Genomic DNA, 72,089 nt, shown 5'->3' on the forward strand with positions numbered 1-72,089 from the left:
CACGCTGGGGCTCGGAAGTGAAGTAGTGGCGTTTTGAAATGCAGACTTTGATGGATTGCTCTGCGGGCGTCACGTTGCGTTTGCAGAGCCCCTGATGTGGCTAAACAGTAGAAACCCCCCACAAGTGACACCATTTTGGAAACTAGACCCCGAAAGGAACTTATCTAGATGTGTGGTGAGCACTTTGAACCCCCAAGTGCTTCACAGAAGTTTACAACGCAGAGCCGTGAAAATAATAAATACGTTTTCTTTCCTCAAAAATAATTATTTAGCCCATAATTTTTTATTTTCCCAAGGGTTACAGGAGAAATTGGACCCCAAAAGTTGTTGTCCAGTTTCTCCTGAGTACGCTGATACCCCATGTGTGGAGGTAAACCACTGTTTGGGCACACGTCGGGGCTCAGAAGGGAAGTAGTGACTTTTGAAATGCAGGCTTTGATGGAATGGTCTGCGGGCGTCACGTTGCATTTGCAGAGCCCCTGGTGTGCCTAAACAGTAGAAACCCCCCACAAGTGACCCCATTTTGGAAACTAGACCCCCCAAGGAACTTATCTAGATATGTGGTGAGCACTTTGAACCCCCAAGTGCTTCACAGACGTTTACAACACAGAGCCGTGAAAATAAAAAATCATTTTTCTTTCCTCAAAAATGATGTTTTAGCAAGCATTTTTTTATTTTCACAAGGGTAACAGGAGAAATTGGACCCCAGTAATTGTTGCGCAGTTTATCCTGAGTATGCTGGTACCCCAAATGTGGGGGTAAACCACTGTTTGGGCACACGTCGGGGCTCGGAATTGAGGGAGCACCATTTGACTTTTTGAATACAAGATTGGCTGGAATCAATGGTGGCGCCATGTTGCGTTTGGAGACCCCTGATGTGCCTAAACAGTGGAAACCCCTCAATTCTACCTCCAACACTAACCCCCCCACACCCCTAACCCTAATCCCAACTGTAGCCATAACCCTAATCACAACCCTAACCACAACCCTAATTCCAACCCTAACCCTAAGGCTATGTGCCCACGTTGCGGATTCGTGTGAGATTTTTCAGCATAATTTTTGAAAAATCCGCGGGTAAAAGGCACTGCGTTTTACCTGCGGATTTTCCGCGGATTTCCAGTGTTTTTTGTGCGGATTTCATCTGCGGATTCCGCACGGTATTTTCCGCACCAAGGGCACAGCGGATTTGGTGTTCCATAGGTTTACTTGGTACTGTAAACCTTATGGAACACTGCTGCGAATCCGCAGCGGCCAATCCGCTGCGGATCCGCAGCCAAATCTGCACCGTGTGCACATAGCCTAATTCTAAAGGTATGTGCACACGCTGCGGAAAACGCTGCAGATCCGCAGCAGTTTCCCATGAGTTTACAGTTCAATGTAAACCTATGGGAAACAAAAATCGCTGTACACATGCTGCAGAAAAACTGCACGGAAACGCAGCGGTTTACATTCCGCAGCATGTCTCTTCTTTCTGCGGATTCCGCAGCGGTTTTACAACTGCTCCAATAGAAAATCAAAGTTGTAAAACCGCAGTGAAATGCGCAGAAAAAACATGGTAAATCCGCCATAAATCCGCAGCGGTTTAGCACTGCGGATTTATCAAATCCGCAGCGGAAAGATCCGCAGAGGACCAGAATACGTGTGCACATACCAAAACCCTAACCCTAGCCCTAACCCTAACCCTAGCTCTAACCCTAACCCTAGCCCTAACCCTAGCCCTAACCCTACCCCTAGCCCTAACCCTAGCCCTAACCCTAGCCCTAACCCTACCCCTAGCCCTACCCCTAGCCCTAACTCTACCCCTAACCCTACCCCTAACCCTAACCCTAGCCCTAACCCTACCCCTAACCCTACCCCTAACCCTACCCCTTACCCTACCCCTAACCCTAGCCCTATTCTAACATTAGTGGGAAAAAAATTATTTATTTTTTTATTGTCCCTACCTATGGGGGTGACAAAGGGGGGGGGTCATTTATTATTTTTTTATTTTGATCACTGGGATAGATTATATCTCAGTGATCAAAATGCACTTTGAACGAATGCGCCCGCCATTTTGGAAGATGGCGGCGCCCAGGGAGAAGACGGACGGACCCCGGCAGGATCGGTAAGTATGATGGGGTGGGGGGGTCACGGGGGGGGGATCGGAGCATGGGGGGTGGATCGGAACGCGGGAGGGGTGGAACGGAGCACAGGGGGTTGGAACGGAGCAAGGGGGGGTGGAACGGAGCACGGGGGGGTGGAACGGAGCACGGGGGGTGGATCGGAGTGCATGGGGGGTGATTGGAGCACGGGGGGTGATTGGAGCACGGGGGTGAGCGGACAAGAGCACGGGGGGAGCGGAGCACAGGGCGGAGGGGAGCGGGGCAGTGTACCGGACAGATCGGAGGGCTGGGGGGGCGATCGGTGGGGTGGGGTGGGGGCACATTAGTATTTCCAGCCATGGCCGATGATATTGCAGCATCGGCCATGGCTGGATTGTAATATTTCACCCGTTATAATAGGTGAAATATTACAAATCGCTCTGATTGGCAGTTGCACTTTCAACAGCCAATCAGAGCGATCGTAGCCACGGGGGGGGTGAAGCCCCCTGGGCTAAACTACCACTCCCCCTGTCCCTGCAGATCGGGTGAAATGGGAGTTAACCCTTTCACCCGATCTGCAGGGACGCGATCTTTCTATGATGCCACATAGGCGTCATGGGTCGGATTGGCACCGACTTTCATGACGCCTACGTGGCGTCATGGGTCGGGAAGGGGTTAATGCCTGAACGGCGTGGCAACGTTTCGGATGTGTTATCCTTTGTCAAGCCTGACAAAGGATAACACATCCGAAACGTTGCCACGCCGTTCAGGCATTAAAGTCCACTTTTTTTCAATTATTTTGTGCTGCTTTTCCTTTTTTTGAGTTTATTACTTTTTGACCATTGGATTGCTGGTCGGAAGAGCTCTGCATGCCTTGTAAGGTAGTAATTTGATTCTGTTCCAATTTTTTTACTATATATATATATAGAGAGAGAGAGAGAGAGAGAGAGAGAGAGAGAGAGAGACATATAGTAATGACACAATTTAACCCTAAGTAAAACACAAAATGCATAGCATTATGAAGCTATATTAGGAGAAAATGACAAAAAAACACATTCAATGTCAACTGGGACTACCGTCTAAGGGGAAATAAGTATTAAATAAATGACAAAGGTTCATATTCCCTGTTTAAGCCTTTCGGTGTTAGTGTCTGTAACTCATGTATCCAATAGGATTCTCTACTTTTGAGAATATGAATGCGATCACCTCCCCTCTATGTATGGGAATGTGCTCTATAACTTGAAATTTAAATTGGGCTATGCTATGTGTATTTTGCAATGACCTGGTTGTAGTCTGCAGAGTGACCAAGCAAATAAATGTCAAAAAAGGGGGCTATGGATTGCTTTATAATATAATGAGCAGGTATAACCTTAAAGAACAAACACAAAATTGCCACAGATAACTGCAGCTAGGTATATATAAAATACACAGCAGCAGACAGTAATGGAACCTTTTGATGTATGCAGGGAGATCTATAGACTCTCATACAGAGCTTGCAAGCCTTGCAGTGATGTGGATATGTGCACATAGTCTCCCCTGCCCAACTAGCACAATTAAAAACTGGGCCCAATGTTAAAGAGCGGGTCTACTAGACTTGTAACGCCCATACACGAAGTGCATGGGCTGAGAAACATTTCCTCATGGGGGTACCATTTTAAAAATCTTTTATGGATATCATAGACAGGCTTGGCAAAAATTGAACTGCCTGTAGCAGCACAGAACACGTTAGGCGTGGTGATCTAGAGGTGGAGACTGAGGAGACATTGCTGAAGGCCTCACTAAAAACTAGGCCCAATGTAAAGGAGTGTGTCTCCTAAACTTGTAATGCCTATACATACAGTGCATGGGCTGACAAACATTTCCCCAAGGGGGATACATTTTTTTTAAATATACTCTGGGCATCATAGACACCCTTGCCAAAGATTGGACTGCCTCTAGCAGCACAGAACACTTTAAGCGTGGTGATCTAGTGGTGGAGAATGAGGAGACATTGCTGACTGCCTCATTAAAAACTAGGCCCAATGTAAAGGGGTGTGTCTCCTAGATTTGTAATGCTCATACACGCAGTGCATGGGCTGACAAACATTTCCCCGAGGGGGTACATTTCTAACAAATATACCATGGGCATCATAGACACCCTTGCCAAAAATTGCACTGCCTGTGGCGGCACAGAAGACGTTAAGCCTGAAAATCTAGTGGTGGAGAATGAGGAGACATAAAGGTAAATCATACTGAAATCATAAAGGATGTGAATCCACCAATGAAAGTAAATAACAAAAGGGAGGGGCAAACACAGGCTCATATATTTGATGCCAGATTGTGTCCAATGAGATATGCTTGTCCCTAGCAACAGCTCAGAGACAGGGATATAAACAAAATTAAATATAATAGTGTTTCAATGTTTTCATATTGTAGAGGTATACACTAGCTCATAAAAGGACAGTCCAGAGATATTAAAACTGGACTGTATAAGAATAAATGGGAAAAATATATGTACATCTCATTTTGATGACAATTCCCCCTGGGGTAGTTTATTTTTGGTTTCTAATTAGTAACAGGCATCAGAAAAACACCCTTGCACAAAAATTGAGTGACTTTTGCATCACGGAATAGGTTCACTCTGGTGTTGTACTGGTTGTGGATAATGAGGATAAGGATAAGGAGGAGAATAACACCAAACAGACCAAATCAAGAAGCGGAAATCCATGTGTGGTTGAGTAGAGGTGCATGACAGTACACCTCCACAAAATAGACAATGTATTAGAGGTTACGTTTCGCTGTTTCCACTTGGTGGTGTACAGAAGTCTTGCCCAATTCAGCCCTTGTTCATTTTTATAAGATTTCAAAGGGAAAAAAAACTCCAAGTAAATGTGGCGCTAAGCACCTACGGATTTTTTTAATTCATCCACTTCAAGTGAAAAATGTTAAAAAATTCATTTATTTTCTCAAAATAAAAAAATAAAAAATATTTGTAAATTTTTTTTAAAAAAAACAGTACAACGCGTCTCGGCTGCTATTTTTACAGTGCAGCCTTCATCAGGTAATAAAAAAACAAAAATGACAAACAATACAATAAGCACTATAAAATGATGTTACAACCTCCAAGTTCTCTTATTTATGAGGGTTCCTAGAAGGGATTAGCAGGGCGGGACCGGGGATCAGGTTCTCCTTTCCTGATGACTAACTACATGGTAGCCTCTAAAGAGACACATTTATCTTATATATATAAAAGAGCAGTTTAGTACTTCTATTCTATCCAAAATGAGCTTTTAAATACATGGTATTACACTGTTACGAACAAACACAACATTAAAAATATAGGTATATACACAATCATAAATATACATAGTAACATAGTTAGTAAGGCCAAAAAAAGACATTTGTCCATCCAGTTCAGCCTATATTCCATCATAATAAATCCCCAGATCTACGTCCTTCTACAGAACCTAATTGTATGATACAATATTGTTCTGCTCCAGGAAGACATCCAGGCCTCTCTTGATAGTAACATAGTTAGTAAGGCCAAAAAAAGACATAATTCATATGATTCATTCCAATACCTCATCAATACCATTACTATCAATTCATCCCATAAAATACATTTAAAAAAAATATATATTTGGATAAAGGCTTTGTAACCTATATATCCAATAGTCATATTGGATATATAGGTTGCAAAGCCTTTATCCAAATGGACTTAATGATGTAGTAGAGAATGTGTAAGGGTTTGTCATAAATAGCTCAGTCGTTCGCGCATGGGTCAATACAACAACAACAAAAAATTCCCTTTTTTTTTTTTTTTTTTAAATATATATTTTTTTTAAATGTATTTTATGGGATGAATTGATAGTAATGGTATTGATGAGGTATTGGATACCTATATTTTTAATGTTGTGTTTGTTCGTAACAGTGTAATACCATTTATTTAAAAGCTCATTTTGGATAGAATAGAAGTACTAAACTGCTCTTTTATATATATTAGATAAATGTGTCTCTTTAGAGGCTACCATGTAGTTAGTCATCAGTAGTGTTGAGCGATACCGTCCGATACTTGAAAGTATCGGTATCGGATAGTATCGGCCGATACCCGAAAAATATCGGATATCGCCGATACCGATATCCGATACCAATACAAGTCAATGGGACATCAAGTATCGGAATGTATCCTCATGGATCCCAGGGTCTGAAGGAGAGGAAACTCTCCTTCAGGCCCTGGGATCCATATTAAAGTGTAAAATAAAGAATTAAAATAAAAAATATTGTTATATTCACCTCTCCGGCGGCCCCTGGACATCAGCGGGAGGATCCGGCGTCCGGCACGGCTTCTTTCTTCAAAATGCGCGCCTTTAGGACCTGTGGAATGACGTCCCGGCTTCTGATTGGTCGCGTGCCGCCCATGTGACCGCCACGCGACCAATCAGAAGCCGCGACGTCATTCCTCAGGTCCTAAAAGGCGCTCATTCTAGGACTTTAGCTGAGGAATGACGTCGCGGCTTCTGATTGGTCGCGTGGCGATCACATGGGCGGCACGCGACCAATCAGAAGCCGGGACGTCATACCACAGGTCCTAAAGGCGCGCATTTTGAAGAAAGAAGCCGTGCCGGACGCCGGTTCCTCGCGCAGATGTCCAGGGGCCGCCGGAGAGGTGAATATAACAATATTTTTTATTTTAATTCTTTATTTTACACTTCCGATACCGATACCCGATATCACAAAAATATCGGATCTCGGTATCGGAATTCCGATACCGCAAGTATCGGCCGATACCCGATACTTGCGGTATCGGAATGCTCAACACTAGTCATCAGGAAAGGAGAACCTGATCCCCGGTCCCGCCCTGCTAATCCCTTCTAGGAACCCTCATAAATAAGAGAACTTGGAGGTTGTAACATCATTTTATAGTGCTTATTGTATTGTTTGTTCTTTTTGTTTTTTTACTAACTGATGAAGGCTGCACTGTAAAAATAGCAGCCGAAACGCGTTGTACTGTTTTTTAAAAAAAAATTTACAAATATATTTTATTTTTTTATTTTGAGAAAATAAATGAATTTTTTTACATTTTTCACTTGAAGTGGATGAATTAAAAAAATCCGTAGGTGCTTAGCGCCACATTTACTTGGAGTTTTTTTTTCCCTTTGAAATCGCCACCTATGTGGATCTGAAGCAGGATCAACACATAGTTCTCCAAAGTGAGCTGCACACCTTATTGGATTATACAACATAGGAAGAAGAGTTGCCTAAAGAATTGATTCCTTGAGAATCTCAACGTGCATTTCTTACCGATAGAAGGTGAGCATAACTACAAATAAAAGAAATGTTTTTAACTTGTTGGTAAAAATGTATTACGCTCAGAGGAAGCGCCGCGCTTGTCTCTTTTTTTCCCCTCTTTCCCTAAACCAGGGTATTTCTAAAGTCATTTTTATAAGAGTCAGCTTGTCAGCATTTTCAGTTGACAGGTGGATGCACTTTTCTGTTATAATTCCACCAGCGGCACTAAAAACCCGCTCTGACAGAAAGCTAGCAACAGGGCAGGCCAGGACCTCCAAGGCATAGAGAGCCAGTTCATGCTACGTTTCCAGCTTGGATGCCCAATAATTAAAAGGCACAGAGGAATCCTGGAGGACGTTTGTATGATCTGCAAGGTACTCCCGCAGCATCTTCACAAACATTGCACTTCTTGTGACAGCACCCCTTGCATCTGTGCTAACATGATGGGAGGGTCTGAGAAAACTGTCCCAGAAATTTGCCATTGTTCCCCTGCCTGAGTTGGAATGTACTTCCATTTATCTTGCTTGGACTACTTGGTTGTACAACAAACTCTGACTTCTGCTGCCAGCGTTCTCACATGGGAATTTTCTAAGTATTTCCACTACAAGGTCCCTCTAGTACTGCAACATTTTAGTACACCTCTCTGCTCCTGGCAGAAGATATTGAAAGTTCTCCTTGTAGCATGGATCTAGGAGTGTCACCAACGAGTAATTAGTGTCACCAAAAATGTTTATAATGCGAGAGTCACATAAAACACAGCGCAACATAAAGTCAGCCATGTGTGCCAGACTGCTAACAGGCAAGACTTCCATGTCCTCACCAACAGGATGACTGACCATGCTATCCTCCTCCTCCTCATTCTCCTCCTCCATGTCCTGAGGTCATCACCGCTGAACAGACGGTATGACAGCTGTGCTTGTAGTACCATCTCTATGATTCTAGCCTCTGGCGATCCCTGGCCAGATACTGAACCATCTGTGTCGGATTCATCACCTGATCACAGAGTGCACGAACTGGATCCATTGTTCAGGAATTAAAAAAATATATGGCCAGATGTAATGTGAACTAAGTCACTACTCACAGACAGGTCATGAGGCAGAAGAGTCAGACGTCCTGGTGCCAATACAGAGAGTATGCAGATAACCAAGGGAAAAGATGAAGATGTAAGTAAGGTCACTTTCCAGGGTAAATAACAAGAGATGGGCGTTTCAATTTTCCATTTCTGCAGAAATGGTGGTTGGTGGGGAAACTGAGACGGTACTGGTTCTTGTGGATAGTGGAGCTGGGGTCAATCTGGTGGATTCTCATTTTTTTCAGACTCATGGCCTGATTGGTAGGACACTGGCGAGATCCATTTCCCTTTATGTGATTGACTCTGTCACTCTCAGCCAGAGGAGTCTGACCCAGTTGTAAATAATATTAACCTCATGAAGAGTCCCTGTCGTGCTACGTTTCGGAAGATATGCCAACTCGCATCATCTAAGGCTTTCCCTGCCTGAAGAAACACAATCTGGTCATAGATTGGCAGTCCAGGTAAGTAGTTAGTTAGGACTAGTCTTGTAAAGACTGCTGCCTGGGAGCTTTGGTCTCACCCGTCCTTCTCAACTCTACCCCTTCTTTTTCAATGGAGGCAGCTAAGGTGCTACCAGGGAATAGGGGCAAGATTCAGCCCTCACCACAGGTAAACCCTAAGTCTCGGTATTCTCTCAGGAGGAGGGATCCGAGGAGGGTAGTGGTTCCCCTGAATATGATGAGGGTATGAGTTTGGTTACACAGGGGTATGCCTCTGTTATCTGTTCCTCAAGATTACTGTCTGTGGCAAATGCATGCATGGAAATAAACATTCAAAGCCAGAACTGTGTCTGAATGAGTACGTGTGGGTGTCCACAAGAACATCAAGTGTAGATATGAATCTTGGACCTGAAGTTCTAGGGTGATCGGGCCGTATCAGATGTCGGCCATTCTTAGCTCTAGGACCTTCCAGTTGAAGTTACCCCCCGTGATGCACATAACATATTCCATAGGTCGTCGCTCTGGAGATTTGTTGCGCCTCCAGAATCTATGGTATTTCCATCACCATTGGGCTGCATTTGCCGTAAACCTTAGGGGTAAATCATAGTGGGTTGAGGCGTCCTCACCATACGTCATTTCAGGTGTAGTATGGGGTTACGGGTCCAGAGGTCTCTCATTGAAGGGGGGGTACTGTCACGACTCATTATTAGGAGTTCTGACAGCTCTGGTTTTGATTTAATCTAAATGTGGTTTTTACTTTTGGACCAGCAAGGGTCAATGTCAGTTTACTTGCTGGCAGCTGCTGTCTTGCTGGTCAGCTGATGTGGGTGGTGACCATTCCCTCTATCCGTTAAATAGCCACATGATGTATCAGCCGACTATTATTAATAGAGTTTGCTCTGTAGACCAGCTGAGCTCTCTCATGCCATCAGTGTTTCAGCTGCTTGAGGTCCTGGTTCCGTATCCTCTGCTGTGTGGAGCTTGAAGCAGAAGCTTGAGCTAAGTTTTTTATTGCTACTTTCTGTGTCTGTCTCGTGCTTGTCACTATCTCCTGTGTTGATACCATCTTCAGTGGTGAGGCTAGCATCCTTGCCATCCAGTGCACTAGCCAGGGCATAGTGAGGTGACAGATAGGGACTAGGCACGTGATGGTGGTGTGGGCAAGGACCCGCATAGGGCATTAGAGGAGCTATGGGATAGGCACAGATTGTTGATTAGGAGGTGCCCCATCCCTTGTTCCCTATTGTTAGAGCCTTCTTCTCCCTTTTCCATCCTGTTGTGTGTGTTGTGCCGCCCGCTGTACCGACCCTTATTGGGTCGAGACACAGATGCAGTCTTTTGTCTTGCACACAACAGCTCAGGGTGCAGCTTGAAGATAAATCAAGAAAGAGAGGATTCCAGTGAGACAGTGTGAGGAAGGTACAAAATCCATGTTTACTGATTAATTATAAAATCATGTAAATGGAAGTGGTGAACATTTACATGATTTTAAAATGAATCAATAAAAGTGGATTGTTTACCTTCCTCACACTATCTCACTGGAATCCTCTCTTTCCTCATTAACTTGTATTGAGTTGGGGGTCAAGTTTGTGTACCAAACCAAACTTCTAACTTTGTAAAACTTTACTATTACTAGGTTGTACCCAATCAAGGACTGCCTTAATAAACAAATAACACAAAAGCTGAATATGCTGCTTCTCAAATTGACTCTCCTCTAGCTTGTGTCACGCCGTTCTGTCTGCATGTGGTTTTCAGCGTGACAATGCATGTCTTTGCTTTAACCCTTTGCTCCTTTCCCCCTAATTTGAGCTGGGATACTGTTGGCTGTTACCTGTATGGAGCCTTCTCAGATCCCTGCTCTGCTGTGCAGCCATACATGGGTGGTTAGGTCTTTGCCCTGCTGAATGACCATCCGCATGTGCGGTCCCTGGTTGCCACTGTGGAAGCTGTCCGCGGGTTGTGAGGTCATTTGCAGCTGGTGCATAACTTTCCACGTGTGTCAGTGCATGCAGTCGCAGCCTGGTGCCCTGAGCCTCAGTTCCTGCACTGATTGTGCTGTAATGGTTTCTGTTTGTGCTTAGGGCGTGCCCGGCCACACCTCCCCTGCTTTTATCGGGGTTAGGGTGTGTACTTGAAATGCGGTCCCCAGCCAATTGCTGAGGGGCAGCTCCTATATAAAGTTCCCCTGCCCCATGGGCGGGGCCTGAGCTTCTCACAAAGCTCCTGAACTTTGCTATGTGTGTTTTTGTTCCTGCACCTCTCCTGTCTATGTTTTGGTTCCAAAGTCCTTGCCTTGACTCCTGTTTTGTCCTGTTTTGGTGCCTGTATTGGAGGCAGTATTTCTAGGCCCGAATCCTTGATCCTGAACCTGTCTGAACTGTGTCTGCTGTGTCATGTTCCTGGAATTCCTCTGCATCTGGAGCCTTGCACCCAGTGATTTTGAGTCTCTTGTAACCGGTGTTTCTGCTGAGCATCTACTCTGTGCTCTGGATACCATGCGGTGCTAGCTCCTGGCAGGCCCAGCAATCCTGTGGATCTAGCACCATCCCGCTTGAGTTTCTTCTTAGGTCCGATGCCAGAGCCTGACGACTGCAGTCTGAAACCTGATGACCGCTATCTGGAGATTGGTGCCTGTAGGTCGTGTCGGATGTCTGGAACCAAACGACTCCTGTCTGATGTCTGCTGGTGACCCTGGGTCCAGATGTCCTGATGTCCTGTCGGTACCCTTATATCTTGCTTGTGTCCTGATGACCTCATGTTCCCAGATTTCCTGATGTCCTTCCTGTGTCCGATGTTCTGATGTAACTGATGACCTGGGCTGCCATGCCAGTGTCCCAGATGTCTATCCGATATTCCTGTGTCCTGATGCCCTGCCTGTGTCCTGATGTCCTGAGGTCCTTCCTGTGTCCAGATGTCCTGTCTGTATCCTGATGTCTTGCCTGCGTCCTGATGTCCTCATATACCCTGATGTCCTGCCTGTGTCCCGATTTCCCGCCTATGTGCGCCTCGGTGATCCGTTGGTGCCTTGGGGTCCACTGAGTGGTACCCTTCTGGAGGTGTAGAATCAGGAGCCTGACATCCTCAAGTTTTGTTTATGTACTGTGCGACTTTACTTTAAGAAACTTTACTTTCTCTATACCTGAAGTTGTGCGGTGTAATCAAGTCCTACGTGTCTCTTTCCTTGTCCACATGCTTAGCTGCCACAGAACCCTAGTCTCTGCCCTCCCCTAGTTTGAGTAGGCCCAGGTCCCCCTCTGCGGTATAAAGGGTCCGTATTGCGTCCCTGGGGGACACGCGCCCCACGCCTTCTGAGGTCGGTCGGCTTGGGGGCATCTATGGGGCTGGGCTGATCGTGACAGCTTGGCATTCTTCCAGACATCACCTTGGGGAACATATATAAGGTTATATGCCCCACTATGATCCAGTTTAGAAAACCATTTTGACCATGCCAGTTGATTAAATAAATCAGTAGTAAGTAATAATGGATATGGATTAAGTACAGTGATTTTATTAATCTCTCTAAAATACAAATGCAGCGCCCCAGAGACCTGGTCGTTGCAGTATGGCACTCTGCCGCTAAGGAGAGTGGCGGTACGTCTGATGGCAATAAAGAGTTCTCCTGACCAGGTATCACCAGAACACATTACACTTCACACTCCGGCCACTAGGGGGAGAAAAAGGCTTTATTTATTGGGCCACTCCTCACACTGGTAAAACTAGGGGCTGGGGAGGAAGTTAGTCAGAAGCTGACTGGGTTGGAACCAGGCAACATCCCGTAGCAGGGGGTGTTGCAGGGAGAAGGCACAGGGGGGTCCCTGTCAGGCGTGGGAACCTGGCAGGTGCCTAGCGAACAGAACAGAACGTAATGGAACCGTGCCTGCACACCCTGCGGCGGTATCCAGGAGAGAGACACGAAGGGAAGGATATTGTGGAACAGTGTAAACGAGATCAGCACAAAGGAGAGCCAGTAAGAGTCGTGCCGAGAGAGACAGGCAACATTTTACTGAGGCGCGTAACTGACTTCAGGCCTTACTTCAAATTCCGCTGGACAGTTAATCATAGGTTGGCTGTCTACCTTCTACACCTACGAAGACATAGGGGGCAACATTGGGAGAGGGGCGTCTCTAGGGTCCCGGAAGACCTCCAAGCCTTCCCGTCAAACGGGTAGCGTGCTAGTCATAACATATCTTGGGGACGTTAGAAACTAGTAACATCTGGAACCAAAGAACGATAGAGAGAAAGAAAGCTGTAGAGAATGAACGAACGAGAGCAGCAGTTGTGAGGACTATTCAGAATGCTCAGCAGGGTAGGACTATAACACACAGGCGCTATTGGTAGGCAACGATTTCCATCTGCGAAGGAAGCTCTGGATGTGCCCATCGGACCGGCCGGTCTCTGATAGCCCAGTTGAACATGCTCTGGACTGAGTATATTGAAGCCTTCAGTAAAGAGGTAAAGAGACTGCAACCTTGTGTCCTCGTTATTGCCTGCACCTCACACCATCACCATCTACCTTACTGGGAAGCCCTGGGGACATACTTCACCTGTGGGAAGGTATACCATCCAGCTGCCATTCCATCACCCCAGCGGACCCCACCGCAGCGTCGGTCACCCTGACCGAACACCAAAGGTGGCGTCACAAATCCCTGACAGACTGTACTATCACCTTTATTGGACTCCCCTTAGCAGGGTCACGACCGGGTCCTGCCACTGTGACAACCGCATAACCGGGCAGAAAGGACCGGTACCGAGTGACTTGTGGCCCTGTGTCTGGGGGCGATCCACAAACAAGGATGCAAACTGCCATCTTTTTTTCTTAATAAAGAAAGGTCACCATTGACTGATAAGGTGGAAGGCCTTGTGTGACCCTTGGAGACACTCTTTTGAATGTAGTCTTTCAAGCCATCTCTTTCAGAAAGAGAGAGGTTAAACAAGGATAAATTTGATAGCACAATCATATGACTTATGCGGGGGAAGAACTTCACATTCAGTCTCAGAAAAAATATCCTCAAAAAGCTAAATTATATCTGGAAGAAGATAGTCAGGGATTTAGATAAACAACTGGAAAAACAAAATTTCCACCAAGATCACAGACTTAACCTCCCACTTGATGGTAGGATTGTGTGTCACCAACCAGGGTAAAACCAACAGAACTTTATCTGGTAAGGAAGGAAGCATCATAAATTACATTCATTCTATGCGTAACAATCCCACACTCATGCACACAATCTCAACCTTAGAAGTAACATAGCTTTGGGTAAAGGTACCGTTACACTAAACGATTTACCAACGATCATGACCAGCAATCTGACCTGGCCGTGATCGTTGGTAAGTCGTTGTGTGGTTGCTGGAGAGCTGTCACACAGACAGCTCTCCAGCGACCATTGATGCAGAAGTCCCCGGGTAACCAGGGTAAACATCGGGTTACTAAGCGCAGGGCCGCGCTTAGTAACCCGATGTTTACCCTGGTTACCATTGTAAATGTAAAAAAATAAAAAACACTACATACTTACATTCCGGTGTCTGTCACGTCCCCCCGGCGTCAGCTTCCTTGCACTGTGTAAGCGCCGGCCGTAAAGCACAGTGGTGACGTTACCGCTGTGCTCTGCTTTACGGCCGGCCGGCGCTGACACAGTGCAGGGAAGCTGAAGCCGGGGGACGCGACAGACACCGGCATGTAAGTATTGTGGTGTAGCGATGTCCTTGCTGTGCAGTGAATAGGCAGTGACCCATATAAAGTTCAAACAAAGTTCTGTTTATTTCACAGCATACTCACAAACCGGAAAAGAAAACAAACAAGTCCTTCGGTATGCAGCCGGGAAAAATAACAACAGTCCACAGTCCGCTGCCGTGAGCGTATTACACCCCCATGTACGCTGGGGTGTCTGGCTTTTCAGGCTCTGCCTGGCCCGTGTTTCTCCACACGGAAGGAGCTCTGCACAAGCCTCCTGCTAGGTCTGAATCCCAGACCAGACTGACACACCCAAACTCTCTTGCTGGGGTTTTTTTTTCTATCCTCCAGATTCTATGGCCATGGGCCACTATAAGATCTGGGCTGGAGGAAACGGACCGGGCCCACTACCATCCTGCAGTCCGTTTCAAAATAAAAGCCCATACCAGGTTTTCCTGAATAAATTCTGGGACAAATAACTTGACCCAGTTCACACTTACTTTTATTCTTCCCTGTGTCTCACAGGCAACCTGCTGTGAGCACAGGGCACTCCAGCGGATCTAATATGCTTCTAAGCACATCCTGGGGGACACATAGCGACCCTCGCATATGACACCGGTCACTGCCTCACATACCCCTCCCCCTCTGTTCAGACTTGTGGGGTTGAACATTTGTCAGCATACATGGTGCCCGTGACAGGGCATCTGCATTTCCCTGTGATTTCCCAGCCCGATGTTCCACAGAGAAGCTGAAGTTTTGTAGGGACAAGAACCATCTGGTGACTCGGGCATTCCTTTCCTTTGCATTTCTCATCCAGACAAGGGGTGAATAGTCTGTTACCAACCGAAATTGACGCCCGAGCAAATAGTAGCGTAGGGACTCCAAGGCCCATTTAATCGCCAAGCACTCCTTCTCCACTACGCTATAATTTTTCTCTGCCGGGGTCAGTTTCCTGCTTAAATAGGTGACTGGATGCTCATCCCCGTTCACCTCTTGCAACAGCAACGCTCCTAAGCCTACCTCTGAGGCATCGGTTTGCACAGTAAAGGTTTTCTTGAAGTCGGGGCTGATGAGGACCGGCTGTCCACACAACGCCGACTTCAGAGACTGGAACGCTTCCTCTGCTTGAGGATTCCACTTGACCATCACCGTTTTCTTCCCTTTTAACAGGTCCATTAGGGAAGCCGATTTACCAGCAAAATTGGATATAAACCGACGGTAATACCCAATGATGCCAAGGAATGCCCTCACTTGCTTGGAACTTAAGGGCTTGGGCCAGTTTTGAATGGCCTCAATTTTGTTAACTTGAGGTTTGATAAACCCCCGGCCGATCACGTATCCCAAGTACCTGGCTTCCGTGAGACCTATCGCACATTTCTTTGGGTTTGCTGTTAACCCTGCGGCTCTAAGAGACTCTAGCACTGCTTGTACCTGGGACAGATGGGTATCCCAGTCGGTACTAAAGATGACTATGTCATCCAAATAGGCCGATGCGTAATCTCTATGTGGTGCTAACACAATGTCCATCAGCCTCTGGAATGTGGCCGGAGCCCCATGTAACCCAAAAGGTAAGACAATGTATTGAAAGAGACCCTCTGGGGTTATAAAAGCAGTCTTTTCCTTCGCTGACTCTGTTAAGGGAACCTGCCAGTAACCTTTCGTGAGATCCAGCGTGGTGAAGTACTGGGCCTTCCCCAGTCTCTCAATTAGCTCGTCCACCCATGGCATGGGATACAGGTCAAATTTTGACACTTCATTTAACTTCCTAAAGTCATTACAGAAGCGTAATGACCCATCAGGTTTTGGTATAAGTACAATGGGGCTAGCCCACTCACTTCGGGACTCCTCAATGACTCCCAACTGAAGCATTTGCTTTACCTCGGCCGCGATGGCTTGCCTTCGGGCTTCTGGCACTCGGTACGGTTTCATCCGCACCTTTACCCTGGGCTCAGTGACAATGTCATGCTGAATCACTGAGGTTCGCCCTGGCAGCTCTGAGAATACATTCATATTCTGCTGTACCAAAGCTCGAGCCTCCCGCCGCTGCTGTTTTGTGAGGGCATCATTGACTTTTACCTCACAGCTGGCTGTGTCCTTGGCCAGGGCCAGAGGGACCTCCGATTGTATGACCGTAGTTGCATCTGTGACCAAACATTCTCGGTCCTTCCAGGCCTTTAGCAGGTTTACATGGTACAACTGCTCGGGTTTTCTTTTCCCGGGTTGGTACACTTTGTAATTCACTTCCCCCACCTTTCCCCGTATCTCATACGGCCCTTGCCACTTGGCCATGAGTTTACTCTCTGGGGTGGGCACTAGTACCAACACCCGGTCTCCTTCTTTAAAGGACCTGACCGTGGCCCTTTTATTATAGGTACGGCTCTGAGCGGCCTGGGCATCCAACAGATGCTCCTTTACGATGGGTTGCACGACTGCAATCCGATCCTGCATACTTGCCACATACTCGATAACACTCTTATGTGGAGTGGGCTCCTGTTCCCACGTCTCTTTGGCTACATCCAGCAGCCCCCTCGGGTGCCTGCCATACAATAGCTCAAATGGGGAGAACCCCGTGGACGCCTGCGGTACCTCGCGTATGGAGAACATTAAATATGGCAATAACATATCCCAATCCTTCCCATCCTTGGCGACCACCTTTTTGAGCATGGCCTTGAGGGTCTTATTAAACCTCTCGACCAACCCATCGGTTTGTGGATGGTACACTGACGTACGCAACTGTTTAATTTGGAGAAATTTACATAGCTCCCTAGTCACTTTAAACATAAAAGGGGTTCCCTGATCTGTAAGGATCTCCTTGGGGAGCCCAAGACGACAAAACATGGCAAACAGTTCACGGGCTATTAGTTTAGCCGAAGTGTGCCGGAGCGGTATCGCCTCTGGATACCGGGTGGCGTAGTCTACGACTACTTATATGTGCTGATGGCCCCGGGCGGATTTTACTATTGGTCCCAACAGATCCATCACTATCCGCTCAAAGGGTACTTCTATGATGGGCAGAGGTACTAACGGACTCCGGTAGTTTGTGGTGGGTGAGGTTAGTTGACACTCAGGACAAGTGTCACAGTACTTTGTAACCTCAGCGTAGACACCAGGCCAAAAGAACCTCTGTAATATGCGCTCTAACGTCTTTTTGGCCCCCAAGTGCCCCCCCAACATGTGAGTGTGAGCCATGTCGAGCACCGCCCGACGATAGGGTTGGGGCACTACCAGTTGTTCCACCACCTCATCCCGGATTTTATCAACCCTGTACAGTAACTCCTGGATGACTGCCATCCGGGGAAACTCCTTTTCTGCACCAGGTTGTTGTGCTACCCCATTTACCTCGATTACTCTTTCCCTTGCCCGGGTCAGAGTGGGATCCTGGAGCTGGGCAGTCCCAAACTTACCAGGTGACACCTCCAGCTCATGAATTGGTGGATTCTCTTCCACTTCCCCTGCCAATACCTCTAGGGGAAACCTATCGGGATTACACACTGTCCCTATCGTGGCGACCCCACCCCCGTGGCGAGGCTTATCAGGCTCTGCCTGGCCCGTGTTTCTCCACACGGAAGGAGCTCTGCACAAGCCTCCTGCTGGGTCTGAATCCCAGACCAGACTGACACACCCAAACTCTCTTGCTGGGGTTTTTTTTTTCTATCCTCCAGATTCTATGGCCATGGGCCACTATAAGATCTGGGCTGGAGGAAACGGACCGGCCCCACTACCATCCTGCAGTCCGTTTCAAAATAAAAGCCCATACCAGGTTTTCCTGAATAAATTCTGGGACAAATAACTTGACCCAGTTCACACTTACTTATTCTTCCCTGTGTCTCACAGGCAACCTGCTGTGAGCACAGGGCACTCCAGCGGATCTAATATGCTTCTAATCACATCCTGGGGGACACATAGCGACCCTCGCATATGACACCGGTCACTGCCTCACAGTATGTAGTATTTTTTTTTTACATTTACAATGGTAACCAGGGTAAACATCGGGTTACTAAGCGCGGCCCTGCGTTAGTAACCCGATATTTACCCTGGTTACCAGTGAACACATTGCTGGATCTGCATCACACATGCTGATCCAGCGATGACAGCGGGTGATCAGCGACCAAATAAAGGTCCTGATCATTCGCAGCGACCAACGTTCACCCAGCAGGGGCCTGATCGTTGGTCGCTGTCACGCATAACGATTTCGTTAACGATATTGTTGCTACATCACAAAAAGCAACGATATCGTTAATGAAATCGTTATGTGTGACGGTACCTTTAGGGGAGAATTACCAATTGAGGATACCTGAATAAGATGACTGATAGTTAAAACTATGTACTCACACTCAATAGCAAAATCACAGTCAATGAGACCTAACTGCAGACGTAATTTTAACTCCAAATTTGGTAACCAAAGACACTTGCAAAAAAAACAGCAGTATGCATGAGAGATAACTTCAAACCTTTAAAACCAGTGTCCATACTTACATATTAATGATTTTTCTCCTTCCCTTTACCTTTAAGAAGTTCATTATTGTATCTGAAACACTGAATCATTACATGATCCATTCAACCGCAGTATAGACAGAAACAAGCAGGTGTTCCAAGTTCAATTCCCTACTTGGACTCTACAGGTCCCAATTTGCATCGTTTCTCCTGCCAATAAGATGAGAGATAGAAGTCTCTGAAACACCCTCAAATGTATTCTTAGCCCTAAGATGACTATCCAAATGCACTGTCATTGACATGACCTCTTTCCGGGACAATGGGTAGGGACTATAAACCATCATATCTTTTATCTGGCAAGTAAGATACTGCAGAGGTTTCCACTGCCCAGTGTCTGAATTGAGAGCAGTAGTCCTCAACGTTACAATTTCCCTGAACCAACCTGAGGATCACTGATTCATCAACAGCAACTTTTTTAGGGAAGTCATAAATGAGCCCAGAGCAGAGAAAAAAGAGAGAATTCTCAACCAGAAAAAATGCCTGAGCCTGATGATATCCGCGGAACAACGACAGAACAAAACTGATGCATTAATTTTGAAATTACAATACCGATGCATTGACTTTGCCAATGCAATTTACATCAAGAAAGATAGCAAACCTTCTTCGGTCCCCATCTAAACATTCCAATAAATTGTCCATGATGGCTTCTCAGCACACAAAAAATAGAGTGGGCTGATGATACTGTAATGTAGCAACTCACTTGGAAAAATAGGTAACAAAAACTGCAACTGCCCCTTTTGGCTCCTGTACAGATTAGGGATCCTAACCTCGCAGTCCCTAGTTGATCCTGCAGGAGCTGAAACAGCCCAAACCACACATTAGATGATGGCAACTCAGACATATGCTTCCTGAAAGGCCATCAAGAGCTTCATGTTCCTTCTAAAGAACCAAAGGGAAAAGCAGAGTACTAATTATCTACAGAATTAGAAGTGTGCTCAAATAGGAAGAGATTCCAGAAAAGTAAAACCAACCACCAAATGCAAAATAAATTAGTAAGCATTTAATGTCAGAGAATATGCCACCTACTTCCTAAAATGAAACAGAAGATAGGTGTACGATAAAGAACATAATCATCAGAGATAAACCCTTGCTGGTCTTTCACTGAATGGCTTAAACTGCAGCAGTTTAGCTGGATGTTCCAATGAGACTTTCACCAGCAGGAAATATCAGCAGGGGGAAAGTGTATAAATCAGCACATGAAAGGTGATAGGGTAGACAATTGAGTAAATGAAACCACCTGGTACTCTGAAAAAACTGAAGCAAGGATAACAGAAACTAAACACCCTGAGCAACGATGGATCTGCTGTTGCTCATTGGACTGAGAAGCCAACCACAAAACACAAGCTCATGAGTTCAAATCCAGATGCATGACATCTGTGATGTGAGTATTTCACTGGTCAATTCCCCCAGGTAATTGCCTCCACTCACCTTCTCTCTTTACAAAAATAACTGAATCTGTGTAGTTAGTGATAGAGCCAGCTTGTTCAGCAGAGCATAGCTCTTGTCTGGCATATGCCGTTGTAAAACAGGCAATAATAATGTTTGTTTTTGTTGGCTGTGTTATGGCCTTTTGTATATTTCCAATTGATGGTGGTGGTATAATTTACTTTTATAAGTGGTGGGGCACCTGTCAGATTATATTTGATGAGAAAATGTAAGTGCTCTGTGTAGCACAGACAAGCGGATGATTAAAGCAAGTGTAAAGTAAAAAAAATTGTTTTCTAAAAAATAAAAAAAATATAAAAGTTCAAATCACCCCATTCTCCCTTTCGAAATAAAACAATAAAAAAAAAATATTTAGTATCACCATATTCAGAATCACCCGATCTATCAATATATAAAAAGAAAGTCAAAACATCAAAATTATGTTTTTTTTGGTCACCGCAGCTCTGAACTAAAATGCAATAGTGGGCGATAAAAAAGACTGTATCTACACAAAAATGGTATCAATAAAAACGTCAGGTCAGCACGTAAAAATTAACCTATCACCCAGCCTCAGATCACAAAAAATGGGTCGCTATGGGTCTCGGAAAATGGCAACTTTTTAACAAAAAAAGTTTTGGATTTTTTTTCACCACTTAAATAAAAAAGATCCTATACATATTTGGTATGTACGAATTCACAATGACATGGAAAATCATAATGACAGCTCAGTTTTAGCATTTCATGAGCATGGTAAAAAACAAATCCAAAGCAACAAACTATTGTGGAATTGCACTTTTTTTGCAATTTCACCGCACATTGAGTTTTTTTTCCCATTTTCCAGTAAGCTATATAGCAAAAACAATGGCGTTGTTTAAAAGTATAAATTGTCCTGCAAACAACAAGCCCTCATATGGCTATATTGAGAGAAAAATAAAAAAGTTATGGCTCTGGGAATAAGTGGCTGAAAAAATGGAAATTCAAAAATGGAAAGAACTCAAGGTAGTGAAGGGGTTGAATAAATAAATTTAACATATGTGATGTTCAGATACTCTTAACAAAGCAACTGACAAAAAAGTTAGATACCTTTTAGGGCTATGTGCAGTGGTTGAAATGTGGTTAAATTATTTTTAATATTTGTTATTCATTAGCTGACTAATCTATCCTGAGTAGCTAACATATGTTAACAATAATAAATATATTGAGAATGAAAACAAAAATACGATTATCCAAGTATGACGCCAAACATTTCAGATAATTTGAGAATTTATACTTTAGTAATATTTTGTACCTCTAGGTGGCAGTGTTATATTGGTTTAAAAAAAAAGAAGGCAATCACTTAAATGCATAGAAATGACTTTTATAGCTTGAAAACTCGACTAATATTATTATTTTTTTTAAAGTAAATGTATTTTATAATATTAAGGTGTATCATACAGTAACTATGTTTGCGTCCTGTATTGCGAAGTGTTGTGTGTTTTGTGCCCAGATCGGATCTGAGGGTCGTAGTGATGCACGTTGCTTTTGTCAGACAGAAAGCACTGAGGTCACTCATCTTCTTAAATGTTCTTTGCCAGTTTCAATTTGAAAAGGGTTCTCATCTACCTTATACCAACCAATATGTCTTGTTGATTGATGGCTTGGGAAGATATTGAAGAAAAAAAAAAGCAGGAACAAAGTATAAAGGAGGAAATTTGAAATGTTCTGCTATAAACAGTTAAGGGATCAGTCCTGACTTTGAAGAATACATGAATAACAACATCTTGTCTCTTGGATGTAAAAGGGTAATTTTTTTTCTACTAACTGGAAAGTATCCAAAATAAGACGTTCAAAAGACGACTCAACCTACCATAGGAAGACAGCATTTGTAAAACAGATCAGTGCAATGTAGTGTCAAGGAAATATGAGGAAAGAGCATAGGTTACATGATAATATTGATTTACTGTTGTTTTTATATTCAAGGTTGCCTCCAGTTTCAAGACATACAATTTATTTTTACGGGTTACATGTGCTCTTGTGTATAGAAACCACCGTGGAAGTCGTGTATACTGGAGATTATTTTTTATTCCAAGGGGTAGTTTGGTACTTAAGTAATATTAAATATGGAGATGCCAATGGGTGACATTTAACGTTATTTAATAAAGTGTATATTTTTAGGGGACTTTTTTTCCTTTTTGTTTTGCTCTGAACTCTTTTAAATGTATGCAATATGTTGATATCACAAAAATAGATCCAATTCACAACAGTCCATGAAATCTAAATTTGTCGAATCTCAAGGAATGTTGCAAATTAAAGTTCCAAAAGTGATCATTAGAGGTGAGCAAGTCAAATCATAACACAATTGAGGTTACTTCAAATTCTGGTTTCTTGCATCATTAATTTTTCCAAATAAAGTAACCAATCAGTAAATTGAGGCCAGCCTGCCACCTCCTGAATTTTATTGAGGGCTGCGAAAGAGGTCAAAGAAAATTATCCTATCTACTCAACTTTCCTTAAAGGTTCTGCTTACATTTGTCCACCCATTTGACCTAACGAGGTAAATTTGAGGCCTGTTTTGGCCTCATGTGGTCACAAAATGCTGAGGCCAAACAAAGGGTTCAGATTGGCTTCATGGTCAGAATGAAGTGAGAGGTAATGGAAGAAAAGAAGACCAGCTTGGAAGATCTAATCTGCTCTGGTGGTAGAAGTGGCAGAAGAGGTAAGAAAAGGTGAGTATTATGTTTCCTTCTTATACTTTTTCATCCTTTCCTCCCCTCAGAGCAATAAGGTTTCCATTTATAATGAATTTGTTCAAACAAACAGATTTAATCAGCTCACCAATTCCTAGCAAACCTTTTCTCTATTCGAATTTCAAGAAATATAATAGTTTCTAGTGTTCTTTCATCTGAGCTATCAGCTGAACACTCATTCAATAAGAAGTGATGAGAAAGCCGCTGCCAGACATCTCTCTAGTAAAGACAAAGGATTAAGCATTTCATTTCAAACTGGCTGATCCTTCTTTTCCCCTTATATCATCTGTTGTGGGAGAATCAGGAGACCCCAATGCATATTAAATAGCTCAGCACTCTAGATGATAGACTAGTTCAAACAACGTTAACCTAATGTGTAAGGGCTTTGACTGTTAAGTGCTTGAATAAAGATGGTGAATAAATTTGGCAATTGAACAAAATTTGACCAAGGGGCTTTTAAACCCTTTCTGAAATCAGACCTACTATCCTGTCGAGGGGACATTGGCCTGTATGACCATCGATGGGATAGTACATCATGCCCTTTAATGCGATACTGCGACTTAAGTCGCGGTGATCGCATTAAAATTCTGACTCCATCTTACCTGGAGGAAGATGGTGTCGGCAATCCAGGGCCTGTCTCCTCCCCCCCGGCCTCCCCGTCGATGGGATTGGCTGTTCAATTCTGAACAGCCAATTACAGCCTTTCTCACTGTTTCAGCCAGTGTACTGGATCCCAGGCCGGTTCCTGGCAATGCCGCATTTGATACTGTGGATCACCAGCTCCTTCTCACTATGCTCCGCTCCATAGGCCTCAAGGACACAGCCCTCTCCTGGTTCTCCTCCTACCTCTCTGACCGCTCCTTCACTGTATCTTTTGCCGGCTCCACTTCCTCTCCTCGTCCCCTTACTATCGGGGTTCCGCAGGGCTCAGTCCTAGGCCCCCTCCTTTTCTCTCTATACACTGCCCCTATTGGACAATCAATCAGCAGATTTGGGTTCCAGTACCATGTCTATGCTGATGGCACCCAATTATACACTTCTTCCCCTGACATCACCCCCACTCTAATTCAAAATACCAAGGATTGTCTGTTTGCTGTCTCTAACATCATCTCCTCCCTCTATCTGAAACTAAATCTCTACAAAACTGAACTACTTGTGTTTCTCCCTTCTACTAACCTCACTCTACCCAACATCAAAATTACACTGGAGGGTTCAACCATAACTCCCAAGCAGCATGCCCGCTGTCTTGGGGTGATATTCGACACCGAACTTTCCTTTACTCCCTATATCCAATCACTCACTCACTCCTGTCACCTGCATCTTAAAAACATCTCCAGAATCTGACCTTTTCTCACCTTTAAAACTGCTAAGACTCTTACTGTCACTCTTATTCATTCTCGTCTGGACTACTGCAACTCTTTTCTGATCGGTCTCCCTCTATCCAAACTTTCTCCTCTCCAATCCATCTTAAATGCGGCAGCCAGGGTCATATTTCTGTCCAGCCGCTTCACGGATGCCTCCATCTTGTGCCAGTCATTACACTGGCTACCCATTCGCTACAGGGTCCAGTATAAACTCCTGTCTCACCCACAAAGCGCTCCACAGTTCTGCACCACCTTATATCTCCTCTCTCATCTCCGTCTATCGTCCTACACGTGACCTCTGTTCTACAAATGACCTAAGACTAACATCCCCCGTAATCCGAATCTCGCACCTCCGTCTCCAAGACTTCACTCGTGCTGCGCCAGCTCTCTGGAATGCACTTCCCCAGACGATCAGACTGATACCTAGCCCCGACCTATTCAAGCGCGCTTTAAAAACCCATCTGTTCAAACAAGCCTACCACATCAACTACTCAGTAAACTAACTTTGTCCTGTTCCTTCCTTCCTTCCAAATATTATCTGCATGTGAATCTGCACCTTACTATTCATCTGTCTCCACACCCTCCATGCACACGATAACTGCACTTGATACTTGAAAATCTATGAAAAAATATATGAAAATCTCTATTTATTATAATTGCCAGACCTGAAATAACAAGCACTTTTCACTTATTGTGCCCCCCCATTTCCTTGTAGATTGTAAGCTTGCGAGCAGGGACCTCACCCCTAATGTCACTGTTTAAATTGTCTTAACTTGTACTGAATTTATTGTCTGTACATGTCCCCGCTTAATTGTAAAGTGCTGCGGAATATGTTGGCGCTATATAAATAAAAATTATTATTATTATAACGCCAGGCATCGTCCAAAACCACTCGGATTGGCTCGATCGATGATCACATCGATCGCACCAATCGCAGGGCAAAGTGGCGGTGTTACCCCACTGTGCCCTGCCGATACCTTCCTGGATTGGTGCTGTAATAGCACTGATCCTAGGCTGATGCCTAGGACAAGCCTAGCAAGGCCTGCAGCTGCTGATTTTCATGATTGATGTGATCGTTGATTGCGCCAATCACAGGGCACAGCAGCGGTGTGACCGCTCTGTGCCCTTCTGGTGATCTGCTGGTAACCTGTTGGTGACCTGACTAGGATCGGAGCTGTTAGCTCCAATCATTGGCCGGTGCCTAGCAACACCAGCATCACCAGGACCACCTCTGATTAGTGGGATCGATGTGATCATTGATTACAACAATGACAGGTCACAGAAACGGTATGACCGCTCTGTGACCTCTCTGTCACCCGGCTCTTACCTGTCTGACTGCTCTGCAGGAATCCTCACACTAGCTGAGGATTCCTGCAGAGCAGTCACACTGACAGATCTCCTCCTGTGCTGGGACTTGTGGTGCCACAGTAGCCTGTGACCCCACAATTACTACTGAAGAAAGACAGAAGAAAGAAGAGAGACTACAACCGTAAGTGTTGATCCCCGATCCCAGCCCGATCTCTTACCAGCCACCAAGCATTGATTGGTGACACAGCTCACTGATAAACACTTGTGCTCACTTTTCTTTTTCACATCCCCGTGCGCACATCCAGCAGCCACGTCGAAGTCATGCCTGCCATTTTCCTTTTTTTCACACCCCAGTGCGCACATCCAGCAGTCGCGTCGGACTCGTGCCTGCCGTTTTCCTTTTTCTTTTTACACCCCCGTGCGCACATCCAGCAGCCACGCCGAACCCATGCCTGCCATTTTCCTATTTTGTTTTTGACACCCCGCATGCACATCCAGCAGCCATGCCGAACTCATGCCTGCCATTTTCCATTTTTGCTTTTTCACACCCCGTGCGCACATCTAGCAGCCGCATCGAACTCGTGCCTGCTGTTTTCATTTTTTCTTTTTTCACACCCCCGTACGCACATTCAGCAGCCGCATTAAACTCATGCCTGCCGTTTTCCTTTTTTTTTTTCTTCACACCCCCATGCGCACATCCAGCAGCTGCATATGAGGTACCTCTAAAAAGGTCAGCAAACCGGACTGTGTACTGGGGTACAACAAAAGCATGGGTGGCGTTGATCTCTCCGATCAACTCCTCCAACAGTACAGTGCTTTGAGAAAGGCCAAGGTGTGGTACAAAAAGCTGTCCATGCACATCATACAGATGGCAATGCTCAATGCTTTCCTGCTGTCACGATGTGCACACCACACCGATACTTCGTACCTTCAGTTTCAGGAGGTAGTGGTTAAGACCCTGATATTTGGCACTCATGAAGGAGTGGGCCCCAGTACTTCCGGAACTAATGATGCTTGTATCGTACTAAGTCAGCATTTCCTGGGGGTGGTCCTGCCAACTGGAAGAAAAGGAAAGCCGGAAAAAAGGTGCCGAGTGTGTTACAAAAGGGGAATACGCAAGGACGCCATTTATCAATGCAACACCTGCCCCAACAAACCTGGCCTGTGTATGAAGGATTGCTTCAAATTGTACCACACCTCCATGCACTACTAATTTACTTTACAGGAAACAGTAGATTAGCTCCAAAGAGGGGGCACATCTAGATACGTTTCTTTGGGGTCTACTTTCCTAAATGATGTCACTTGTGTTTTTTTACTGTTTAGGCACATCAGAGGCTCTGCAAATGGAACATGACGCCTGCAGACTATGCCATCAAAGACTGCATTCCAAAAGATCACTACTTCCCTTCCAAGCCCTGAAGTGTGCCCAAACAATGTTTTCCCTCATATGTGGTACCAGTGTACTCAGGACAAATTGGACAACAACTTGTGGGGTCCAATTTCTCATTTTACACTTGGGAAAATTAAAAATTTGGGACTAAAATATCATTTTTGTGGGCATTTTCCAAAATGGGGTCACTTGTGGGGGGTTTCTACTGTTTAGGCACATCAGGGGCTCTGCAAATGGAGCATGACACCCACAGGCAATACCATCAATGTCTGCATTCCAAAACGTCACTACTTTCCTTCCAAGCCCCGACGTGTGCCCAAACAGTAGTTTTCTCCCACATATGGGGTATCAGTGTACTCAGGACAAAATGGACAACAATTTTTGTGGTCGAATTTCTTCCGTAAAATTTGAGAAAATTAAAAATTGGGGACTGAAAGATAATTTTTGAGGGCAAAAAATAGGATTTTTATTTTTATGGCTCTACGTTATAAACTTCTGTGAAGCACTTGGGGGTTCAAAGTTCTCACCACACATCGAGATTAGTTCCTTAGGGGGTCTAGTTTCCAAAATGGGGTCACTTGTGGGGGTTTTCACTGTTAATGGACATCGAGGGCTCTCCAAACTTGGCATGGCGTCCGATCTCAATTCCACCCAATTTTAGCTTGAAAAAATCAAATGGTGCTCCTTCCCTTCCGAGCCCTGCCATGCGCCCAAACAGCGGTCCCCCCACACATGGGTGTGAAAAAAAATTGGAGTGAAAAGATCATTTTTGTGGAAAAAATATGTTTATTTTCACGGTTCTTCATTATAAACTTCGATGAAGCACTTGGGGGTTCAAAGTGCTCACCACACATCTAGATTAGTTCCTTAGGGGTCTAGTTTCCCAAATGGGGTCACTTGTGGGGGATTCCACTGTTTAGGCACATCAGGGCCTCTCCAAGTGTGGCATTGGCGTCCGATCTCAATTCCAGCCAATTTTAGCTTGAAAAAGTCAAACGGCGCTCCTTCCCCTCCAAGCCCTGCCTTGCGCCCAAACAGTGGTTCCCCCCTACCACATATGGGGTATCAGTGTACTCAGCACAAATTGGAAAACAACTTCTGGGGTCCAATCTCCTGTTACCCTTGTGAAAATAAAAATTTTGGGGGCAAAAACATAATTTTTGTGGAAAAAATACGATTTTTTATTTTCACAGCTCTACGTTATAAACTTCTGTGAAGCACTTGGTTGGTCAAAGTGCTCACCACACATCTAGATAAGTTCCTTAGAGGGTCTAGTTTCCAAAATGTGATCAATTGTGGGGGGTTTCCACTGTTTAGGCACATCAGGGACTCGCCAAACGCGACATGGTGTCCGATCTCAATTCCTGACAAGTTGAGGTATGGGGTATCACCGTACTCAGGAAAAATTGGACAACAACTTTTGAGGTCTATTTTTTTCTTTTACCCTTGAGAAATTAAAAAAATTGTTGCTGGAAGATCATTTTTGTGACTAAAAAGTTAAATGTTCATTTTTTCCTTCCACGTTGCTTCTGATCCTGTAAAACATCTGAAGGGTTAATAAACTTAATGAATGTGGTTTTGAATACCTTGATGGGTGCAATTCTTAGAATGTTGTCACGTTTGGGTATTTTCTTCCATATAGAACCCTCAAACTGACTTCAAATGTGAGGTGGTCCCTAAAAAAATGGTTTGTAAATTTTGCTGTAAAAATGAGAAATCGCTGGTTAACTTTTAACCCTTATAACTTCCAAATGAAAAAAATGTTGGTTACAAATTTGTGCTGATGTAAAGTAGACATGTGGGAAATGTTATTTCATAACTATTTTGTGTGACATATTTCTCTGTTTTAAGGGAATAAAAATTCAAAGTGAAATGCAAGTTATATCGAAGAAATTTTTACCACTATCATGAAGTACAATAAGTCATGAGAAAACAGTGTCAGAATTGCCAAGATCCGTTTAAGCATTCCAGAGTTACAACCTCATAAAGGGACAGTGGTCAGAATTGCAAAAATTGGCCCGGTCATTAACGTGCAAACAACTCTTGGGGCTAAAGGGGTTAAGCATAAAAAAGTGCCAGATTATAATATTTGCTTGAAATTAAGTGGGAAAGGATATTAATGTTACCATTATACAGACCTCCCAGCGCTGTCATACTCTTACAGTTAGGGCCAGAAATATTTGGACAGTGACACAATTTTCGCGAGTTGGGCTCTGCATGCCACCACATTGGATTTGAAATGAAACCTCTACAACAGAATTCAAGTGCAGATTGTAACGTTTAATTTGAAGGGTTGAACAAAAATATCTGATAGAAAATGTAGGAATTGTACACATTTCTTTACAAACACTCCACATTTTAGGAGGTCAAAAGTAATTGGACAAATAAACATAACCCAAACAAAATATTTTTATTTTCAATATTTTGTTGCAAATCCTTTGGAGGCAATCACTGCCTTAAGTCTGGAACCCATGGACATCACCAAACGCTGGGTTTCCTCCTTCTTAATGCTTTGCCAGGCCTTTACAGCCGCAGCCTTCAGGTCTTGCTTGTTTGTGGGTCTTTCCGTCTTAAGTCTGGATTTGAGCAAGTGAAATGCATGCTCAATTGGGTTTAGATCTGGAGATTGACTTGGCCATTGCAGAATGTTCCACTTTTTGGCACTCATGAACTCCTGGGTAGCTTTGGCTGTATGCTTGGGGTCATTGTCCATCTGTACTATGAAGCGCCGTCCAATCAACTTTGCAGCATTTGGCTGAATCTGGGCTGAAAGTATATCCCGGTACACTTCAGAATTCATCCGGCTACTCTTGTCTGCTCTTATGTCATCAATAAACACAAGTGACCCAGTGCCATTGAAAGCCATGCATGCCCATGCCATCACGTTGCCTCCACCATGTTTGACAGAGGATGTGGTGTGCCTTGGATCATGTGCCGTTCCCTTTCTTCTCCAAACTTTTTTCTTCCCATCATTCTGGTACAGGTTGATCTTTGACTCATCTGTCCATAGAATACTTTTCCAGAACTGAGCTGGCTTCTTGAGGTGTTTTTCTGCAAATTTAACTCTGGCCTGTCTATTTTTGGTATTGATGAATGGTTTGCATCTAGATGTGAACCCTTTGTATTTACTGTCATGGAGTCTTCTCTTTACTGTTGACTTAGAGACAGATACACCTACTTCACTGAGAGTGTTCTGGACTTCAGTTGATGTTGTGAACGGGTTCTTCTTCACCAAATTAAGTATGCGGCGATCACCCACCACTATTGTCATCCGTGGACGCCCAGGCCTTTTTGAGTTCCCAAGCTCACCAGTCAATTCCTTTTTTCTCAGAATGTACCCAACTGTTGATTTTGCTACTCCAAGCATGTCTGCTATCTCTCTGATGGATTTTTTCTTTTTTTTCAGCCTCAGGATGTTCTGCTTCACCTCAATTGAGAGTTCCTTTGACCGCATGTTGTCTGCTCACAGCAACAGCTTCCAAATGCAAAACCACGCACCTGGAATCCACCCCTGACCTTTTAACTACTTCATTGATTACAGGTTAACGAGGGAGACGCCTTCAGAGTTAATTGCAGCCCTTAGAGTCCATTGTCCAATTACTTTTGGTCCCTTGAAAAAGAGGACGCTATGCATTACAGAGCTATGATTACTAAACCCTTTCTCCGATTTGGATGTGGAAACTATCATATTGCAGCTGGGAGTGTGCACTTTCAGCCCATATTATATATATAATTGTATTTCTGAACATGTTTTTGTAAACAGCTAAAATAACAAAACTTGTGTCACTGTCCAAATATTTCTGGCCCTAACTGTATAACCATAGGATGATGCTTAATATATGTAAACTATAACACATTCTGGACATGTTTGCTGTTTAATCACAATTCATCATCAAAGATTTTTTTTCTGATTACCAAAACCCCAACTTATGATCATCCTTGTCTATTTCTAAATTGTTAAATAATTTTAAATAAATAAGAAAATTTTCATCATGTTGTTTTCATGCTTCTATAATCCTCCTCACTAAGTGAGGTTTTATGAGATTAAGGGAAATTCCTAGACGTGAAGACATATTTAAAAACAGATATCGGATTAACTATACAAGTTTAAAAGCCTTAGCCAGAGATAACTTGCTGGAAGACAGAAATTATACGAGGTCAGAGGAAGGCAAAAAAGAAGAAAAATCACCTTTAAATATACGCTTTACTAACTATTAATGTTAAAAATCTCCCAATGGCATTTCCATATCCACTATCACATAAACACTACACTATCCCTGGCATAAAAAGTGTTTTCTGGTATAATAAGGGTCAAAAATAATTTCCAGAAGTAGATCAGTTTATAGTTTATTGTAAGTCTGCAATAGAGTTTGACATAGGCCGGAGTCACACTACCATAGAATACGGATGAGTTCTATGCCATAAAAAAAATCGCATAGCACATGGACCAGTATTCTTATACTGTATGTGGCAGCTCACATCACCAAATTTTTTTCTACGCCTATGGATGCGAGTGAGACAACGGACATCACTCGGATATCATGGTGATGTGCGATATATGCTGACCCCCGCAATGGAGGAGATGGAGAAATTCATTTCTCTTCCTCCTCCACAACTGTGCTCAGATCCTCCCTATGTGAAAGGCTAGGATCACAGATGCATGACACTCGGCTCCCATTCACAGCAGAGCAGCAGCTGAGGATCTCGCATCGGATGCCATAGAGAAAATATCAGAGTTTATTAGTGAATCTGGCAGTCTGAAGCTTATTGTTTTGTTATGTTGACCCTATGTTATGTTGGTGCGTATTGATATGATAATATTAGGATCTGTAATAGGCATTTTTAAAAATGCTGTAAAATAGAAGATTCTACTTGGTTAGGGTTCTGTCAACATTGCTGAGGAAGTGAAGTCACCTTCTGAATGCACCACTATTTTGTTTGCCATGCTTGGGCATTCATAATGGGATGCAAAGCATGCCACACCTTGGGAGTCATGCCTGCAAGTGTTTAGCTGTGTAGAGCGTTCTCTGGCGCATATGCACTGGCTGACTTCCCTTTATCCAGGTGGAAATGTGTAGGAAAATATAACTTATGCATTGGAGGAATGGATAAAAAAAGAGCCAGTGGGACTCTTGGGTATAAACTTTTTATGATATTGTCTGACACTTTTAGAAATTTGGCCTATGCCTTGTAGGAGTGAATTAAACATATGCTGATGGCACTGTTGGTTCTAAGTTTTTTGTTGCATTATCAAAGAAATTTTATCGGTTAATTTAAATATATTGATATATTTATTGTATTATTTTTATATACAGTATATCCTATTTCTTGGAGTGAGTCTTTTTAGTTGCATATTTTGTTATCTTTCTCCCTGTATCTGTTCTATTTGGTACTCTGTGCGATGACAGAGGGTCATAAAGGAACAGTCTATACTGAGTGAGGGCATCATAGCATTTATATTTAGGGTTGTAACATCCTCGCTGAGGCAGGGTGATATCTGCTGGGGTACCTATCTTTTTGCCTGTCCGTTATTCTTTTTTTTTTTTCTTCATTTCTTCATTGCTCTGGTAGTGGCGTGTTAGTAATAGTGGTGTGCATACTATACTTTTTATGTAGTTGCTAGATTTAAGTACATTATAAATGGTGCTATTCATTAATGCACATATTGAGATGCCATTTGGTGATTTGGTCTTGGCCAAGTGTGGGATACAAATTTTTAACAGGTACTCTGCTTGCATGAGGAAAACAATGACCTCTTTAAGAAGCAAATATCAAGATTCACACCCTTCCCTCACTCATAAAATCAAAGTAATTGTAACCAATATAAAGTGTGCATTTTCCTACAGGTAATATAGCAGATGTTTCCTGTAGTACTGTAGTACACTACAAATAACACAATGATAACTCTTTGAGTACTCATAATGTAATGAATGTTCTAAAAGTATTTCACAGGACTACAGAATATACACAGATTATACAGCACACAGAAGTCAGACTACCAAATCTTTGTGCCCAAGAAAATGCAAAAGTTTGAATACTCCTAAAAAAAATACAGAGAGTAATCCTTAGCTTGACAGATGACACATTACTTTATTAACATAGCCACGTAGCATGTCATCTAATGGTCTGATAAGTTGTGGATTGTTACATCTGTACAGGATCAGTGATGATAACATTATATGAATACAACCCCAGAACTATCATCATTACATTCATACAGCACCAGAAGAATCATCTGTACATGAATGCATCATGAATGCATGACCAAACAACCATCAGTACATGAATGCATCACTAGAACCCAAGTACATGAATGCATGACCAAACAACCATCAGTACATGAATGCATCACTAGAACCCAAGTACATGAATGCATGACCAAACAACCATCAGTACATGAATACATCACTAGAACCATCGCCCATATATGAACATGAAAATATCACCAAAACCATCATCCGTGAATGAATAGATCACAAAAACCACCATAAGTACATGCGTAAAGCAAAAGAACCATAATTGGCAGATGAATATATCACAGACAAGTGCTTTGTTCACATTGGTCACAAACACCAGACCAGCATGACACACACATCAGACATACTCAATGTACACCAATATCATTGCACAAATATCGCCAAACTATGTAAACATATTACTAAAACACTGATATGAGAATGCACATTATCCAAGTCCTGTTATTTTGTAAGACTTAATTTACTTTTCTGTTTGGGAGTTTATTAATTCTGTTTCTGTTCCTAAATCATATCTAGGAGGCAAAAACGTTACCTACAATTGTTTGCATGTTATTTCATATGTAAAAACCTACCCTTACTCTTAAACCATGTATGTCATAACTGTATTCAGCCTCAATGTCTCACTCCAAACCTTCTATCTAACAATCACTAGACTTTAGGAAGATTCCTCATATTGTAGAGCTCATGGGTAGAAATTAGAGGATTGATCCTCAGAGGATGGATTTCAAGAAAGATTTCCAGTTTTAAATGAATTTAAGCATTTTCAGATTCGATAAGGAGTTTGTAAAAAAAATACAACTTGCCTGGCACCATTTCTCACACTGTTGAAGCATCAAAGATCGAGATAATGTAATTTAGTGCAGCTGCACATCCTCCCCTATAGTGCCCTGCAGCTATATCATCTTATGGATTATCAGACCTTGTACAGTGATTGCCAGTACGTGGGTCATCACAGATCAGAGGTTCCCAGTGGAGCACAGTTTGTATGGCAGAGTCATTTTCAAGCTTCAGAGTCACTGGCTAAGGCTGGGGACTAGTGCTGTAGTATGTAAGCTCTTATGGTCTTCAGGATCCTCTCTGTCTCTATCTCTTGCTCTCTCCTGTAAAGTGTAAGTTCTTTGTCATGAGCAACATGGGTAAGTCCGGTGGATGGCACAACACACAAAGGGATGGAAAAAGGGAGAGGAAGGCCCTAACAGTAGGGCGGGAGGGATGGGGCACTTCCTAACCATAACCTGTTCCTATGCCTAAGCTCCTCTAACGCCCTATGCGGGTCCTACCCACACTGCCATAATGTGCCTGGTCCCTAGTTGTTACCTCACAATACCCGGGCTAGTGCACTAGCCAGCAAGGACGCTAGTCTCAACACTGCAGATGGTATCAACACAGGGGTAATGACAGGCACCAGGCAGACAAGGAAAGGGAAAATGATACTTAGCTCCAGCCTCTGCTGCCAACTCCACACATCAGAGGATACAGAACCAGGAACAGCAACTGCCAGCAAGGAAAATGACAATAACCCTTGCTGGCACAAAAGGAAAAAGCTATGTTTAAATTAAAGCAGAACCAGAGCTGCCATGAACCTAAAAATGAATCATGACAGTGCCCCCCTTTCAACAAGGGGCATCTGGACTCTTAACATCAGACTTCACCAGAAATAACAAGCATTAAGGATGTCTTAACCCACTGGGATTCACTGCTCAGTCACCTGATCCTCAGGTTTATGGCAAACAGAGCCCGATGGTGATGGAAATAACGTAGGCTCCAGAGGTGCAATAAATCTCCAGAGCAACGACCTGTGGAGTATGTTATATACCTGCATTACTGGGAGTAACTCCAACTGGAAAGTCCTACGGCTGAGAATGGCTAACACCCGATACAGCCTGATCACCCTAGACTCCAGGTCCTAGATGAGTACTTCCACTTGATGTCTTTAGTGGACACCCACACATACTCATTCACACACACATATGGACCTGAACCTTTATTTCCACTCATATGTTTGCCAACAGATTGTAATCTCCTTGAGGAACTGACAACAGAGGCATCCCTCCATTTCACTAAACTCAAACCCTCACTATATCCAGGGGGAACCACCACCATCTCCTAATTCCTCCTACTGAGAGGACACCGAGACTCAAGGTTTACTTGTGGTGAGGGTTGAGTCTTGCCGCTATTTCCTGGTAGCACCTTAGCTGCCTCTACCAGATGGACAGGACAGTGGAAACTGTAGCTCAAAGGCAACAGCCTTTACAAGACTTGTCCCAACTAACTACTTCCCTGGAGCACCAATTTATGACCAGATTGTGTCTCTTCAGCCAGGGAAGGCCTAAGTTGATGGGAGTTGGCATACCCTCCAAGATGTAGCACGACAGGGACTCTTCATGAAGAGTTTCTACACGCAAAGTTACTAATGTCTACGACTTGGGTCTAACACTTTTTGCTGAGAGGGGCAGAGTCAATTGCATGAATGGAAGTGGGTCTCACTAGCGTCCTACCAATCTGATTATGAGTCTGAACAAAGTGAGAATCCACCAAATTGACCCTAACTCCACTATCCATAAGAACAGTTACAGTCTCAGTCTCCCCACCAACCACCACTTCAGCTGAAATTGAAAACTGAGATATGAAGGTGGAGGAAATGTACACACCCTGGTCGTCTCCCTACACATGACCAGGGGAATGTGGCTTTGGTGACTAAGTACAAACTTTGGTACGAGATGGACATACATTGATGTAATGATCCGTAAGACCAGGGTAGAAACATGCCCCATCCCACGCCAAACTGTAGGAAACCTAGATTGAAAGGAGACTTTGTCTGTCTGCATAGGCACGTTCATCAGTATATGAATGGGGAAGATGGGAGAGACAAACAAATCCACCTAAATCCATCTTAAAAAGACGCAATCGCAAATTTGCACATCATAATCAATTTACATTTTCCTCATCAGATCCAGAATCTTCTGATGTCTCTATAGATTCTTCAAATTATGATACTCATGCACAATCAGCAAACTTTAATTCTAAATCTCAGACAAGCTATTATCGCAAGTCAAAACAAAGTTACACTGGTTATTCAAAAAACGCACCAAAAAGCGCACCAGGAGGAGCGGCAGAAAACATCACAGATGTGCCCACTATATTCCAGAATCGTCTGAGGAGCCACAACAAAACACCCCGCTAGATGTGATTAATCTGTCTTCATGTGTTTTTTCTAGCTCGGACTTAAAACTATTGTCACGAGGTCTGAACTTTGCTCCTACCAACATCAATTTGGATATTTTTTCTACACTCAAAGACATTAATAAATTTGTAAGAGACCTGACGGTCAAAAGACATTTTTTTTCAGAAGAGGATACTTCAGATTCATCTGTGCCCCACCACACCAATGAGTTTTTTAGCATGGATTTTGCTGAACAAAATGGGCTATTATGTCTCATGGATTTGGACACTCAGAAAGAAACTCAGCAAGATGTAAACTCGGTTCCCTCATTTAGGACAAAAAATCCCACGTTCTATCCTGTTCAAACTAGAACACAAGCTATGGACAGATTCCAGGAAAATGTGGAAAGGGACATACGTGATTTAGTACTAAAATCAGACACACATGTCTCTAAAGTTAATCTAAATAAATGTGAGCGAGAATCTTTGGAAAACATCCGTAGCAACCCCGATATTATTATTAAAATGTCAGACAAAGGGGGATCGGTGGTAGTGCTTAATAAGTGTGATTACATGAAAGCCATGTCTTATATGCTATTAGACCAAAACACTTACAGTGGGGCAAAAAAGTATTTAGTCAGTCAGCAATAGTGCAAGTTCCACCACTTAAAAAGATGAGAGGCGTCTGTAATTTACATCATAGGTAGACCTCAACTATGGGAGACAAACTGAGAAAAAAAAATCCAGAAAATCACATTGTCTGTTTTTTTATCATTTTATTTGCATATTATGGTGGAAAATAAGTATTTGGTCAGAAACAAAATTTCATCTCAATACTTTGTAATATATCCTTTGTTGGCAATGACAGAGGTCAAACGTTTTCTGTAAGTCTTCACAAGGTTGCCACACACTGTTGTTGGTATGTTGGCCCATTCCTCCATGCAGATCTCCTCTAGAGCAGTGATGTTTTTGGCTTTTCGCTTGGCAACACGGACTTTCAACTCCCTCCAAAGGTTTTCTATAGGGTTGAGATCTGGAGACTGGCTAGGCCACTCCAGGACCTTGAAATGCTTCTTACGAAGCCACTCCTTCGTTGCCCTGGCGGTGTGATTTGGATCATTGTCATGTTGAAAGACCCAGCCACGTTTCATCTTCAATGCCTTTGCTGATGGAAGGAGGTTTGCACTCAAAATCTCACGATACATGGCTCCATTCATTCTTTCATGTACCCGGATCAGTTGTCCTGGCCCCTTTGCAGAGAAACAGCCCCAAAGCATGATGTTTCCACCACCATGCTTTACAGTAGGTATGGTGTTTGATGGATGCAACTCAGTATTCTTTTTCCTCCAAACACGACAAGTTGTGTTTCTACCAAACAGTTCCAGTTTGGTTTCATCAGACCATAGGACATTCTCCCAAAACTCCTCTGGATCATCCAAATGCTCTCTAGCAAACTTCAGACGGGCCCGGACATGTACTGGCTTAAGCAGTGGGACACGTCTGGCACTGCAGGATCTGAGTCCATGGTGGCGTAGTGTGTTACTTATGGTAGGCCTTGTTACATTGGTCCCAGCTCTCTGCAGTTCATTCACTAGGTCCCCCCGCGTGGTTCTGGGATTTTTTTCTCACCGTTCTTGTGATCATTCTGACCCCACGGGGTGGGATTTTGCGTGGAGCCCCAGATCGAGGGAGATTATCAGTGGTCTTCTATGTCTTCCATTTTCTAATTATTGCTCCCACTGTTGATTTCTTCACTCCAAGCTGGTTGGCTATTGCAGATTCAGTCTTCCCAGCCTGGTGCAGGGCTACAATTTTGTTTCTGGTGTCCTTTGACAGCTCTTTGGTCTTCACCATAGTGGAGTTTGGAGTCAGACTGTTTGAGGGTGTGCACAGGTGTCTTTTTATACTGATAACAAGTTTAAACAGGTGCCATTACTACAGGTAATGAGTGGAGGAAAGAGGAGACTCTTAAAGAAGAAGTTACAGGTCTGTGAGAGCCAGAAATCTTGATTGTTTGTTTCTGACCAAATACTTATTTTCCACCATAATATGCAAAAAAATGATAAAAAAACAGACAATGTGATTTTCTGGATTTTTTTTTCTCAGTTTGTCTCCCGTAGTTGAGGTCTACCTATGATGTAAATTACAGACGCCTCTCATCTTTTTAAGTGGTGGAACTTGCACTATTACTGACTGACTAAATACTTTTTTGCCCCACTGTATATCCAGCTCAAATCTGATCCAACTTCAGAATATCTCAAACTTTGCAAGGAGATTATCGATATTGGTTTATATCAAAATTTCTTTACCAAGAAACAGGCTGAATATGTATATATTGATAATCCGAAAATTCCATTCTTATACGGTTTGCCTAAAACACACAAACATGTCACACCACCGCCCATGCGTCCCATAATCTCAGGTATAGGGTCCTATAGTGAGCATCTGGGGGAATGGCTGGATAGTATCCTGCAACCCTTAGTCCAGAGAGTTCCAGGCTATCTAAAAGATTCTAGAGATATACTTAATATGCTGAAAAATGTGACATGGAATTCTAACTGGTGTTAGCTCACATGCAATGTCATTTCACTCTATACGTCCATTCCACATCAAATTGCATTACATGCAGTACGTCATCATCTCATAAATTATAGTTCTTGCTCTAATGATTTACAGTCTTTCATCATTTCAGTTCTATCTTTTTTGTTGTCACATAATTATTTTATGTTTGAAAACAAATTTTTTTTGCAAAAAAGTGGAGTTTCCATGGGGGCCAAATTTTCACCTTCTGTAGCAAACTTAGTCATGTCATGGTGGGAGGAACAATATATTTTTTGTGTAGACAATCCTTTTTCTAGACATATCCAATTATTTTTTAGATACATTGATGATTTACTATTGGTATGGAACGGAGATCAGGAATCTATCATACAATTTTCATCTTACATAAATAATAATCCTTTTAATCTCAAGTTTACTTTTCTTTCTGATTACAATTCCATATCTTTCTTAGATTTAGTTCTCACGGGATTACCACATCAAATTGTTCAAAGCTGCACACACCGCAAACCAGGTGCCGGGAATACTATTTTACATGCTCAGAGTTTCCACCCATCCCACACAATCCGTGCAATACCAGTGGGAGAGGCTATTAGAGCCAGAAGGAACTGCAGCAATGATTCTGCATTTGAACAGGAAAAACTTGTTATTAAAAAACGTTTGAGAAACAGAAACTATCCAAATTGGTCTCTTGACCGGGCTTTTGACATAGCGTACAATAGGTCTAGATTAGATCTTATTCAGTCCCCTCACTCAAATCATACATCATCAAATCCAAATCATAATGTTCTGGACAAACCAGTACTAGTGCTTACGTATAGCACACATTTTAAGTCTATCTCTAATATTGTGTCGAAAAATCTTAACATTTTACGTGATGATCACATTATGGACACAATTCTTCAAAATGGGGTTCGTATTGTATCTAGATGTGCTCCAACTTTAGGTAACATTCTTTCTCCGAATTTTGTGCATTCCAAAAAATATGCAAATTCTTCAAATTGGCTACCTACAAAGGGCTTTTTTAAATGTGGCACATATCCTTGCAAGACATGCACATATGTAAAAAAAACATCAACATTTTGCGGTTCTAATGACTCAAGGATTTTTTCCATGAGGAATTTCATGAATTGCAACTCTGATCATGTGGTCTATATTATTGAATGCACATACTGCAATTTGTTGTATGTTGGTTCCACCATCAGAAAATTAAAAGAAAGATTTCGGGAGCATCTCAATGACATTGTTCAGCCTACTTTACGTCACATTTCTAATGTTTCAAATCATTTTATTAATACACATAACAGACAGACTACATATCTAAGAGTATATGCCATTGAACAAGTACATAGGGATATACGAGGAGGAGATAGAGAGAAAAAACTGCGAGACAAAGAGGCATTCTGGATTTATTTACTTGACACACGTACTCCTACAGGTTTAAACCTTAAAAAAGAAATTATGTTGCATTATTAAATCAAACTTTTTCTCATTTCAAACATATCATATTTATATTATAGTTTATATATTTTGTTCCATTTTATCATTGTGATTGCATGTAACGTAATTAATTATTTCTTTTTTCACAATTTTTTTTTTTGCATCACATTTACCATTTTTTGTATTGCAGTAGGTGTGTCTTTTCAATTATGTCATGTATTCATTTCACCTGTGATGGATGCTTTTATATGTGAAGTTTTCACTTGGATCACTTGCTGTGGACTAAGAACACCTAGTGTTTGAAACGCGTTCAGCTGTATCATGGCCGTCCTTCCGTTCATTGGATATTGCTGATTTTTGACATGCAGTGTTTCCTCTTTTTTTTAAATAATTTGGAATAAAAACTTTTGATTTTATATATTTTCCTGAGCTGAATTCCTCTTTCATTCTCAACGTTCATCTGCACCAGTGTGTACTCCTCCCTAGAAAGAACAACAGGGGGCAGATTTGGTGTATGTCTCTCCCTGAGGTGTCTATTCACCCAGATTGCAAAGGCCATGGTGGCCTCCAGTGACCCGGGAGTAGCATACTGCACCAGAGAATCCTGAAGTCTAGCTGAAAGACCCTGGCAAAAATGGTTCCTAAGAGCAGGGTCATTCCAGTCAGTGGCCCATCTCTGAAACTCTGAGCAGTACTCCTCAGCCAGCCAGCCCCCTGCTTGATCTTATTCAGTCAAGATTCAGCCAGGGTGACACCCTCAGTGTCCCCATACACCAGCACCAATGCAGCAAAAATCTTGTTCATCGACCACAAAGATGGTGAATTGGTCGGTAAGGAGAAAGTCTATGATTGGGGATCACCCTTGAGAAGGGAGACTGTAATCACCACATGCTGTTCATCACTCGCAGAGGAATGAGGGCAAAACCTGAAATATAATTTACAGGCTTCATTGAAGACAATAAATTTATATCTTCCTCCAGAGAACCTGTCAGAGAGACATATTTTGAGTTTTGGTTGAGACTGGGCCTGAGCCGAGACCAAGAACCCTGGCACCTGCTGAAGCTGCTGCACCACCTGAGATCACAGCACCATTACCTCATCCATGAGTGCCTGAATCAGGCAAGCAAAAGCCTCTGCTTGAGCCATATGTTCACTGGAAGAATGGTTGGGTTGGTAATAATGTCACGACCAACATAAGAAAGTGTGGCAGACGTCACAACACACACACACAAAGGATGGAAGAAAAGGAGAGAAAGGACCTAACAGTGGGGAGCTAGGGATGGAGCACTTCCTAACCACAATATGTGCCTATCCCTAAGCTCCCCTTATGTCCTATTTGGGTCCTTCCCCTTGCTGCTGTCATGTGCCTATGCCCTAGCTATCACCTCACTATACCCTGGCTAGTGCACTGGCCAGCAAGGACGCTAACATCACCACTGCAGATGGTATCAACAGAGTGGTAGTGGCAAGCATAAGACAGACAAGGAAAAGGAAAACAATACTTAGCTCCAGCCTCTGCTGCCAACTCCACACAACAGAGGATACAGAACCAGCAACATGAATTCCACATAATCAGCAGATACACCACTGGCACCAGAGAGCTGCAAACTCCTAGGCTGGTCTTCATAGAATAACTCTATTACCAACAGCCAGCTGATACATAATGTGACTATTTAAAGGAGAGAGAGTACAAAGGAGGGCAACAAAATTATTAAAGGGGATGGGAGAACTACAATATCTAGATAGATTAGCGAAATTAGGATTATTTAGTCTAGAAAAAAGACGACTGAGGGGCGATCTAATAACCATGTATAAGTATATAAGGGGACAATACAAATATCTCGCTGAGGATTTGTTCATACCAAGGAAGGTGACGGGCACAAGGGGGCATTCTTTGCGTCTGGAGGAGAAAAGGTTTTTCCACCAACATAGAAGAGGATTCTTTACTGTTAGGGCAGTGAGAATCTGGAATTGCTTGCCTGAGGAGGTGGTGATGGCGAACTCAGTCGAGGGGTTCAAGAGAGGCCTGGATGTCTTCCTGGAGCAGAACAATATTGTATCATACAATTATTAGGTTCTGTAGAAGGACGTAAATCTGGGGATTTATTATAATGGAATATAGGCTGAACTGGATGGACAAATGTCATTTTTCGGCCTTACTAACTATGTTACTATGTTAAAGGATGGTGGGAGTGGTCTCCACCCACATCAGCTGACCAGTGTCACGATTCACACCGTGACCGTCACCCCTACGTCACGGATTGGGGTGACTTTAGGCCAACAGACGGCTATCACATGTGCCGGGGGGCTTATCTTAGTTATCCCTCCACTGCTAACATGTGATGAAACAACACACACAAGGCTATTGACCTCTTAGTTTACAGTAGGGGCTAATTTTAGGTATCGCACTGCTCTTCACTATACCACGAACTGCAGGGATTTATGTATATCCCGTTTACAGTTCCACTTAACACTTGCAGCTCTCTGGCGCCCCCCCCCTTACTCTCAGGTCAGATTAGGTACTGCACCCCGGGTAATTAGTCACCAGACAGTCTGCCCATAACAAACCCAGCATTCATCTCAGATTAACGTGGGCATTCTAATGAGATCAAATATGTCCTATCTGGGATACATATTTACAGAGAAATCCCTACTTCTTTACCAGATGGAGTTAGAAGCCCGTGTTTAGAGTGATGGGTAGATCCACCGAGGGAGATTAAGAATATATATTTTTGTGTTCTTATCTTAAATGGTTTGCCTAATATCTTACAAAAACAGAACAAAGAACTTTCATGGATTCTGGAAATTCTAATCCAGTTATAGCTGGAGAAGAGTTGGAGCCTTCTAAAGCGATCGTAAATTCCTTTCTTCAATAAAACTCCCCCCAGTACATTGGCAAGGCAGCTCTTGGCTGAGTGAAAGGGAAGCGAGCTTTTTAGCCCACAGCCTGCTAGCAAGAGAAACTACTTATATGATATTTCATACCATATCGTGACACCTCCCCTTTTGGTGTGCACTACGGAGGCAGAACCCCTCGGTATGCCTCCATGCGCACCTCAGTAGGTTCGCCCTGACGGGACAATCCATCTGCATTCCCATGCTCCCTGCCTGTTTTGTGTTCAATGGTGAAGTCAAACTGCTGAAGGGCAAGGCTCCAGCGTAGCAACCTGCCGTTGGTTCCACACATGGCGTTTAGCCAGCGCAGAGGGTTGTGGTCAGTCACCACAGTGAAGGGGCGACCATACAAGTAGGGCTGCAAGCGCTGCAGGGCCCAGACTATGGCCAGGCACTCCTTCTCGATGGTGGAGTAGGCCACTTCCCTCGGCAAAAGTTTCCGGCTCAGGTATAACACGGGGTGCTCTTGGTCCTCCGAGTCAACCTGGCTGAGCACAGCACCAAGGCCAAACTCGCTGGCGTCGGTCTGCACCAGAAACGGTCGACTGCTGTCGACTGCTTTCAACACAGGGGCGTTGCACAGTGCTGTTTTCAACGCCTGGAAGGCCCCCTCACAGCCATTGGTCCAGTTGACGATGTGGGGTAGCTTCTTCCAGGTGAGGTTCTTCCAGGTGAGGTCTGTCAAGGGTTTTGCCAGGCTACTATAGTGCTGTACGAAGCACCTATAGTACCCTGCAGTGCCCAGGAAGGACATCACCTGTTTCTTGGTCACGGGAGTGGGCCAGTTCACGATCATGCCCACTTTCTCAGGCTCTAGCTTCATGGTGTTTCCGCCTACCTGGTACCCCAGGTAGTGAACCTCCCTCATGCCCATCTGGCACTTTCCCGGCTTGATAGTCAGTCCTGCCTGGTGAATTCGCCTGAGCACCTCCTCGAGATGCTGCAGGTGTTCCTCCCAGGAGGAACTGAAGATGGCAATGTCATCCAAGTACGCCACGGCGTACTTCTCCAGTCCCTGAAGCAGGAGGTTGACCATCCGTTGGAAAGTGGCAGGGGCATTCTTCATGCCGAAGGACATGACCGTGGACTCGTACAGTCCAAAGGGCGTGATAAAGGCGGACTTCTCCTGCGCCTCGGGGCTCAGGGGAATCTGCCAGTATCCTCTACTCAGATCCATTATTGTTAGGTAATCTGCGCCAGCTAACTTATCCAGCAGCTCCTCGATGCATGGCATTGGGTGCGCGGCAGAGGCTGTGATGGCGTTGAGCCCCCTGTAGTCCACGCAGAACCGGGTGGTCGGGTCCTTCTTTGGCACGAGAACTACAGGTGATGCCCACGCGCTCATTGACCGTCGAATCACCCCTAGCTGTAACATCTCATCAATCTCTTGTCGCATAATCTGCTGCACCTGGTCAGAGATTCGATAGGGTGTTCGCTGTAGTGGGCCGTGATTCCCGGTGTCCACCTCGTGGACTGCTAACTCAGTCCTCCCAGGTCGGTTGGAGAACATGACCCGGAAGGGTTCCAGTGTGGTTTGCAACTGCAACCGCTGGGGTTCAGTTAACGAGGTGCTTACCTCCACGTCCTCGATGGACCCATTGGCCTTGGCTTGGGCCAGCATGTCCAGGAGGGTGTCTTCCTCCCCGTCTTCGGGCAAGCTGCAGACCAGTAGGATGAAAGGTTCACGTTCGTGATGAGCCTTCATCATGTTGACGTGAAAGGCCTTTCGCCTACCCCTAGCGTGGTCAAGCGTGACCACGTAGGTGACCGGGTTGGGCTGTTGGTGGACGACGTACGGGCCCTCCCAGGCTGCCTGAAGCTTATCCTTTGGTACGGGAACCAGCACCCACACCTTTTGACCCACGTGGTAGGTCCGCTCTCGGGCGTTCTGGTCGTACCAGTGCTTCTGGTCAGCCTGAGCCTGCGTCATGTTGTCATGCACCAACTGCGTCAAGGTCTGCATCTTGTCACGGAAGCGCATGACATACTCCACTATGGACACTTCAGAAGGGTTCGGCTCCTCTTCCCAGGATTCTCTTACCAACCCAAGGGGTCCCCGGACTCGCCTGCCGTACAGGAGCTCAAAGGGGGAGAACCCAATCGAGGCCTGCGGAACCTCTCGGTAAGCGAATAACAGGTGTGGGAGGTACCGCTCCCAGTCGCACCCTTGGGTCTCAACCAGCATGCGTAGCATCTGTTTGAGGGTACCATTGAAGCGTTCACACAAGCCATTGGTCTGTGGGTGATACGCACTCGATACCAGGTGCTTCACCTGCATTCTCTTACAGAGAGCCTCCATTAGGCGAGACATACAGTTAGGTCCATATATATTTGGACAGAGACAATATTTTTCTTATTTTGGTTATAGACATTACCACAATGAATTTTAAACAAAACAATTCAGATTCAGTTGAAGTTCAGACTTTCAGCTTTCATTTGAGGTTATCCACATTAAAATTGGATGAAGGGTTTAGGAGTTTCAGCTCCTTAACATGTGCCACCCTGTTTTTAAAGGGACCAAAAGTAATTGGACAATTTACTCAAAGGCTATTTCATGGACAGGTGTGGGCAATTCCTTCATTATGTCATTCTCAATTAAGCAGATAAAAGGCCTGGAGTTGATTTGAGGTATGGTGCTTGCATTTGGAAGGTTTTGCTGTGAAGTAAACATGGGGTCATAGGAGCTCTACATGCAGGTGAAACAAGCCATCCTTAAGCTGCAAAAACAGAAAAAACCCATCCGAGAAATTGCTACAACATTAGGAGTGGCAAAATCTACAGTTTGGTTCATCCTGAGAAAGAAAGAAAGCACTGGTGAACTCATCAATGCAAAAAGTCCTGGGTGCCCACGGAAGACAACAGTGGTGGCTGATCGCAGAATAATCTCCATGGTGAAGAGAAACCCCTTCACAACAGCCAACCAAGTAAACAACACTCTCCAGGAGGTCGGCGTATCAATATCCAAATCTACCATAAAGAGAAGACTGCATGAAAGTAAATACAGAGGGTTCACTGCAAGGTGCAAGCCACTCATAAGCATCAAGAATAAAAAGGCTAGACTGGACTTTGCTAAAAAAAACATCTAGAAAAGCCAGCACAGTTCTGGAAGAACATTCTTTGGACAGATGAAACCAAGATCAACTTCTACCAGAATGATGGAAAGAGAAAAGTGTGGCGAAGGTGTGGTACAGCTCATGATCCAAAGCATACCACATCATCTGTAAAACACGGCGGAGGCAGTGTGATGTCTGGGGCATGCATGGCTGCCAGTGGCACTGGGTCACTAGTGAGTATTGATGACGTGAAACAGGACAGAAGCAGCCGAATGAATTCTGAGGTATTGAGAGCCATACTGTGTGCTCAGATCCAGCCAAATGAAGCAAAACTGACTGGTCGTCGTTTCATACTACAGATGGACAATGACCCAAAACATAAAGCCAAAGCAACACAGGAGTTTATTAAAGCAAAGAAGTGGAATATTCTTGAATGTCCAAGTCAGTCACCTGATCTCAGCCCAATTGAGCAGCATTTCACTTGTTAAAGACTAAACTTCAGACAGAAAAGGCCCACAAACAAACAGCAACTGAAAACCACCGCAGTGAAGGCCTGGCAGAGCATCAAAAAGGAGGAAACACAGCGTCTGGTGATGTCCATGAGTTTAAGACTTCAGGCAGTCATTGCCAACAAAGGGTTTTCAACCAAGTACTAAAAATGAACATTTTATTTAAAATTATTGAATCTGTCCAATTACTTTTGGTCCCTTTGAAAACAGGGTGGCACATGTTAAGGAGCTGAAACTCCTAAACCCTTCATCCAATTTTAAAGTGGATACCCTCAAATGAAAGCTGAAAGTCTGAACTTCAACGGCATCTGAATTGTTTTGTTTAAATTTCATTGTGGTAATGTCTGTAACCAAAATTAGAAAAATGTTGTCTCTGTCCAAATATATATGGACCTAACTGTAAATTGGGTCCCTTGATCAGTAAGCATTTCCCTGGGAAATCCTACACGTGAAAAGATGGCCAACAGGGCATCCGCCACCTTATCTGCCCTAGTTGACGACAGAGCTACTGCCTCTGGGTACCGAGTATCATAGTCTACCACAGTAAGAATGTATTGCTTTCCAGTGCTGCTGGAGACGGCCAGCGGGTCCACAATGTCCACCGCAATTCTCTGGAAAGGCTCCTCTATCACTGGTAAAGGGATCAGGGGAGCCTTAAGAGCAGGCCCCGCCTTCCTCACTTTTTGACAAGTGATACAGGAGCGGCAGTAGTTTGACACATCTGTCCCCATCTTAGGCCAATAGAAGTGTTGAGACAGCTGGGCCTTAGTTTTGCTGATCCCCAAGTGTCCAGCTAGCGGGATCTCATGGGCAATCCGTAACAACTCACCCCGGAATTGCTGCGGGACGACCAGCTGTCTTTCCCTCAACCACTCCTTTTGCGATTCTCCGGGTACTGTCTCCCGGTATAACCTTCCTCGTTCCCAGAACACCCTCTCCTTATCAGTCTCGGAGGTGGGCGTCTCGGCGAGTTGACTCAAACTCTCTAGGCTCGCATCTGTGCACAGAGCAGCCTGAAACTCCTGGCTAGGGGAAGCCAGAAGCGATGTCAGGGTCCCTTCCCCACGGGAACATTCTTGGACCTGTTCTGGGTCCACCTCTGGTTCAGTCACACTGATGACTGAGGAGGGTCCGGAAGGCCGACAGTTATCTGCGTTCCGGGCACTCTGACTGCGGGTGACAGCAGCTACGTAGGCTGTCTCCCCGGGGGTTTCTACAGACCCATCAGCCGGCGCTGCTATGGGCTCTACCTCCCCATCCACCCCCAACACTCCAGGGGCAGTGCTACTTATGGGCCAGTTACCTTCCTCGGTGGCACCGGTCACTTTCATGGCATCACCTTCCTCACAGTTCCCATGCATCTCCCCATTTCCTGTAGCACCGACACTTGCCCCTGTTAGGGGTTCCTCAGCCATCTCACTCCGCAGAGCGACGTGGCTGGGCATGTCTGTACCTATGGACACATTAACCTTCACAGAAAAATCATTATCAGGTTCAGTTGGCACAGGTACAACATTTTCACCATCAATCCTAGGAAAAAAATGCTTATTAGATGCATCATTACAAGATAAAGCATGGTCAGGTAACACATGCGATTTCCCATCATCATCATCATCATCATCATCATCATCAGGGTTAACGTTACCCTTATTAGCATATTTGGGAGGGGTGTCAGGGACGTAGTATGCAACCATCCTCCCCAAATCAGTCCCCAACAAAACATCAGTGGGCAAATTATCAGACAGTCCCACTTCCTTCACCCCGCTCCCGGCACCCCAATCAATATAAACCCGGGCCATCGGTAAGGGACAGCTGATGCCCCCAATCCCCGTGACAGTTAGGGTTTTCCCTGGAATGATTTCTTCAGGGGCCGCCAGTTCTGGTCGGATGAGGGTTCGTTCAGCCCCGGTGTCCTTGAGGCCTGTAGCAATATGGCCTCCCACCGTGATATGCTGTAAGTTGTCACACAACCTCCCAACCACACCACCCACCAAAAGAACTGCTGCATTAGGCCCTGGGGCCTTGGCTGGGAGGTTCTTCTGCTTGTCCGGACAGTGGGTACTGATATGACCAGGCCGCTTACAGAAGTAACACTTGCGAGGTTCGGTGGTAGGTCTGGTGTTGTTGGCCACGGGGGCAGGACCTCTGGTGTGTTGGCTGGCAGGGGTACTGGTGTTGGTTGCAGGCTTACCCCCTCTCCAGCTGGTGGTGACTGGCTTCCGCACATCCGATCTACGGTTGGCCTCATAGGCATCGTCAATCTGCGCTGCTTTCATCACGTCTTTGGGTTCTCTGTCCATCACGAACTGTCGCACCTCAGCTGGGCAAAGATGAAAGAACTGGTCTTTGATCATCGTGGTCACTGACAGTCCTTGAATCCACTGGTCAAAGTGGGTCCCCAGTCCATGCACCACATCACTGTAACTGTCGTGTGGGCCACGTTGGAGGGTCCGGAACTTTCGACGGTACACCTCAGGTGTAAGCTGGTACTTTGCTATCAGGGCCTGCTTGATGGCCTCATAGTCTCCATCTTGTTCTTGAGGGAGGGCAGCAAATGCCTCCAGAGCTTTGCCTCTCAGCCCTGGTGTCAGGTATCGTGCCCATTCATCTGTAGGCAGCCGGTACTGTCTGCAGGCTTTCTCAAAGGCCCGCAGAAAAGTGTCCAAGTCCCCGTCCTTATCCATAACAGGAAAGTGATCGGGCTGGGGCTTAGGTATCTGAGCGCTGCTGGGCTCATGGCTGGACTGGTACGACCCCTGAATTTGCAGTCGGGCTAACTGCAGCTTGTACTCTGCAGCTTGTCCTGGTATTGCTGGATCAGCTGCAGACGTCTCTCTAGGTTATCTGCGGAGCCTTGCTGCAGAGCCAGCTGCAGGAGGAGGTCTGTGCCCCCCTGGTTGCCAGTAGGGCCCGTATTCAGTGGTTGGACCTCTGCTGCAGCACCATGTTCGCTTGTGCTGGCTTCTGTGGCCTCTGGGCTCTGTGGCCTGGCTTGGTCTGCTTCAAATTGTACCAGTTCAGCGACCATTTGAGTCTTGGGGGTTCAAGCCATGGTACGTGCATATCCCAGCAAGAGAGTCCTTCTTCTTCTGGGTGTACCAGGCTTCCCCTTTCGCAGCCATGGTTGCCAAATAAAAGATAGGATAGAAAAACTAAGAGAAAGGGAGGGGATAATTACCAGTACACAATTGTCTCAAGACTAGTGTTGAGCATTCCGATACCGAAAGTATCGGGTATCGGCCGATACTTGCGGTATCGGAATTCCGATACCGAGATCCGATACTTTTGTGGTATCGGGTATCGGTATCGGATCAATAGGGATGTGTAAAATAAAGAATTAAAATAAAAAATATTGATATGCTCACCTCTCCGGCGGCCCCTGGACATCACGCTGGTAACCGGCCGGCTTCTTTGTTTAAAATGAGCGCCTTTAGGACCTGAGAATGACGTCGCGGCTTCTGATTGGTCGCGTGCCGCCCATGTGACCGCCACGCGACCAATCAGAAGCCGCGACGTCTTAGTTTACCGCAGGGGCTTATTTTAGGTATCCCACTGCTCTTCACTATACCACGAACTGCAGGGATTTATGTATATCCCGCTTACAGTTCCACTTAACAATTGCAGCTCTCTGGCACCCCCCTTACTCTCAGGTCAGATTACTGCACCCTGGGTAATTAGTCGCCAGACAGGCTGCCTGCTGTGTACTGGCTATTGGGCACGCTGCAGCGATGCGATAAACTACTCCCACTCAGGCAGGAACAATAATTATTAGCGCCACAGTCACTACAACATCACCCAAAAGCCTGCACAAATGTATGCTGCCACCAGCTTCGATCAAATGGGTCCGAAGCCAACCCAACACAGTAGCGTAATTCCCTTCAGGAGACTTAGGGTACGTTTTTAGAGCATGGAGAAAGAACTAGCATTAAATAATATACCCCACAAAATTTAGGCAGTGCTTTATCAAAATATTTTACAAAGATGTTACAAATGAGACAATTGCAAATATGTACAAGGTAATTATAACATAAAGGGATTACAGGAGAAAAGAGAACACTCACATGTTCTCAGAGCATTGCAGGCAACCAGGCTAGTGGAGCTTCCATACGTCCCAATTCATTGGACGTCCTTCGGGCTCTCCAGGAAAAAGACAAGAAGTGACTGCTGGGAGCCTGCCAGAAATTTAAAACCTGCAGCCTGTGACATCACAGAAAAGCTGGCTTATCCAGACCCTCCTATCTCTACATTCTGAGTATTTTAACCTTAAATTTGTCTACTTTCTATAACTTCGCTACAAAACATGTCATAGTCATAACAAACCCAGCATTCATCTTGGATTAACGTGGGCATTCTAATGAGATCAAATATATCTGGGATACATATTTACAGAGAAATCCCTACTTCTTTACCAGATGGAGTTAGAAGCCCATGTTTAGAGTGATGGGTAGATCCACCGAGGGAGATTAAGAATATATATTTTTGTGTTCTTATCTTAAATGGTTTGCCTAATATCTTACAAAAACAGAACAAAGAACTTTCATGGATTCTGGAAATTCTATTCCAGTTATAGCTGGAGAAGAGTTGGAGCCTTCCAAAGTGATCGTAAATTCCTTTCTTCAATAAAACTAGCCCCAGTACATTGGCAAGGCAGCTCTTGGCTGAGTGAAAGGGAAGGGGGGCTTTTTAGCCCACAGCCTGCTAGGGATTTGTAAATTTCAAATTGGTATATATTTTAGAGTAGACGTTCTTGAAAATCATAAATTACTCAAAAAAACAAAATTTTATTAAATACTTTAAATGCTTTAAAAGGCCACCAACCTGTGGCTATACCAAACACCAAAAAAAACCGTGAAAAAAAGCTAGTGAGGATAACTAGGAATACCCTACAAATTATCTACGTAGTGGTCTACCTGACGGCGAGGGTTGGCACCCTATGGGGTAACGTTATGGCGCCCCCGCTCCACGTCGGCTCACCCTGGGGTCCCTATAAGGCCCTATTAGCACTATGGGCCCCTCTACCCACACAATCGTGTACTAAAGGACCCCTACCGACTAAACAGAGACCAACCTACGTCTAGGGAGTCCTACACCCCATAGCATGATTAAAAACAGAATAAAACACATGAGGACGAAGGCATATGGCGGCAAGTGATAATTAGTTCAGCCCGCTGATACTTGTATAGATTTGCAAAAAAAAACACAAAATTGAGCTTAACTTAAGTTGGTATACATGCAGAGGTAAAACGCATGTTCAAAATGGCCACAAAACATTAAAACCTACAAGAGAAAAAAGTAAATGAAAACCCTGATATAACTAAGTAAAAAAGCAAAAATGCATTTAAATAACACAGAGTTTTTAGTAATACTGTTTTTTGATCAAAAAATAGCACAAAAGCCATCCCACCTCGTCACGGTAACTCTGATCGGGACAGTCCTAAACTATCTAATATTAAAACCTTACCATGAGTCAATGTTGACCTCAGTGTGAATAAGGGCAGATGAAAGGACTGAGCCCAAAAAGTGAAACACTAGACTAGGGAAGCCTTATATAGTTTCTAGCTCAGAAACAGGGAGGCCACACCCCGGATTGCACAGAATGCAACAATACACAGAAAAAAAACACAAAATTGAGCTTAACTTAAGTTGGTATACATGCAGAGGTAAAACGCATGTTCAAAATGGCCACAAAACATTAAAACCTACAAGAGAAAAAAGTAAATGAAAACCCTGATATAACTAAGTAAAAAAGCAAAAATGCATTTAAATAACACAGAGTATTTAGTAATACTGTTTTTTGATCAAAAAATAGCACAAAAGCCATCCCACCTCGTCACGGTAACTCTGATCGGGACAGTCCTAAACTATCTAATATTAAAACCTTACCATGAGTCAATGTTGACCTCAGTGTGAATAAGGGCAGATGAAAGGACTGAGCCCAAAAAGTGAAACACTAGACTAGGGAAGCCTTATATAGTTTCTAGCTCAGAAACAGGGAGGCCACACCCCGGATTGCACAGAATGCAACAATACACAGAAAAAAAACACAAAATTGAGCTTAACTTAAGTTGGTATACATGCAGAGGTAAAACGCATGTTCAAAATGGCCACAAAACATTAAAACCTACAAGAGAAAAAAGTAAATGAAAACCCTGATATAACTAAGTAAAAAAGCAAAAATGCATTTAAATAACACAGAGTTTTTAGTAATACTGTTTTTTGATAAAAAAATAGCACAAAAGCCATCCCACCTCGTCACGGTAACTCTGATCGGGACAGTCCTAAACTATCTAATATTAAAACCTTACCATGAGTCAATGTTGACCTCAGTGTGAATAAGGGCAGATGAAAGGACTGAGCCCAAAAAGTGAAACACTAGACTAGGGAAGCCTTATATAGTTTCTAGCTCAGAAACAGGGAGGCCACACCCCGGATTGCACAGAATGCAACAATACACAGAAAAAAAACACAAAATTGAGCTTAACTTAAGTTGGTATACATGCAGAGGTAAAACGCATGTTCAAAATGGCCACAAAACATTAAAACCTACAAGAGAAAAAAGTAAATGAAAACCCTGATATAACTAAGTAAAAAAGCAAAAATGCATTTAAATAACAGAGTTTTTAGTAATACTGTTTTTTGATCAAAAAATAGCACAAAAGCCATCCCACCTCGTCACGGTAACTCTGATTGGGACAGTCCTAAACTATCTAATATTAAAACCTTACCATGAGTCAATGTTGACCTCAGTGTGAATAAGGGCAGATGAAAGGACTGAGCCCAAAAAGTGAAACACTAGACTAGGGAAGCCTTATATAGTTTCTAGCTCAGAAACAGGGAGGCCACACCCCGGATTGCACAGAATGCAACAATACACAGAAAAAAAACACAAAATTGAGCTTAACTTAAGTTGGTATACATGCAGAGGTAAAACGCATGTTCAAAATGGCCACAAAACATTAAAACCTACAAGAGAAAAAAGTAAATGAAAACCCTGATATAACTAAGTAAAAAAGCAAAAATGCATGTAAATAACAGAGTTTTTAGTAATACTGTTTTTTGATCAAAAAATAGCACAAAAGCCATCCCACCTCGTCACGGTAACTCTGATCGGGACAGTCCTAAACTATCTAATATTAAAACCTTACCATGAGTCAATGTTGACCTCAGTGTGAATAAGGGCAGATGAAAGGACTGAGCCCAAAAAGTGAAACACTAGACTAGGGAAGCCTTATATAGTTTCTAGCTCAGAAACAGGGAGGCCACACCCCGGATTGCACAGAATGCAACAATACACAGAAAAAAAACACAAAATTGAGCTTAACTTAAGTTGGTATACATGCAGAGGTAAAACGCATGTTCAAAATGGCCACAAAACATTAAAACCTACAAGAGAAAAAAGTAAATGAAAACCCTGATATAACTAAGTAAAAAAGCAAAAATGCATTTAAATAACACAGAGTTTTTAGTAATACTGTTTTTTGATAAAAAAATAGCACAAAAGCCATCCCACCTCGTCACGGTAACTCTGATCGGGACAGTCCTAAACTATCTAATATTAAAACCTTACCATGAGTCAATGTTGACCTCAGTGTGAATAAGGGCAGATGAAAGGACTGAGCCCAAAAAGTGAAACACTAGACTAGGGAAGCCTTATATAGTTTCTAGCTCAGAAACAGGGAGGCCACACCCCGGATTGCACAGAATGCAACAATACACAGAAAAAAAACACAAAATTGAGCTTAACTTAAGTTGGTATACATGCAGAGGTAAAACGCATGTTCAAAATGGCCACAAAACATTAAAACCTACAAGAGAAAAAAGTAAATGAAAACCCTGATATAACTAAGTAAAAAAGCAAAAATGCATTTAAATAACACAGAGTTTTTAGTAATACTGTTTTTTGATCAAAAAATAGCACAAAAGCCATCCCACCTCGTCACGGTAACTCTGATCGGGACAGTCCTAAACTATCTAATATTAAAACCTTACCATGAGTCAATGTTGACCTCAGTGTGAATAAGGGCAGATGAAAGGACTGAGCCCAAAAAGTGAAACACTAGACTAGGGAAGCCTTATATAGTTTCTAGCTCAGAAACAGGGAGGCCACACCCCGGATTGCACAGAATGCAACAATACACAGAAAAAAAACACAAAATTGAGCTTAACTTAAGTTGGTATACATGCAGAGGTAAAACGCATGTTCAAAATAACCACAAAACATTAAAACCTACAAGAGAAAAAAGTAAATGAAAACCCAGGGTTTTCATTTACTTTTTTCTTTTGTAGGTTTTATTGTATAGATTTGCGTTGCTTTTTAAACGGACCATAAGAACCATATGGTGGGTAGAGGGGCCCATAGTGCTAAGAGGGCCATATAGGGACCCCAGGGTGAGCCGACGTGGAGAGGGGGCGCCATAACGTTACCCCATAGGGTGCCAACCCCCGCCGTCAGGTAGACCACTACGTAGATAATTTGTAGGGTATTCCTAGTTATCCTCACTAGCTTTTTTTCACGTTTTTTTTGGTGTTTGGTATAGCCACAGGTTGGTGGCCTTTCAAAGCATTTAAAGTATTTAATAAAATTTTGTTTTTTTGAGTAATTTAGCCCACAGCCTGCTAGCAAGAGAAACTACTTATATGATATTTCATACCATATCGTGACAACCAGCAACAAAACAACTGCCAGTAAGGAAACTGACATTAACCCTTACTGGCCCAAAAGGAAAAAGCAAAGTTTAAATTAAAGTCGAACCAGAGCTGTCACAAATCCAAATATGAATCATGACACTCTGATGATCAGCAGGTTTCTTGCTCTTTCTTCTCCACCATATGTAATTTCCAAGCAATTATCAGCTTTCCAGTATTGAGGGTCATGTAAATTTATTCGCAGAAAATCAAATTCTTTGTGAAAACTCGGCAAAATCATCAAATTAGTATTTTAAGATCCACTCATCTCTATTTGTAAGCAAATGTGAATTTCTTTAACATAACAGTGACTGTGCAAGATAAAGAAAAAAACTTTCTGACTCCACATTGCATATATGCAGAGAAGAGATAAGGGATTTTGCTGAGATTTCTGTTCAGCAAATCATGCAGATTTTACAGTGAAATTCGATTCAAAGCTTAGTTATTCAATTCAAATTGAATGTTCCTTATTGAATATTCCTTAGCTTCAGAGGAGGATAGGCCCCCTTTCTTTCATGATGAACCATAGGCGCCTCGAATCGTGTCATGGTGCGCCGATGGGAACTGGTACATGCACCAGAGACCATTCCATCTAATTTCTGCTGACAGAGATTGAGATTGAGCTCAGTTCCTGTTGTGGTGGTTAGCTTCTATTCTCTCCCGCAGTCATGTACAAGTACATGATATAGTGAAAAGGAGTTAAGTGGGTTTTTTACCGCATATTGACTGTATGTGCCATTAATATTTTACATATACAAAACCACTGGTGGGATCTGTATGTATTTAATGAATGTGTGCCTTGTCATCGACTGTCAAAAATAGAAAAACAGCTATGAATCTCACTTCATTTAAAATAAAATTCAAAAAAATTTGTTCTTGCTTGGTTATTGTGTGACATTTTATTATATTAGCACTTGTGTGATGAATTGCAGATAAACGTCAACTTTCTACAAAAACAAGTAGCACACTTGGTCCTTCCTCAACTCTCCTTCCTCAACTCTCCTTCCTCAATTTTTCAAGATGGGTAGAAAAAGATAGATTGTACTTTTTGCTATTGAATGTTACTGAAGTTTGATTTTGAAACCAAATAATTTACTTTCCCAAAACCTCGCTGCCATTCGGAGCTCACTTGCCTGAAAGATATTTCTACTTCAGACAGGAAACAATTTCACAACATGATTGTCTCCTGTACTGGAGTAGCACTTAAGTAAGTTAAGTCTTGTAGAAGCATGGCCTGTAATGGCTTCTGGCACAGCTTAGTGCATTTTAATTACATGTATTACTTATGAAGGATATTTAATGAACTAGAGTATCTTGAGTATCCTTTTTTGTTTTTTTTTATTTTGTTTGAGTCATCAATTGGAATTAGCCCAAATAAGAAAGCAATTAATAGTGTTACAGGTTGCCAAGAGAAAAAGTCAGTGATAACATATCCTTAAAACCATTTCTTAGCACTTTACTGGTACTGATGTCATGTACTAATTTTCCTTTAATGATTGATGACACTGTATATTAGTTGTGCTAGTGAACAGACATTTATTAAAAATTGCAAATTTGTTTATATTTCCTGTACATTATACTAGCTACTTTCGGTATAAAACATTAAGGCTAGGTTCACATTTGCGGTTGAGTCTCCAGCGTATTGTCCAGAACCGCAAACGAATGCAAAAATGTATGCAAACGCACGATAACACTGCACTTTTTATCCGCATCTGCTTGCGCATGATGGAAAAAACTAAACGTTTGCATGCGTTTTTGCATGAATTTGCGTTTTTTATGTGCATGCGTTTGATAGGAAACAAATTTTACAGGAGAATTTCCTTGACACAAGCCACAACAAATGGGCGTGTCTCACGGGATTTTTGCATACAAACCCTTGTACAGTTGAAATCCTCAGATTTTGCTCCTGTATCCAGCATCAAGATGGCTCTTTGCATGGATTTGGATGTCACTTTGTTTCTTTCCTTTGCATTTTCTTGTGAGCAAGAATAGAAAAGAGAAAAACAGAGAAGATGGCATTGGAACTTTTGGCAGCACCCGATTGTTGAACTCCAACAGAGACATTGAGCCTACCACTCCATACAGTGAGCTACATGAAAACCCAGAAAAATATTTTGAGTACACGATGATGTCTCAAGACAGCTTCATGGATTTGCTGCTTCATGTACAAGGAGCCATCAGCAGGCAGGACACCCAGCTCCGTAGAGATTCTTGCTGAGGAACGTCTGCTGGTGACTCTAGGGTACGTAATATTTAAACATTATTGCCTGACATAATTATTAGGCCAGCGTCACACTCAGCGTAGGGAAATACGGTCCATTTTTTACGGCCGTAATACGCAGAAAAAATCCAGAAATCGTGATCCGTATGTAATCCGTTGGCAAGGTGTGGTCGCGTATTTTGTGCATGTAATGTTGCATATGTAATCCGTATGACATCCAAAATGTGTTTTTTTCCACGCAACCTGACAAAATGGATATTTAACGGTTTTGGAGCCTGAAATTAATTTAACCCTGCTGTTATGTTCGGTCAAAAATGACCGGTTTCGAACTTTGATATTTAAAAAAAAAATAATTATGCAGTTCTGAAACTTGTGGTTACTTCCATTTTCCTAATTAGAGGGGTTCTTTCTAAGGGTGCCTTTTTTTTGTTTAGTTTTTGCACCACATTTTGTTTTACACTTGTACTGTTCCCAATCAAAAATGACCGAATAGCATTTTATGCTAATTTCAGACATTTTTTGAGTAAAACAAATGACAAATGAGTTATAATTTCCTTTGAGACTACTTACTGCATCTACTATTGATTATGAAGTAAACAGTTGCTTTAGATGCAGATTTACCACATGCTTTCAGTACAAACCATACGCATTGGCTTTCAGTACAGTTCTGTGCAATTTTTTCCTCTGTATGTTATTTACCCTGCTTTTCCTCTAAAAAATAAATAAATTCAGTTTTCAAGATTGCATATTGTAAAAGAAAACATTTTTTTTATTTTCCGTGTGTTGTTTCTCTGACTGTTCAAAGCAAACCTTAAAACTAGGGTTGAGTGACTTTTACATTTTTAGGGTCGAGTCTGGTTTCGCGAAACCCGACTATCTCAAAAGTCGAGTCGAGTGAAATCGACCGATTATGGCGAAAAGTCGGGGATCGACCGAAACACGAAACCCAACGCAAAGTCAATGAGAAATCTAACTTTTTTTTTTCTCTCTCTCTCTCTCTCGTCCCTGAACAGAAAAGCTGGTGTTACACATTGCAAATCGCTACAGCGCACAAGCGACAAGATGGCGATAGGCGTCCACGCCCCTAAGACCTATGTCATCACTCTGCCCACGCTCCTTCATTGGCTGAAAAAATAGCACCAAACGCGTCATACGAAACGCGACTTTGGCGCGAAGATCGCCAACCGCATGGCCGATCCCACACTAGGATCGGGTCGGGATTCATGAAACCCGACTTTGCCAAAAGTCGGCGACTTTTGAATTTGTCCGATCCGTTTCGCTCAAGCCTACTTAAAACCTTTTGTTTTCTTCCCTCTTATCTCAACATTCCAGGGGGGGGTGGTGTCTGGTGTCTCTTTTGTTATATAATCAGTAAATAATCAGTTCAGCTAGCCATTTCAGCCTGAGTTTTGTTGGAGAGAATATCTGCAGATATCTGAGCCTTGAATGTAAATCTGTACAGGTATGATGCTTATAAACTATGCTTTTCTTCTCAAATTATTCATTTCTGTTGCTTAGGTTGTATATTGTAACGCAACAATTATTTGTATATTGCTTATGCATTGTTTGATAACTGCCATGATGTAAGATAATTGTCACTGCCTGCTTGTGTGCAATGATGGCAATCACTTTTTACAGCTTGCATGGCACGTATGTTCAAGTTGATTGATTCTTTGTTATTCAAGAGAATCTACATAAAAGAAGACTGTTTCTGGAAGAATTAGGACAATCAATTCAATTCAATTCAAATGAGCCTTATTGGCAGGACTAAAGGTACCTTCATGTTTGGCGACGCTGCAGCGATCTAGACAACGATCCTGATTGCTGCAGCGTTGCTGTGTGGTCGCTGGAGAGCTGTCACACAGACAGCTCTCCAGCGACCAACTATGCGAGGTCCCCTGGTAACCAGGGTAAACATCGGGTTACTAAGCGCAGGGCCGCGCTTAGTAACCTGATGTTTATCCTGGTTACCAGTGCTAATGTAAAAAAAAAACAAAACTACATACTTACATTCCGGTGTCTGTCCCCCGTCGCTGTGCTTTCCTGCACTGACTGTGAGCGCCGGCTGGCCGTAAAGCACAGCGGTGACATCACCGCTGTGCTATGCTTTACGGCCAGCCGGCGCTGACAGTGCAAGGAAGCAGAACGCCGAGGGACGCGACAGACACCGGAATGTAAGTATGAAGTGTTTTTTTTTTTTACATTTACACTGGTAACCAGGGTAAACATCGGGTTACTAAGCGCGGCCCACCACCACAACAACTCCCAGGCTCCAATGCTGAAACAGTGCCATATGTTCTTGTGGGAGATGAGGCCTTCCAATTGACAAGGAATGTCATGAGGCCTTATCCCAGGCACAACCTGGATCACCGGCGGCGTGATTTTAATTTGAGGTTTTCCAGGGCGCGTAGACTGGTGGAGTGTGCCTTTGGGATTCTGTGTGCCAAATGGCGTCTCCTCCAGTCTGCCGTTCAGCTGAATGAGACTACTATTAATGAAGTTATTAAAGCGTATGTTGTTTTGCACAATTTTACTAGACTTCATGATTGCCCGTCATCTGTTATTGGTGAAGAAATGTTGCCCAATGTGTGTGGGCCTACATCACATGGCCCTCCTCCACGCCGTCCCCTTTCTGGAATAAAAGTGAGAGATATTTTCACAAATTATTTTGTTTCTCCTCAGGGTGCTACTCCCTGGCAAGATTATGCTGTTTCCCAGTTGTGATTTCCTTATTTTCAAAATATATTATCACCATAAAATATTTTATGCCTACAGAAATTGTACTCTGTGTGTTGTATTTACTTAATTACCAGATGTTTAAGAAAAGAGCATATGTGTGTGTTGTAAGAATGATTGTTCCACAAACGTCAATTGGCTTTTGACAACATTTTTTACTTATATCAAAAGCCTTTTGTTGTAAACTTAAACCATATTTGTTTCATTTGTTTGTTTGTTTTTGGTAAACCACAACAGAACAAAGTGCAATTACAGCACAAAGTTAACCAAAACATTGTTAAGCAGAACAAATGTAAACAAAAATAACTTTGGGTTACAGATTTCTGTATGTTGGTGGAGGTGATAACGGCAGCTCAGGGTCCTGCTCAGGTGGCCTTTGTTGGGCCAATTGTCCTTCACCCTGTGTGGATGCTGTGTGTGGCTTATCCAAATACAGGCCTTGATCATATTGGCCAGTTGGGTATTGGCCATAAGGGATTTGTCTCTGGCCCTCATGCTGCTGAACATATTGGCTGGACTCATAGCCACCCCTAATATGGCCATGTTGTCCAAACCCAAGTTGGGACCAGCCTACAGCACTGGGTCTGGAAAAGTGGACATATTGGGAAGGTTGGTTGTAAGCTGCCATATGGTATGGTGCTGGCCTTGGTTGATTTTGGGTGGGGAGGGGTTGAGGTGTAGGCACACGTGGAGGAGGTGATTCAAATCCTGATTGACCATGCACCTGTTGAGTTCGTGGAAGGCGCAAGAGGTTATGTGGTGAAAGCTGCCTTCTCTTAATAAATTCCAAAACCTAATAATAATAATAATTGTGTTGTAATGTTTTTACTTACGGTCTTAGATCCATACTGGGATCCAAAAATGAAAGCCGATCATAGTATATATACTTTCGCTTTTTGGTTGGAGCTGCTGACCCACTTTTTGCCCGCTGCTGCCTTTCCCGGTGATATTGGTCCCTGATGCTGCACCTTCGTGTCATAACGTCTTCCAGTGCAATGACATTGTTAGGACTGGCGGAACGCACCAAGAAAGATGATATAGATGCGTTCGCAGTCCGGGGTCCACCGTGCAGGCGAAACCCGCTGCTAGTAAATGACAGACTATATGGCGGTACTAAAAGTATAAACACGTGGGTTAAACCTCACCCAACGTGAAGAAAGCGATCCTGTTAAGTCACAGGACCGCGGTACCGCACATAAAGCGCGAGCAAGTAGTCAGCGAACTTAACCCCAAAAGGGATTGAAGTCCGATTAGACCCTTGCTGGCACAACACCGCAACTGGGTGTGAAAAGAACCTTAACAGTAATATATGAGCACAAGAGTGCGTGCGATGCCGCACTGACGGACGCCACTAACCACCCAGGCTTGGGTATGGAAAGCGCAAGGCAAGCGCACGGCGCCGTACTGGCAGGCACAGCTAAAGGACGCTGTGATGTGTGTCACATACAGATGGATAGTCGGGCGCTAGAGAGCTACCATCATCCGCGAGCAATCAACAACTCTAGGGAGTGATACTTAGGAGCTTTCATCCTTCGACATACATCCATCTACACACACACATAATAATTGTACACTAGCGCATGGCCGTGCGGTCATGCGCAGTTTATATAGTTGCAGGACAGGAAGTGGCCATAGAAACTTTGCCCCTCCAAGACCTGCCAAGAGGACCAATGGAATGCGCTGCAGATCCTGAGCACATGACCCTCGATCTCCAACGGGAGATCTTGCCCTGGGCATGCTCAGTGTGCGCAAATAAGGACTTAGTCCCAGAGAAGTCCGCTCGCTGCTGACCAGCACTGACTTTAATGGCAGGAGCTGAAGAAGCAGCAGTAACTCTCTGTACAGAGCGAGACCGAGCAAGATGCTGGGACCGATGTCCCTGCTGAGCAGACTCCGCTGCGGCTGGATAGGAATGGGAGACCACAGCGGAGATGGCCCGAGATTCCCCCTGTGCAGAAGTGGGAACTCGAGACCTAACATTACCCCCCCTCCTAGGGCCCCCCCTCCTTGGGCCTCGCTACGCTTGAAGGCAGCAATGAGCTGTGGGGCCCGAATTTTCTCAGCAGGTTCCCATGACCTGTCCTCTGGGCCATAACCCTTCCAATTCACCAAATAGAACTTTTTGCCGCGTACCACCTTGCACCCCAAAATAGCGTTCACCTCATAATCATCCGTAGACGAACCCGATGTCCCGGCAGATGACTCGGAAAACCGGGACATGTATACGGGTTTCAAGAGGGACACGTGAAAGGTGTCGGTGATACCCAAGCGTGGAGGAAGAGCCAGACGGTAGACCACGGGATTAACCTGTTCGAGAACCTTGAAGGGACCCAAGTAGCGAGGAGCAAACTTACTGGACTCAACTCGCAGCCTGATGTTACGGGCGGAGAGCCAAACCAAGTCGCCAGGGGCAAAGGTCGGAGCGGGGCGCCGATGAACATCGGCGGAGGACCTCATTCTCTCCTTGGAGGCCTGAATGGCATCCTGAGTGCGGTCCCAAATGTCCCGTGCTTCCACAGCCCAGTCTGCCACCCTGGAGTCAGCGGAAGACACAGGCATGGGCACAGGAACACGCGGATGCTGGCCGTAATTTAAGAGGAATGGAGTCTGACCGGTGGAGTCGGCTACGGCATTGTTAAGTGCAAACTCTGCCCACGGTAGCAAGGATGCCCAGTCATCCTGCCTGGCAGAAACAAAATGTCGCAGATATGTGACCAAGGTCTGGTTGGCCCTTTCAACCAACCCATTCGTCTCTGGATGATATGCCGAAGAGAGATTTAACTCAATACTGAGTAGACGACAAAGCTCTCTCCAGAATCGAGACGCAAACTGGGGACCCCGGTCACTAACAATTTTGTCTGGCATACCGTGTAGGCGAAAGATATGCTTGATAAACAAGACAGCCAACGCCCGTGCAGATGGTAGCCGTGGAAGAGGCACCAAATGCACCATTTTGGAAAAATGGTCGGTGATCACCCAGATAATGGTGCAGTTACGAGACTTGGGCAAGCCCACCACAAAGTCCATCCCGACCATCTCCCAGGGCCTGTCCGCCACCGGCAGAGGATAAAGCAAACCAGCTGGCCGTTGCCGAGGAGTCTTGTTCCTGGCGCAAGAGACACATGCCCGAACATACTCCGCGACATCACGGGCCATATGCGGCCACCAGTATGTCCTCGCCAGTAACTCAGATGTCCTTTTAGTACCAAAATGTCCACCCACCCTGGACGAGTGCGCCCAAGAAAGAACCTCCGGTCGCAAATTGGATGGAACAAAAGTCTTGCCCGGGGGCACAGACTCCAGCGAAACCGGAGCCACAGTTCTCAAGCTCTCGGTGGGGACAATAAGCCGAGGCTCCTCCTCCTCCTCCGCAGATGACACAATGGAGCGAGAGAGAGCGTCGGCCCGAATGTTCTTCTCCCCAGAAAGGAAATGGAGGGTGATATGAAACCGGGAGAAGAACAAGGACCATCTGGCCTGGCGAGAATTCAACCGCTGAGCTGTCTGCAGGTACACCAAATTTTTATGGTCTGTGAAGACTTGGAAGGGAAAACGTGCTCCCTCCAAGAGATGTCTCCACTCCGAGAAAGCCAACTTCATGGCTAGCAACTCCCTGTCCCCGATGGAATAATTCCTCTCTGCTGGTGCGAAGGTCTTGGAGAAAAAGAAGCAAGGATGCTTCCGACCTTGAGCATCCTTTTGGAAGAGGACTGCTCCAGCACCAACAGAAGAGGCATCCACCTCCATGATAAATGGCTTATCAACATTGGGGTAATGTAGAATGGGAGCGCTAGCGAAGTGTGACTTTATAGAGATAAAGGCCTTGGAGACCTCCTCAGACCACAATTTGGGATTCGCCCCCTTCTTGGTGAGGGCAACCAAGGGAGCTACCAAAGTTGAGAAGTGCAGGATGAACTGGCGATAATAATTGATGAATCCCATAAAGCGCTACACCGCTTTAAGAGAATGGGGTTCCTGCCAGTCCATCACAGCCTGTAGTTTGGCAGGATCCATAGCCAATCCCTGGGCTGAGATGATGTAGCCTAGGAAAGGTAAGGACTCCTGCTCAAACATATACTTCTCCAACTTGGCATAGAGGGAGTTTGCCCGTAGGAGGTCGAAGACTTTGCTAACATCTCTCCGGTGGGAGTCAATATCTGGAGAGTAGATGAGAATATCATCCAGATAGACTACGACCGAGGTGGAAAGCATATCCCGGAAGACATCATTCACAAAGTCTTGGAAAACGGCTGGGGCATTACAGAGCCCGAAGGGCATCACCAGATATTCATAGTGCCCATCCCTGGTGTTAAACGCCGTCTTCCATTCGTCCCCCTCACGGATGCGAATCAGGTTGTAAGCACCCCGCAGATCTAATTTAGTAAATACCCTTGCTCCCCGAAGCCTATCGAATAGCTCGGATATCAAAGGCAAAGGGTACTTATTCTTAACGGTGATGGCGTTAAGACCCCTGTAGTCTATGCATGGACGCAATTCCCCATTCTTCTTCTGCACGAAGAAGAATCCTGCCCCAGCAGGTGACACTGACTTCCTGATGAACCCTCTTGCCAGATTTTCCTGGATGTACTGTGACATTGCCTCCGTCTCCGGGAGAGATAGCGGATAGACTCTACCCCGGGGAGGCTCAGCACCAGGCAAGAGGTCAATAGGACAGTCATAGGGGCGATGGGGCGGAAGGGTCTCCGCAACCTTTTTGGAGAACACGTCTGCATAAGACCAATACTGCTTGGGGAGAGAGGATAGATCTGCGGGTACCTCTGTTGTAGCAACCTGAACACACTCCCTTTGACACCTACCCCCACAAGATTCACCCCATCCCAGAATTCTGCCTGAGGACCACTCGATATGAGGAGAGTGGTACCGTAGCCAAGGTATTCCCAACAGGACCTCATCAATTCCTTCTGGAATGACGAGCAGAGAAATAATCTCCTGATGAGATGGCGACATGGACAGAGTAAAAGGGATGGTCTGGTGTGTTATCTGTGAGGGCAGTGTCGACCCATTCACCACTCGTACCGTTACAGGTTGAGCTAGCATAACCAAGGGTATTGCGTCACGTTGGGCGAAGGCAGAAGACATAAAATTGCCCTCCGCCCCAGAATCCACGCAGAGCTCTACCGAGTGGGAGAATGAGCCTATAGTAATTGTCCCCTTAAAGGACAATTTAGAGGCAAACGTCGCCATGTCTAGTGTACCTCCACCTACAACCACTAGACGCTGACGTTTCCTCGACCGCTGAGGACATCTGGTGGCTAGATGTCCTGATTGCTGGCAAACATGACAGACCCTGAGTGCACAAGCGGTCCGGGACTTAGATCCCGCTTGTGACACTTCTCTGGCCTCATGTGACTCAGGAACCAGGACCGGAGATTCCAGAGGTTTGGCGAAAGTAGGAGCCAGCCGAAACCTCTGCCTACACTGGGCTCGCTCTAACCTCCGCTCGTTAAAACGGAGATCAATTAGAGTGGAGACTGTTATTAACTCCTCCAGTGTGGCAGGAATCTCCCTAGTGGCCAGAGCGTCCTTTACGTGGTCAGCCAAGCCCCTCCAAAATATGGGGATAAGAGCTTTATCTGACCATTCCAGCTCAGATGCTAAAGTGCGGAATTGGACGGCAAAATGACTGACCAAGGACTCACCCTGAGTTAATGCCAGCAGTTGGAGCGCAGTATCATGGGTGACTTGAGGTCCTAAAAAGACCTGTTTCAGAGTGCTTAAAAACAGCGGAGCACTCTGCACCACATGATCGCCACACTCCCACAGCGGCGTAGCCCATTCCAACGCCCTGTCCGACAATAGAGATATAATAAATCCCACCTTAGCCCGCTCTGTGGGGAAGCGTGCAGCCAGGAGCTCAAGATGAATAGAGCACTGACTCACAAATCCCCTACAAAATTTGCTATCACCAGAAAATTTTTCTGGCAGCGGGAGGCGAGAAAATGTCGGAACAGGGGTGGCAATGGACAAAGTTGCTGCAGCCACGCTGGCAGCCTGTACAGCAACTGCGGTAACATCCACAGCTGAGGTTGCGCTCTCGAGAGCCGCCAACCTACCCTCCAGCTGCTGGATATACCGGAGGGATTGCTGTTTGTCTGTCATCACTAGCCAGACCCTGGCGCTAGTGTAATGTTAGGACTGGCGGAACGCACCAAGAAAGATGATATAGATGCGTTCGCAGTCCGGGGTCCACCGTGCAGGCGAAACCCGCTGCTAGTAAATGACAGACTATATGGCGGTACTAAAAGTATAAACACGTGGGTTAAACCTCACCCAACGTGAAGAAAGCGATCCTGTTAAGTCACAGGACCGCGGTACCGCACATAAAGCGCGAGCAAGTAGTCAGCGAACTTAACCCCAAAAGGGATTGAAGTCCGATTAGACCCTTGCTGGCACAACACCGCAACTGGGTGTGAAAAGAACCTTAACAGTAATATATGAGCAGAAGAGCACTGACGGACGCCACTAACCACCCAGGCTTGGGTATGGAAAGCGCAAGGCAAGCGCACGGCGCCGTACTGGCAGGCACAGCTAAAGGACGCTGTGATGTGTGTCACATACAGATGGATAGTCGGGCGTTAGAGAGCTACCATCATCCGCGAGCAATCAACAACTCTAGGGAGGGATACTTAGGAGCTTTCATCCTTCGACATACATCCATCTACACACACACATAATAATTGTACACTAGCGCATGGCCGTGCGGTCATGCGCAGTTTATATAGTTGCAGGACAGGAAGTGGCCACAGAAACTTTGCCCCTCCAAGACCTGCCAAGAGGACCAATGGAATGCGCTGCAGATCCTGAGCACATGACCCTCGATCTCCAACGGGAGATCTTGCCCTGGGCATGCTCAGTGTGCGCAAATAAGGACTTAGTCCCAGAGAAGTCCGCTCGCTGCTGACCAGCACTGACTTTAATGGCAGGAGCTGAAGAAGCAGCAGTAACTCTCTGTACAGAGCGAGACCGAGCAAGACGCTGGGACCGACGTCCCTGCTGAGCAGACTCCGCTGCGGCTGGATAGGAATGGGAGACCGCAGCGGAGACGGCCCGAGATTCCCCCTGTGCAGAAGTGGGAACTCGAGACCTAACAGACATTGTAACAAATATTCTATAAGCTCATTCTGCACATTGCTTAAAACAGTTGGCATTGATTGATCATATTTTAACGATGCTAATAAAATGCCTTCTTAAATGAATTTCCTAAAGTTTAAATTGCTGAAAACAACAAAAACATTATACACAATAAAATGAAACAACACAATGACAGGGTCCACTCCCCTCTGTACCAGTCTGGCGTTCCCAAAAATAGTACACAACACAACATCTATATTAGCTATGTACTTAAACCCTTTCTCATGTTCAGCATCTTTGTTTTTGCTCAAAAAAAAAAAACAGACTTAGCCAAAAAATAATCTGCATGAAATCATGTAGGTAAAGCATTTTTCAAGGTTAATTAATGTCGCAACATGAGTGTACAAAGTTGTGTCTGCTCCGCACGTGTGCGTTGGTCATAATCTGGGAATAGGATCCCACAGATGGCCCTCCAAGCTGCCTCTTTCCTCACCCGGTTGGAATAGTTTGGATCCCGCTGGTCACAGATTTCAAGCCTTTCTTGGACCAGGATGTGGAGCATATCCACATTAATGATGGATGCCATGCTGCTTACTACTCCGTGGAGGCGAGCGCTAGACTTCCGGGATGTCTGTCTGGCTTTTTCAGCTAATTAGCATGTCTGAGCTTCCTGATTGAGGACTTGGCACATTTCCTGGCACCTGGAGATGTCTGCCGTATTTCTCGCAAGTCACACTGCTGGTCCGTGTGTAATCTGCATTTTTCTCGCCCCCATAGACTTGCATTGGCGTTTTTTTTGCGCAATATGCTGACAAACGCAGCATGCTGCTATTTTCTACGGCTGTACAAGACCGTATAATACGGATACGTAAAATATGGCAGATGAGGCCTTTCAGATGTGTGGAAAGCTCCTTAAACCATACTGGGACTTGGGACTTCAACCACACAAAAAGGATTTTTAATTACCAACTGACCAGGCATAAAGAACTATTGAGTGTGCCTTTGGTATACTTGTCTCGAAATGGCGCATCCATTAATCTGAAAATTGAGACAGTCGATGAGGTGGTCAAGGTGTGTGTGGTTCTGCACAATTATATATTGGTTAAAGAGCGACCCAACATTGAACTTGATGAACCTGTTAGTAACCCATTGCCAGATTACCATCATCACCCTCTCAGGACAACAGTTGAAGTTGCCCAAATGACGGATACATTTGCGGCATACTTTGTTTCTGAGAATGGACGTGTGTCATGGCAAGAAGAAATGGTTTAGTGAAATGTTCTTGTAATGTTATGTACCTGAAATGTTTGAATTTACCTTTCATGTTTGCTGAAAATAAAAAACCTCTAGTCAAACACCTGTTCCAAGTGCCCTCTACATGACAATCATTTTCGTTACAGTTTAATAAGCTGATCACCGATTCTTAGCTACAGCGTTTATAAAATTAACTCTCTGTTTAATGCTGATTGGATGATACAGGGAGTGGATTTTAACCAAATTGGGTTACGCTACCCATGAATTACACTACACCTCTTCTCTCTGAGGTCAGTGCCATGGTAGGTGACCTTGGATTAGTTCCATCATCTCTTCAGTCAGCATTTCTATAGTGAAATAGATTAATGCAGACTGAAGATATGATGGAGCTAATCCACCTCATATATTTACTCACCTGCCTGTGTGTCAGAACTAGTGCACTCAGGATGCAGAAAACCCAGCATCCTGAGTGCACTAGTGCTGACACCTGGGCAGGTGAGCAATGCTGACCCCTGACCTTTTGTTCTGTATTAATACATATTTTTGGAGGATTTTCAGTCCCCTTTATGTTTTTGTCACCTCATAGCTCCATGACAGACACAAGAAACAAAGCTGCAGTGTAAACAAATAAAAAAGAGGGGCAGCAGATTGTACGTCATGGAGCTATGAGGTGGCAAAAACACAGTGTGTGTAGACGGTGTCATGTGTGTTGAAGACACACAGTGTGTTCCCGGTGACATAAGAGACAAAGAACAAGCAGTGATTGGGGAAAAACAACACAAATTTACTTAACCACACAAACAAAAAAAATTATCTTTTACGAACCAATGAGGAGGAAACGTTATGGACCTGGGGGGTGTGGAGCTGGGAGGATTGGCTACTTGTGGATGATGAAGGTGTTCCAGGGGAAGGGGTAAATAAACTTGTGGGTTCTGGGAGGTCAAGGATGGAAGTAGACACATTAGGAGTGAAAGCATGGGACGGGACACATTGGAAGGGAGAGAAAAACTGAACAACACAGACACATTGGGAGGTGAGGGTGGAGGTAGTATGACAGTTCTGGTGGCACAACTCTTTTTCCATTTCTGTCCCATCTAGGCAGCTGCCTTCTTTTTTTGTGTCTCCTTGGGAGGATGAGAGTGGTGGAGTCAGCAGGGTGTGCAAAATGTGGACCCGGACAGGTAGTGGTGGTGGACGGCCATGCATGATCTGGATGCGACCTAGTGATGATGGCGGTGTACAGCTGTGCAGGATCTAGAGGCGGCCTAGTGGTGGTGGTGCTGTTGGAGTGGCTTTCAGCAGCACCTGGCATGGCGGTGGCGTTGTAGTGGTGTGTGGCAGGACTGGGCATGGTGATGGCCATACAGTGGTATGCAGCAGAACTCGGTAATAAGGTTAAGTGTGTAATCTGTGGCACAGGTGGCAATACCACCTGTGGCTGCTGTAAGTACCGAGTCTGTTGCATAGCCTTAAAATAAGCAGCATTGCAGGCCTCTATCACATTGAGCTGGAATTCAGGTGTAAGGTGTTCCGACATGCTCTGCTCTATCTGATTAAAAAAATTATGTGCTTGTCTCTGGAGGTCGGCTTCCAGATGATTAAGTGTTATGATCTGGTGGCCTTGGAGCAGCATAGACGTACTCTGGAGAAGGTGGCACCTGTACTGACCGCAAACCCTGAACTTAGCAGCGCAACTAGAAGTAGCCGTGGGGGGTACCTAACACTCCCTAGACCCCTCGACACAGCCTAAGAACTAACTACCCCTAAAGACAGAAACAGGAAACCTATCTTGCCTCAGAGAAAATCCCCAAAGGATAGACAGCCCCCCACAAATATTGACTGTGAGAGGAGAAGGAAATAACATACGCAGACATGAAATCAGGATTTAGCATAAGAGGCCATACTAGCTAAAAAGGAAGAATAGAACAGAGTACTATGCGGTCAGTATTAAAACACTAGAAAATATCCACCACAGAAAATACAAAACAACACATCTGACTAAAGACATGGAGGGTATATCTGCATCTCCAGAGACACAGCTAGGCTGCAAAAAATCCTTCACAGACAAAGCTGGACAAGACAAAACATGAAAAATGCACAGAACTTTAAGGTCCACAGCAGGTGGACAGCAAAAACAAAGCCAGGACTTATCTTTGAAGAAAAGCACAGCGAACAGGAGAGACCAGAAGGGATGTGAATCCTCCAAAAACAATGGACAACTGGCACTGACTAAAGGAACAAGCAAGGCTATATAGCCCAGCCCAAATTGCAAAAAATAGATACACCTGTTAAATGCTGCGATCCAACTACCGCATCACTACCACTCATAACCACCGGAGGGAGCCCAAGAGCAGAATTCACAACAGTTAAGGCATTGGTTGACATCCTGGAAAAGTGTGATAATATGGGTCAGACCACTTTCCAGTCTGTCTCCCAGCACCTTCAGGCCATTCTGGAAGTCCAAGCTCAAGTGAATGAACTCAGGCATGAGTGACCTATCCGAGGCCTTCTGCCACTTGCGGGAAGAGCCCCCCCAAAAAGAGGCAAAGGACTGGGACAGCGGAACACCTGAAGGACTAGCTGCCTTTTCTCCAGCCTGTGACATCAGCCCACTTGCTGCTTTGCTGGTGGATGGCAGGGACTGGTCCATGGCTGTTCGATGAGGGACCACTCCAGAGGACGATCCAGGTTTGAGGGTGCTGCTCCAGGTTCTGTGAAAAGAAAAGTAAAACATTACTCCCAAAAATTAACAATTGTAAAAGTGCTAACTCCTGTGGAATAGAAAATTCAGATTAGTGAATACAACACAATGGAATACAACACAAAAATACTTATGTTCTGTGAGCAACGACATTCCTCAGGAAATCCAGCACCCGTTGGTATTTATATTTCAAGGATTCTTGCTGCAGCACCACTGTAAACTTGAATCTCCTGTCTCAGGTCCTTGTTGAAGTAATCCTTCATTGAATTCCAACGGGTTTTGACTT

The sequence above is a fragment of the Ranitomeya imitator genome, chromosome 3 (assembly GCF_032444005.1).
Source record: "Ranitomeya imitator isolate aRanImi1 chromosome 3, aRanImi1.pri, whole genome shotgun sequence".
In the NCBI taxonomy this organism is placed as follows: domain Eukaryota; kingdom Metazoa; phylum Chordata; class Amphibia; order Anura; family Dendrobatidae; genus Ranitomeya; species Ranitomeya imitator.